This window comes from Primulina huaijiensis, chromosome 12 (genome assembly GCF_012295235.1).
Source record: "Primulina huaijiensis isolate GDHJ02 chromosome 12, ASM1229523v2, whole genome shotgun sequence".
Taxonomy (NCBI): Eukaryota; Viridiplantae; Streptophyta; class Magnoliopsida; order Lamiales; family Gesneriaceae; genus Primulina; species Primulina huaijiensis.
In genome coordinates, this window is record NC_133317.1 from 14796165 (window position 1) to 14862422 (window position 66258).

Here is a 66258-nt window from a genome sequence, read left to right on the forward strand (position 1 = left end):
AAAATGGGTACAGGATATTTAATTCAGTTATTTAATTATATTACGTGCAAAAATACAAATTTTGAGATTTATGCGATATTGCTTGTGGTCACTTTACTATCATGCTTAAGTCCGGTCCCCAGTATCGGCCCGGTCACCAGTTACCGGTCAGTTCAGTTGTTTCACCCAGTACTGTGGCAGTAGTCTGATCAGACGTAAATCCGATCCCCAGTATCGGTCCGGTCACCAGTATCGGTCAGCTCAGTTCAGTTCAGTTCAGGGACCACTTGCGTAGACCATAATCTCACAGAAAATTATTATATGCTATTTCAGTACAGGGCTCCAAGGAGCAAACAGTTTCACTATGATTTTCAGTTCAGCTATGCACGTATTATAATTAATCATGACACGACATTTTACGATATGCCTCATGACATGAAATTTTACTCCCATGCAATTTTACTATATTTACTCGTTATTTACGATATATGCATGTTGAGTCTTTAGACTCACTAGACTTGATTGTTGTAGGTACTGATGATGTCGGGATCGAGGGCGGGGACCAGTGAGCTAGCTCGAGTCGGCAGTAGTGGCACCCGAGGACCTCAGTTTCAGCACTTGCCATTTTGATGCTCAAATATTTTATTAGTTATTGAATACTTTAACTTGTTATTTTGGCAAGTAATAATTTCTTCCGCTGCTGTTTTGAACGTTAAATATTTTATCAGTTTTTGGTATGAATGAGGCACTCCATTTATTTTAAAAGAAAAATTTTAAATTTTCCGCAAATTTTCAAGCAAGGATTTTTAGGCCTCTACAATATCCATAACCAATAACCATTAAAATATCTTTAACCATACCTTATCACAAGAAATCATGAATTACACCATCAAAAATATCATGATAAAAGGTCGGGATATTACAAGCCGAGCCTACATATTCCCAAACTCCATTGAAGACCCTAGAAAACCCAAGGTTCGAGTCCTCCTTAGCCATGCTCAGTTCTAGCCTTTTCCCCCTCCCACTCCCCCTCCCCTTAACCGACTGTTTTCCCGTCCTTTAAACATCATGTATTGGCAATGTGTCCTTAGAAATCATAAAGCTTCTTAAACAAGCGTAAAACGTCAGGAATTTTAAGAAAACAAACCTTTAAATGTTAATTAAATTAATCTATATATTTTTCATGCCTAAAACGTAAATCATGCATAATATGATTTGAATGGTGAAAAAAAAAGTATAGAAACGTACTTTTGCATTTAGAACGCTCGAATATTCAATCTTCAATGCGGGGTAGCGAGGATGAGCGATCGGGGAACGTCTAGTCTTTGAGTTTTTGCTCTGAATTTTTCAAAAATCAGTGTGTGTAAGATTTCGGCTGCTACTAGGTTTCAAGAACCCTAGGTTAGGCTTTATAAATTTCGAAATCTAGGGTTTTAGAAGTTAGGGTTTTTAGGTTTTAAGTTTAGGAATAATTAGGCCCATTAATCATAATTAAATTAGGTCATTAAAGGTCATTTAATCACAAAATAAAAATTTACAAAAATCATTTTCAAAAATAATAAATTTCGGGACTATAAAAGCCCTTTGTTTGACTAAAATAGGTTTCTCGAATAAAATGAGACTTCGCTAGTAAAATAATTTGGACTCCAGCATTTTTAGAAAATTTTATCCTATTTAATCATATTATCGAGCCTTAAAAACATTTATCGAAGAATATCTTCATCATGATCGTCCCCAATCTCCTTTCCTCGACCTAATATCGAATATCCAAGCAAAAACCCTTAATTTCCTGAAATCATGCCAATTTAAGCAATAAAACATTTAATTCTAGTAAAATATATCAATTAAGCATTTAAAATCAATTAATTAAAATAAATAAGCAGTTTGAATAATTTTCATGCATGCGATTTACGTGGACTGATTTTTAGACGTTACACCACCCCTTCTCCATGCGTACCTTCAATATTTTGGGGTTTTTCACAAGTTTTTGGCAAGAAAAACGTCAAGCAATCGTCCTCCGTTCAACCTCTACTTTTTCTCATGTCGTATTCGTTTATTCGATCATTTAAACGCAAATGTATGTTCTAAACCTTTCTTTTGTGCATTAATATTGTTATATACTGTTATTTGATGATACATACGCATGAAAAATATTTCCTTACATGAAAGATATGAATCGCATGAAAAATATTTCCTTACATGAAAGATATGAATCAAAATCGTTTATGCACATGCTGAACTTTTTTGCACAAGTTCCTTCAAATTTCATGAGTTTTTGATGCTTAGGTTTCGTGTGGATCGTATGGGTTGTTGCTGCTGTATATGGGAATGTATAGGATGTGTTTAGATGTTATTTATTAGTCCTTGAAGGGTCAAAAGTGGTCTGGTCGTGCGAAAGAAAAGGCGGAGCACAAGCTGCCTCCGTGTTCACGGGGGAGCTGTTTTCGGTGTTTGGCTTGTTGGGGCAGGTTTGGGCTGGGATAGGGATTGTTGCTAGGGTGTAGACCGTGTGTTAGGGTGTTAAGGTGGAACCGTTCTTGGTCGTTTATGGGCTGATTGGGTAAGAAAGTCACTTGAGACAAAAAGGGCGGCACGTGCGTGAAGAGCGTGCAAGGACATGTCATGGGTGGTTTCTCCACGACGTCCAAGTGCAACCTCAGTTGGTAAGGACCATATCCGTAGCTTTGTTACAGTCTAAGGTTATGGTCTAGGGTTTGGTTAAGGTGTAACGCCCCAGATTCGACGACTGTCCTCACTGTACCAAGACGAGTCTTTCCAGCGTGCTTATATCCTCACTCACACGCACCCTAGGAAACTTCCCAGGAGGTCACCCATCCCAGAATTTCCCCAAGTCAAGCACGCTTAACTTTGGAGTTCTTTTGTGATGAGCTACCGAAAAGAAGATGCACCTTCGTGATATGAGTAGTACAAATCAAATCTTTTAAGCCCTCTTCAACTGTACAGTCCATTACATTGAACAGTCTCGGAATCCCTCTCATTCCCGTGTGGGATCGGTTCATTCATGTTCCCTCCACCTAGAAGCCTGCCAGGAGCCGCTCATTGTCCGTGCAACTGATGGCACCGGCGATCACCCCCCGCCCTCTTCGGCCCCGGGCCTCACATGCCCACCAGCTTCTGCTTGGTTCATCCCCGAACCACACCGTACTAAGAGAGGTCAGCTCTGATACCAACTTTAACGCCTCAGATTCGACGACTGTCCTCACTGTACCAAGACGAGTATTTCCAGCGTGCTTATGTCCTCACTCACACGCACCCTAGGAAACTTCCCAGGAGGTCACCCATCCCAAAATTGCCCCAAGTCAAGCACGCTTAACTTTGGAGTTCTTTTGTGATGAGCTACCGAAAAGAAGAGGCACCTTCGTGATATGAGTAGTACAAATCAAATCTTTTAAGCCCTCTTCAACTGTACAGTCCATTACATTGAACAGTCTCGGAATCCCTCTCATTCCCGTGTGGGATCGGTTCATCCATGTTCCCTCCACCTAGAAGCCTGCCAGGAGCCGCTCATTGTCCGTGCAACTGATGGCACCGGCGATCACCCCCCGCCCTCTTCGGCCCCGGGCCTCACATAAGGGCTGGTTCGAGCCGTGGTAAGTTTAGAGCCGTATAGAACCTGAAGGTGTCAAAAAAGGGGCCGAATAGAGCCTAGAGTTGTTTTTCTTGTTTCGGGATGTTTGAGGATGTTCTAGAGGTGATTCTAAGGCTATGGACATGTTGGTAGGTTGCTTCATTTAATTTGGGAGTCGTACGGGTAAGATGCAAGTTTATGAGATGTTTTGAATTGTAAGTTATAAGTGGTGGCAGAGGGTCCAGGGATCGATCCATCGAGGTCCACAACATTCTTAAATAAATATAACATGCAATAATATTTATTTTGAGATATATAAGTTGTCTTATGGTTAAATTATGCATGTTTGGGTCCAGAAATCAGAGAACGTGTTTAGGGATCTTTACAACTTATCTTATGATTGGTAGTGGATATCTAGGTCAAGGGCTGTGATGATCCTTGCCGGCCAAGCGCTGTGATGTTAGTTTGATCAAAACGAATTATGTTATGGTGCCACATTTCAATGAGCAGAACTCTACGCAAAATGTTTAAGTTTATATTATGTCAAGCGAAGCATGTTTTATGAAAATATTTATGCAGGAAAGTATCGTCATATTTTTTTTATGTCTAGGTAATTTACGTATCAAGTATTTTAAATTGAAAAAATTTTATTATGTAGTATACGTTATTCACGGTTTATACATGATGAGTCTTTAAACTCACTCGACTTGATTGATGCAGATTACGTCGAAGAGACTAGAGGTGATGAACAGTGAACAGGCTCGGACCGTAGCCAGTGCACGCCCGATGGCCTTGTAGTTTATGAGTTTTATGCATGTTAAAATTGATTTAATACTCTAATTTATTTTATTTCATTTTGGTTGGGAAACAAATTATTTCTTTGAATGTTTTTAAATATTATATGGACGTCGACATGGATCATTTTTTTGCCTCAAAATATTAAGAATTTTAATTATTTATATTTTTTGAAAGTTTCGAATTTTAGGTTTATTTGTTTGGAATTTTCAAAAAAAAATATGTAGGTTTTTATTGAGTTTAAAAGTTATGAGTTATGAATTTAATTAGATAGAAAAATTTTATTTTCCGCATATTTTGAATAGTAATGAAGGTCGTTACACTTTATCTATGCATATTATATGGATATACAGATAAAGCAAATTTTATAATTTATTAAAGCGTAAAATATTATTAAAATAAATATTGTTAATTACATAATAGTCAATAAAGCTCAAGTCACGAGTTGTCTTATTAAACATCTACTCTAACGTGTAACCCATGAGATGTGATTTACACTATTATATCAAGACTTGAAAGATTAGACTGAAGATATACCTGAATTTGAAGTTCTCTAATCATGGTCTTGTTCTTTGAATGCTTGAAGAAATGTGAGCCAATGATTCAACAGCTTCATTTTGGTAACCATTTCAAAACTCAGCTAGTATTTTTAGTTATAATTCCAAATAGCCAAACTTATTTTCTTAGGGTGTGTTTAGTTGAGTGGATTAAACAAGGATAGATTAATAGTCAAACACTTATCCAACGTTTGGTTAAAATTTTAAGATATTTTAATAATCATTTTGACCCGGTTTAAGATCCAATTTTATGGATAACCATTTGATTATTAATCTAACAAATCAAGTGTGATGCACTGTTAAAACTCAATAAATTATATTTTTCTCCTCTTATTTCCTAGAGTGTTAAGTTATTTATTGAATAAAAAGTTTATTTTAGAGTGTTGTACATTAGATGTCGATCCTGATATTTAATATATATCATTATTATTTAATTTGATTTAAACTTTAAAAAATATAAAGATATATTTTTATTTTGAAAAAATATTTTATTTGTAAATTTTTTTATAAAATAATAAAAACTAAATTTTAATGTTGCTTATGCTTATCAATAATATTATTATTTTTATTATATTTAATTTTATGATATTTACACTTATTAATTCAAAGATTATTAATATCTTTATTATTAACATTAGTATTATTATTATCTAATATTATGTATTGCTTGCTTCCAAATGTGTACAACAAATAAGTAAACTTAACAAAGGTATAATAGTAAATTTATTAATATTTAAAAACTAATCACATATTCAAAATGTTGAACCAAACAATATTAATAGTATCACATAATGTTTGATTAATAATATATCAATCTTGTTATCTATAGCATAATCAATCATTTATTTATCTCATCACTTGTACCAAACACACCCTTACTGTTTATCAAATGAACTTAGTGTCCTAAAAAAAATTTGTGGTGTCCTCATCCGACACATTATCTATTTCCAAAAATATCATCTTCTTTATTTAAATCTAATTTCTCTTGTCTGCACCTTTTCAGTTTTCTTCAAATTGAGAATCCAGAATATCATTTTTTTAACAAAAATAAATAAATATCCCCAAATGTATTGAAATACACTACAAAATTCTTTTTCAAATTGATAAATGTGATATCCAAATGTGAAACATTTGCCTTTCTTAATGTTTAAAAAGTACTAGATTTTTTTTAAAGCATCCAATTTTCGGCCATATACATGATCTCATGAAAATATTTTCATAAAATATTTTACCCCTTTAAAATAAAACATCAACCCACTAGCATTTTTAAAATCAAGTAAAACATACAAATGTTTTAGCAAGCTTAAAAAGCAATAAACGAGAAATATATCATCTTCTTAAAAACCACACTAAAGCATAAATAAATGGTCTTAAAAATCTTTAATGTAAAATCGTAATCAAAATCATGAGTGCGGAAATAGTAGAAGCGCTGGCCCTCGGGTTGTGTGTACCGTCCGTCCAGTCAGATCAAGTCTCAAGACCTCCCTCAACCTCACTTGCATCCAACACACCTAGTGAGTCTAAAGACTCAACACACCATAATCTTGATAGCAAATATACCTTTACATAAAAATAACATTTTCGTGATATGCATAGCGTAAACCTTTTTCCTCAATCATAACATAACATAAAACCTTTTTCATGACCATAAACATTATCCTTTCCTTTATTGAATTCAGATCGTTAATTGTGACTTTCCTCAATCTTCAAAAGTCGTTGGCACCATCTACTTGAAACCACAGTACTGGGCGACGGGGACATCAGCGACACAAGATCATCAACTGAGCCTTGGCCTATCCTCAATCATATCATCATATCTTCATATCCTCATAGTCACAATTACTTCACAATAATCAATTTTTTCATGTTTTCATCACTTTATAAAATCATGCATAAATATCATTTTCTTTTGAAACCAAGCATGCATCATGAATTTTAAATGTCAACCTTTAATCATAAACTTCCATGGACATTTAAAATCATAATTCAACATGTAAAATATCATAACCTTTAAAAATAATCATAATAGCATAAAAACTGCATTTAGAGCACTGCCATGACCTTTACTAATTTTAGGTGTAAAAAGACTGTTTTACCTCTAGACGTAAAATTCCTTGACTTTGACTTTTTCTTTAATTCATTGACTCTAACATGTCTCAAATAAATATTTAAGCTTAAATTAAAATTCTCAGAATTTTATTTAGCTTAAAAACTAGGCTTTTCAATTAATCTTTAATTAATCGTTTTGACGGTGTTTTAATCTCGAAAAAAATCCCAAACTTTAATATAAAATTCCTAAATTCAAAATTTAGTCTTTTTATATTATTTTAGCCCTTATGAACTATGACTCGACCCCCGTGAACCATTTTTCAATTTTTCATAGTTAAAGACCCTAATATGACACCTAAACTTCGACCCCGAGCCAACTTTCGATTTATTAGCCGGATTGCCAAAAAGTTCGTATTTTTGTTGAAAAACCAACACCGATAAAAATTACGTCCTTTCGTATAAAATCACCTTAAAACTCCTTATTTTCAAAAATATGAAAACCCATCAACCATGTTTTAAACAATTAAAATAATTATTTAATAAAAACATTTTACATTTTTCAGCCCTCGGTCTCCGTTCCTCGATCGCAACTTGAATATTCCTTAAAAATACATTTTTACGCATGATGATAATAAAATCCTATTTAACATATAAACATGTATGTCACATAATTGATTTGCAATTAAAATCAATTAATTACTCATTTTTTATATTTCCTATATTTACATGCAGTTGGATTATGTCGTCTTAATTTTGGACATTACAATCCCTTCCCCCCCTAATTAAAATTTCGTCCTCGAAATTAGAACTTACCGAATAGATCAGGATAGAGACCTTTCAAGTCCCTCTCGATTTCCCGAGTAGCTTCCTCTTCCGAGTGATTCAGCCATTTGACCTTGACCACTGGAATGTCTTTGTTTCGCAATCTCCTTTCTTGCCTCGCTAAGATCTGGACAGGTCTTTCTTCATAAGTCATATTTGGAGTCAATTGAAATGGTTCATAATTAAACACATGTGATGGATTCGACATGTACTTCCGCAGCATTGAGACATGGAACACATTGTGAACTCCAGAAAGTGTTGGTGGCAATGCCACTCTATAAGCTAGTGTCCCAATCCTCTCCAAAATCTCAAACGGACCTATAAATCAAGGACTAAGCTTGCCTTTCCTACCAAAACGTATGACACCCTTCATGGGTGCTATTTTAACAAATACGTGGTCGTCCACTGCAAACTCTAAGTCCCTTCGCTTTTTGTCCGCATAACTCTTTTGTCGGCTTTGTGCAGTCTTCATTCTCTCACAAATTTTGACTACAAGTGGAGCAGTCTCTTCAATCACATCCGGACCAATATCTCTTCTTTCCCTAACCTCCTCCCAATGAATAGGAGATCTACACTTCCTTCCATAAAGTGCCTCAAAAGGAGCCATTCAGATTGATGACTGGAAACTGTTATTGTAAGTGAACTCCACTAGGGGTAACTTTGGTTCCCAACTGCCTTGGAAATCAATAACACATGCTCGCAGCAGATCTTCCAAAATCTGTATAATCCTTTCTGACTGACCATCGGTCTGAGGATGAAATGATGTACTGAACAATAGCTTGGTCTCCATCGCTGCACGCAGACTTTTCCAAAAAGATGACGTGAACCTTGGATCTCTGTCAGAAACAATAGACACTGGAATCCCATGCAGACGAACTATTTCTCGAACATACAACTCTGCATACTGAATCATGGTGAATGTCGTCTTAATAGGTAGAAAATGCGCTGATTTTGTAAGACAATCAACTATCACCCAAATGGCATTCAATCCCTTAACAGTCTTTGGCAATCCCACAACAAAGTCCATAGTGATATTTTCCCATTTCCACTCGGGAATAGGGAGTGGCTTCAATTTCCTTGCTGGTCTTTGATGCTCTGCTTTGACTCGCTGACAAGTCAAATACTCGGATATAAATCTCATAATATCTCTCTTCATGCCTTGCCACCAATATAACAACTGCAAATCTTTGTACATCTTTGTACTTCCCGGATGGATGGAGTAAGGTATGTCATGGGCTTCCTTCATAATAAGATCTCTCAAGGAATCGTCACTAGGAACCCATAAACGGTCTCGATAACGAATTAAACCATCCACCACTGAATATAAATTCCGGCACTTGGCTTCATCTCTAGCTCTCCACTTTTGCAACTGCTCATCAGTGGACTGTCCATCTTGAATTCTATCTCTCAAAGTCGACTGGACTGATAATGTGGCAAGATTTGGGGCCTCGCCCCTATCATACACTGTAAGCTCAAACCGCTGTATATCGGACTGCAACGATTTTTGGAGTGATAATTGAGTGATAACTGCTGTCTTTCTACTCAACGCGTATGCCACTACATTAGCTTTTCCCGGATGGTAGCTAATATCACAATCATAGTCCTTCACTAACTCAAGCCATCTGCGTTGTCTCATATTCAACTCCTTTTGAGTGAAGAAGTATTTCAAACTTTTATGATCCGTGAATATCTTGCACTTTCTCCCCATGAAGGTAGTGTCTCAAAATTTTTAGTGCAAAGACTACTGCTGTAAGCTTCAGATCATGGGTAGGGTAGTTCTTCTCATGCATTTTCAGCTGTCTTGATGCATAGGCGATAACTCGGTCGTATTGCATCAGAACTGCGCCCAAACCAAGTTTAGAATCGTTGGTATAAAGAACATACTCCCCTTTCCCTGATGGCATAGATAATACTGGCGCTAAAATCAAGACTTGCTTCAACTTGTAAAAACTGTCTTGACACTCGGATCCCCAAATAAACTTTGCATTCTTATTAGTCAAAGACGTCAAAGGTATTGCAATAGATGAGAATCCCTGAATAAACTTGCGATAATAGCCAGCTAATCCCAAGAAGCTGCGAATCTCGGTAACGCTCTTTGGTACTGACCATTCCTTGACTGCCCCAACTTTACTTGGATCAACTTCAACACCATCACTAGAAATGCTGTGGCTTAAGAATGCCACTCTATTAAGCCAAAACTCGCACTTGCTGAATTTTGCATAAAGCTTTCTATCTTGCAATACTTGCAGTGCTGTCCTCAAATGACGGCTATGCTCATCTCTGCTCTTGGAATAGATCAATATGTCATCAATGAAGACAATAATAAACTGATCTAGATACGGCTGAAAAACGCGATTCATGAGATCCATGAATATCGCTGGCGCATTGGTCAACCCGAATGGCATGACCATAAACTCATAGTGCCCGTATCTCGTGTGAAATGCTGTCTTATGAACATCTGACTCTTTCACCTTCAATTGATGGTATCCAGATCGCATATCAATCTTAGAAAATATTGATGCTCCTTGCAACTGATCAAATAAATCTTCGATTCTTGGCAGTGGATACTTATTTTTTATAGTGACTCTGTTAAGCTCTTGATAATCAATGCAATGACGCATACTGCCATCCTTCTTTTACACAAATAATACCGGAGCACCCCATGGAGAATAACTAAGGCGAATGAAACCCTTGTCTAGCAAGTCCTGTAGTTGATATTTTAATTCTTTCATTTCGGCAGGTGCTAGACGATAAGGTGCTTTTGATATAGGAACTGTGCTCGGCATTAGATCAATAGAGAACTTCACTTCATGATCGGGCGGAATGCCAGAAACGTCCTCGGGAAAGACGCTAGGAAAATCTCTCACAATCTCAACATCTTCAAATTTCTGACTATTAGGAGCATGTGCAGCAGTGACACATGCTAGATAAGCTTGGCATCCACGCTTAATAAGCTTCCTCGAACATAGACAAGAGATAATGTGCGGCATTTGCTTGTTTCTCACCGCCTCAAAGACAAAAGACTTGCCCCTTGGCGGTCGTATAGACACTGACTGCTGACTGAAATCAATCGAAGCTCCATTTGCTGATAACCAATCCATCCCAAGAATAATATCGAATTTGGGCATAGGAAGGACAATAAGATCTGCCCGCACAACATCATTGAATAACCGAAGCTCCAGATTCTTGACTATTTTAGACGTGAGCATTTGATCACTGGAGGGGATAGAAACTTTGAAACCCAAACCCATATCTTGAGGAGTAATATTCAATCTTTTTATGAAGGTTTCAGATATGAAAGAATGTGTAGCTCCTAAATCTAGCAATGCATAGGTAGCTACACCTAGAATGATGATCCTCCCTGCGGTGAAAAATGTCTTATAAATCTTTTCGTGTTGAACTTAAGGAGTTACTATCATTAATTTTCCCAAGTTGTATGAAGACTGAGTGTTGAACTTAAGCATTTCATGAAAATTGTATTTTAGCCCTTACAGTTTCGAACTTTTTGCATTCTAGTTCCCAAATTTTGGATAATTGCAATTTGGCCCTTCTATTTTCGCAAATTTTAATTTCGGTCCCTTGAAATTTTGAAAATTACATTTTGGCCCTTAAGAATTCGGTAATTTCATTAATGCCCCTTAACTTTTGGTTAATTTCGTCTTGGTCCCTTAATTATCAAAATCATATTTTAGACCTCCAATTTTCGAAAATTGCACTTTTGGTCCTCAAAATTTTCGAAAACCCCTAGAAATCCCTTAGTTATGATTTTATTTAATTCTGGCCCTAAAAATTTTTATTTGGAATTATTTCATCCTTCACATAAAATAAGGCACAAAATTCATATCATTTTCTATGGTTTCTAAAATCATAACTTAAATCCCACTAAGTAAAACATGCAACCTAATTTCCACTAGGTTAAATCTCGCTCCCAAATCGATTCTAATAACCCATTTAACATTACATGCAATAATAAGCAATAGAAAAATGTAAAATGACTAGGTTACCCGTGATAAGAGTAGTGTCTGCTTCCTCCTCCGCTTCTTCAGCATTCATCACATAAGCTCGTCCTACAGTAGGTGCTTTCCTCTTCGGGCAATCAGCAGCTTTGTGTCCATTCTTCTTGCAGTAGAAACACTTGTATGTCCCCCATTCACACTTGCCAAGATGCGGACGATTGCACTCCTTGCATACTTGCCTCTTAGCAGGCTGTGGTGCTCCTGGATTCTGTGGCCTTTGCTGTCCTTGTTTTTTGTTTTGACCTTGGCGCTTTTGGGGCCCTTGAGGTATAGGAAGATATGTATACTGCTTCTTGTTTGGCTGATTTTTATTATGATGCTGTTGCCTCTTGCGCTGAATTTCAAACTCAATATCCCCCAGAGCTTGCTCAGACTTGAATGCACATGTAGTAGCAGTAGCATAATCCAGTGGGTGCATCATCATGACTTTGTTGCGTTGAGTAGGACATAGACCATCAATAAAGTGTCTGAGTTTCTCCGCAGGCTCTCTTGCAATAAGGGGTACAAAGTGACAACCCCTATCAAATTTCTTTACATAGTCGGCAACAGACAAGTCTCCCTAACGGAGGCCCATAAACTCCATCTTTAGTCGACCTCTAACATCCGCAGTGAAATATTTCTCATAGAAAGTCTCTTTGAATTGAGGCCAAGTGATAGTAGCAAGGTTAACACCATGCCCGAATCCTTCCTACCACAAGGAAGCATCATCCCTAAGTAGATAAGTGGTATACCTCACACGGTCAGCATCTCCCATATTCAGATAACTGAAGTGTACCTCAAGTGAACGAATCCAGCTTTCAGCAGCAAATGGATCGGTGGTGCCAGAAAATTCCTTTGGCCCTAGCCTCCGGAACTGATCATAGATATCCTGGGGTGTCCTAGGCGCCTGTTGTAACTGCTGCTGTAACTGCTGCAACTGTAACTGTAACTGCTGCTGCAGCTGTAACTGTTGCTCGAATAGACGAGCCATCCCCTCAAGAGCACGAGTAGCAGCATCTGGCGGTGGTGGTGGTGCATTCCCTTGGTTATTCCCTTGACGATTCACGATGTCCTCTTCCTGATTCTCAATAACAAGGGCACGTCTAGGAGGCATTTTATCTGAACGTTTTTCCATATTCTAACGTAACCAACATGCATTTAAATCTACGTTTTCTAATCATGTGACATTTCCTTAATCATTTTAGCAATTTAAGCATGCAAGGCATATATATTTAAAAAGCTAGTAAACATGTAACGTAAACATATTATTCATGTCCTCGAGCAGGTAATATCATAATGAATCATATAAAGAATGTAAAAACTTACAAATTTGAGGCTTGACGACTGAACTTTCTGGCGCAGATTGTGGCACGACCCTTTGCAGGACCTTTGCTCTGATACCAACTGAAACGTCTGCCTTTCTTAATGTTTAAAAAGTACTAGATTTTTTTTTAAGCATCCAATTTTCGACCATGTACATGATCTCATGAAAATATTTTCATAAAATATTTTACCCATTTAAAATAAAACATCAACCCACTAGCATTTTTAAAATCAAGTAAAATATCCAAATATTTTACCAAGCCTAAAAAGCAATAAACGAGAAATATATCATCCTCTCAAAACCCACTCTAAAACATAAATAAATGATCTTAAAAATCTTTAATGTAAAATCGTAATCAAAATCATTAGTACGGACATAGTAGAATCGCTAGCCCTGGGGTTGTGTGCACCGTCCGTCCAGCCAGATCAAGTCTTAAGACCTCCCTCAACCTCACCTGCATCCAACACACCTAGTGAGTCTAAAGACTCAAGACACCATAATCTTGATAGCAAATATACGTATAAAAAAAAATCACATTCAACAGTAAAAATACCGTTACATAAAAATAACATTTTCGTGATATACATAACGTAAACCTTTTTCCTCAATCATAACATGACATAAAACCTTTTTCATGATCATAAACATTATCCTTTATTTTACTGAATTCAAATCGCTAATTGTGACTTTCTTCAAAAGTCGATGGCACCATCTACTTGAAACCATAGTACTGGGCGGCGGGAACATCAGTGACACAAGATCGTCAACTGAGCCTTGGCCTATCCTCAATCATATCCTCATATCCTCATAGTCACAATTACTTCACTTTCATCAATGTTTTTATGTTTTTATCACTTTATAAAATCATGCATAAATATAATTTTTCTTTTGAAACCAAGCATGCATCATGAATTTTAAATGTCAACCTTTAATCATAAACTTCCATGGACATTTAAAATCATAATTCAACATGTAAAATATCATAACCTTTAAAAATAATCATAATAGCATAAACACAGCATTTAGAGTACTGCCATGACCTTTACTAATTTTAGGTGTAAAAAGACTGTTTTACCCATAGACGTAAAATTCCTCGACTTTGACTTTTTCTTTAATTCATTGACTCTAACATGTCTCAAATAAATATTTAAGCTTCGATTAAAATTTCCATAATTTTATTTAGCTTAAAAACTAGCTTTTCAATTAATATTTAATTAATCGTTTTGACGGTGTTTTAATCCCGAAAAAAATCTCAAACTTTAATACAAAATTCCTAAATTCAAAATTTAGTCTTTTTATATTATTTTAGCCCTTATGAACCATGACTCGACCCCGGTGAACCATTTTTCAATTTTTCTTAGTCAAAGACCCTAATATGACACCTAAACTTCGACCCCAAGCCAACTTTCGATTTTCACGAGTCACCTCCGAGCCATGTTGATCCAAAACTTTACCAACATCCTAAAGTATTCTCCTGGACCCTTAGATCACTTAGAACCCTTCCCAAAACCCAAAAACTAAAGCCCCTTACTCACCCTTATGCTGGCCGAGAGTTTCATGAAGTGCGGGCTCTAAGTTTGCTTGTCCAGGCCTCTCCCGGCGAACCCAGGCCATGGACCACCCACTCACACACCTTCATAGGACCCTTAAGACTTCCCTCAGCCTGGCCCTGAACCACAGACCCAGCCCCCAGTCCCCTGGAAGCCTTCCCGACGCTGCGCATGTGCTGCGCGCTTTCTCGGGTAAAGTCCTAGCATGGCTACGACTCTTTCTGTAATGCCCGAGATTTTAGTACTGTAATCAGACATTGATTAATTGACAGAATTGAGATTTCAGGAGTTAAAATAAGACGTGAAAGGAGAAAGCCGGGGGTAAGTGTATTATAAGCCAAGATGTTGGACAGAACATCTGGCGCCCGAGCGGTAGTTTTTGACCTCCCGAGCGCCAATGTTGAACAAGAGAAATACTTGGACAGAAGGTTCGGCGCCCGAGCGGTAGTTTACGACCGCCCGAGCGCCAATGGACAATAGCTAAGCATCCGGGCAGAACATTCCGCGCCCGAGCGGTAATGTTTAACCGCCCGAGCGCCACCTAAGTTTTGTGAAATTGTGCCACGTTTCAATTGCATGCAACCGGATATATATATATGTACAAATCGATTGTTGGAAGAGGGAAGCACCGAGAAGCTTTGAAGAAATCCTTACGCCTTTTCTTTTATTAGATTTGTGATTTGCGAAAAATCCGCCCGTCCGATTTTGAATCCGACTTCAGTACTGTGTTCCTATAAATGCAGGCTACAACTGGACGTAAGTTTTGTTAGATTTAGACATGATTTGAAATTATGATATTGTCAGAATCGAATATGATTCATATATGCTGTTCTTGACATAGTAGACATTGTATAATTGAGACCGGATCGAAGAACAGATACCATATGAAATTTTTATGATTTTCAGAGTTGATTTGACTGAGATTTGGTATCCGACGTGTATTGTTATAAAGTATGAGTTACAGGAATTGATATCTTTTAATGTATATGGCTGGGTATATTTATATGGTACCGTTATGCCGTTGAAACCGAATTTGATTGGGTTCTGATTTTTATCTATTATTGATTTGAGTTGTATATCGATACAGTACATTCGATAATATTTAGAGTTGTTATCAGATGGGTTGTACTGATATTGATGTTGAGCTGTGTTATCAATCTGTGATGTTGAGGTTGACAGGGTATTGCGATTGTATTGTTATGTCGTCAAAACATCAGTAGATTGCTATTGATCAGATTATGTCTAGATTTGAGTATCCCTCAGGTTGGTATTGAATTGAGTAATATATTGATGTTGTACTACTTGATATTGTTATTACCAGATTGAAGATGGACAGAGTTGAATTTGAGACTTCGTCTTCGTCCGACCGAGAAGAGAAAGGTATAAAACGATGTGAACTGGGAGATCGACTTGAGTTAGATTTAACTCGAGTTTCCCTAAACCACATACTAGTATGACATTGTTGTTTTATATACCTTTGTGTTTTTAAATGATTATGTTTATTTTGTTGAATTAGAAAATAGAAAGTAGATAGTTATTAAGTGAGAGTCACTGACAAAGGGGCTAGATTATGACAGAATAGTCACTGGCTATTGCACATTGTCAGAGTAGGATTAACTAATCTTTGGTAGATACGCCAAGACAGTGGTCGTTTGGTATATCGATATGCTTCAGATACAGATAGCATCCTGATTATGGATTATTCGATATAGACTAGACCAAAGGCCAGAAATAAGCACGTACCGCCACCGCGAACGGTAGTAGTAGGTGGGAGACTTGTTACGTTCTTATTCACCGGGATCCCTAGATTAGATGAAAGATAAGTTGAGTCTGAGATGCCGAGTCAAGAACTTGATTTATAGACTTGTATTGATTTATGTTTCGTAGATTAAGATTCATGTTTTATTTATAGTTCGATATCGATTCACATTGTCAGAATTTGATACATGTAATGATAATTGTTGCATGCTTTATTATACCATTGCATGTATACATTGTTTATACTGTGATTTATTCTCACCGGGGTATCCGGCTGTTGTCTTGTTTGTATGTGTGCATGACAACAGGTGGGACAGGATCAGGGTCGAGAAAAAGATGAGAGATTGAGATTAGCGTGGTGATTCCGGACTTGGATGTGAATAGGTTTCAGCTCTTGACATGTAGTAGTTGAACCTTAGTTAGTTTGAATTCACGTTGTTGTATTAGATTTTTACTTGTATATTGATTTGTATATTAGATCAATTACATTACGTTTCCGAATTGCATTTTAAAAAAAAAAATTTAGACCCTGTCTACTATAAATGATTAATTAGTCCCAATGACGATTAAGAACATGATTAGCGTCCGGGTCCCCACACTTTCCCCAGCCCTTGGTTCGAGTCCTAGCATGGCTAGGACTCTTCCCTCGACTCAAACCCATCCCAGGCTAGCCCTGACCCTACCAGCCCCTTCACGTGAAAGCCGAACCCCTTTGCTCCCATGACAGAAACGATTCTCGCATGGTGCTTCTTTCCTTCGACTGTGATGTGGTTTAGGCGTGAGTGTGTGACTCTAAAACATGTGTAAACCACTCTTGATCTTACCTTATGTCATGGCAGCCCCTTAACATGTTAATATATGCAAGTGCAATATTTCGAAAATTCTGGAAAATAAATCATGTTCTTTATGCATCCAATAATTAAAACATTAATATGATATGATGGATGAGAAAAGGAGATGTATGTCGTGCCTTTGCGTTTTATACGCACGAAATAACGTTGGCGACGAAGAACAGATCGAAACCTTGGCTTGTTTCTCCTTTGCACCTTCGAAATTTCTTTCCCTTTGTGATGTGTGTGTTCCGTGGGGTCTTTGAGACGGGTGGGGAAAGTTTTAGAAATTGTGAGGTGTGTGGCCGTGAATTCCCTTCCAAGACTAAGGTTTTAGGTGTTTTATATATATTAAATACACTAATTAAATTACTAACTAGGCTTTAGGCCTATTAAGCCTTTAAATTAAGCCCATTAGTCTTAATTAGGATTTTAATAAAATATTAACAAAGTTTTTGATTAAATAAATTTGTGAATTTATTAGATGGGTTGCCAAAAAGTTCGTATTTTTTGTTGAAAAACCAACACCGATAAAAATTACGTCCCGACGTATAAAATCACCTTAAAACCCCTTATTTTCAAAAATATGAAAACCCATCAACCATGTTTTAAACAATTAAAATAATTATTTAATAAAAATATTTTACATATTTCAGCACTCGGTCTCCGTTCCTCGATCGCAACTTGAATATTCCTTAAAAATAAATTTTTATGCAAGATGATAATAAAATCCTATTCAACATATAAACATGTATGTCACATAATCGATTTGCAATTAAAATCAATTAATTACTCATTTTTCATATTTCCTAGATTTGCATGTAGTTGGATTACGTCGTCTTAATTTTGGACCTTACAAAATGTCGTTTTTTTAATCATACATACGTAATTGTGTATGTCTTAGTGACTATTCTTCGTCGTCAAGCATTTCTAGCATTGGGCCATGGATGACCCAACAACCCTTTCTTACATTTGGCCTGTTTTAAGTACTCCATAATCTTAACTTCAAAAAAAAAAACATTGATTAAAAATAAATAATAAATTAAAATTAAATGGCTGCGATAAGGCGACGTTTGCGCTCGTAAACCACCGATAGTGCTAAGGCGGTGACCGCCAAAGTCAAAGTATTACAAATTAACCAATCATCACCAAACACGTGTTGACCACAATATCCATATAAATTCCAGCTAATACAATCCCTTCCACTCAGCACGACACGTGAGAACTTCTCTCATGACGTTCTCTGCTCTGCCATCGGCCACGTGAACCCAGCTTTATGTGGCTTACGTGGATACACTGACCGCCGTCGATCATTTGTCTCTTCAATTTCAGCCGTAGATTGTTGCAGAAAAGCCTGTGGACGCCAAAATTTGGAAGGGTATTTATATTCCTTCACATAATTCCGAAGAAGGTAATTTTGCCTTCCGTTCAGCTCATTCACTACCGGAATATCCCTCGCCGGCCAGAGGAAACTCTGTGACCACTTGGTGAATTTGGATTGGTCGAGTTCTTCTCTGTTGCTCAGGTATCTGCTGTGAGTGTTGATGTTTGATAATTTATTGTACTTTCTGATTGCTAAAACCGTTTTCCATTATTTGATTTATAAATGGATCAAATTTTCAAATCTGTTGTTGAATTTTGTTTGGTTTTTTTGTTAGAGGTATGTTTTTGTCTCTGCTTCTGCAGTTCCACTGATGGCGGTGGTTTTGTTGGTTTGTGGTATTTTTTGGTTTGTGCAATCTCTGATTAGCTTATGGGAAAATATAGGTCAAAGTTTTTTTCAAGTATGATTAGGCATGAAAAATGATGTTGAAACGGTCTGATTGTATATTATCCAGCGTCTAATGCGCTATAAGCAATTTCGAAGAATTAATTTTACGAATCCGCGTTCAGGCAATAGCAACAATATTGATTCCGTTGTACAGAATTGATTGTGATTTGTGTTTTCAGACGCATCTGCGAATATTTTGAAGTGTGTTTTATACTTCGTGGCATAATTTACAGTGATGTAATTGGCTTTATAGTCTTTTGATTGTTTGGGGTATTGGTTTACTAATGTAGTTCAATGTTTGGAATGTATAGCTAATGTACTATTAGTTAAAGCTACAGGATTTGAGTACCCAGAGCCTAGCTTATTTAGCTGTCAGTTTTTTGGGATCATACAACTTTGCCATGGGAGTTGTGACTATTTCTAGTTCAGCTGCACGAAATCCGTTTGGATTGAACTCAAGAATTTCATCTCGCATAGCAGTAGCGAAAAGGCCAGTAATAATATCTTTCAAAACTGATAAAAGTAAAAATACAGCTTTAGTTGCGCCACCAAAATCACTCTCTTTACCTGTTGAGACTGACCAAGGAAATGAAAAGACCTTAAGAAAGGGGAAAAGGCCTTCAGAAAGAGTGCACGCTGCGTCTCTTGATGAAGCCTCCTCCAGTACTTTAGATCAGTTGGATTACAATGAAGCTGCAGCTAAATTAGAGAATTTATTCAAACAAAGCCATGCGACAACTTTGTCTGACAATGAAGTTAAAGATCATGTGGCTAAAAGAAGGCGGCCAATGAGGAAGAGGATTGGAGAAGATATGGTGGACATGGAGAAGAAGAAAGCTGCTGAAAGTTTTGTTCTAAGTTTTAGGAAGAAAGATAAGAGATTGAGTCTTGAGAAGAGGATTGCATTGAGATGTAGGAAAGAAAGTGAAAGTCTTGGATCGTCTCAGAAAAGGAAACTTGGTAAAAATTATGATAATGAGAAGATCGATAGGCTTGTGAGGGAGTATTCATCTTCCACCCACTTGGTCAGCTTAGATTGGAAGAAAATGCAGATTCCTCCCGTTCTTTCTTCATCTGAGCATAGTTGGCTGTTTAAGCTGATGCAAACAATGAAGGTGAGCAAGTACATTAAGTTTCTCCTTCTAGATTATTGTAATTTGCATCGTTAAGTTGAAGGCACGAAAAAAGGGGAAATTGTAACTCCATTTTTTGTTATTGATTAATAAATTATTTATTTTGTCAGTGTATCTTCATCTAGCTTTGGTTATTGTCATTCAGGAAATTCTACAAGTAAAGGAGACTCTACAGAATGATTTACAAAGAGATGTAACGGATGAAGAATTAGCACAAGCGATAAATATGGGCATCACTCATCTGAGAAAACGTTTGGAAGTTGGTCGTGCAGCCAGAAGCAAGTTGATCAAGGTAATTATGATGCCATGAAAATGCTTTGGTATCTCCTGGTTTAAGTGACAGAGTTTCATCTAACAGAAGAAAAAATCAGTCTTCTAGAAGGCGTCGTCGATTAGTCGGTGGCTGAGTTTTAAGAAAGCGATGCCACTAGAAGTTGTTACAAAAATCCTAATTTAATATATAAATTTTTTTATTTATTAATAAAAATTGTTCTATCGTATTTTTCAATCAATTTGTATCGGATAAAGAATAGGTTCGATTTTGAGTTTAAGTTTGATATAGAGGAATTATTAAAGAAATATGGAGATTAATAGAAGAATTAGATATTTAGGTAAAAGAAAAACCGCCTAGGCGCTAAGCAGTGGGTGGTCTGCCACCTACCCATATCGATTTTTAGAACACTAAGTGTGAATTTGTATAATATTTTTTTTGAATCCAGATGTGATCTCAGTAGCTTTCGGTAATTCCTTGAACTTAGATACATTGATGGCTCTGGTCCTAGACCCTTTACTGCATGATAGCTTAAAATTTTGCAGAGTTACCAAATTCAGGAAAATAATGTCACTGAATGCATATGTTCTTTTATTGCAGCATAACCTCCGTTTGGTTTTATTTGCAATGAACAAATATTTCCATGACTTGGCAAATGGTTCAAGATTCCAAGACCTCTGTCAGGCTGGAGTGAAGGGTCTTATAACCGCTATTGATCGCTTTGAGCCAAAAAGGAACTTCCGTCTCTCAACATATGGGCTCTTTTGGATCAGACATGCCATCGTCCGTTCTATGACACTTTCAAGCTTCACAAAGGTTTCCTTTGGCCTTGAGTCGGTAAGCTTGTTGTATCAAGGTCATATTTTTTCTATTGAAACCAAATCACTTTAACTTAAACTCGTTTCTAATGTAGATTAGAGCAGAAATCCAGAAGGCAAAACAAGAGTTGTTGTTTGAGCTTCAGAGATTGCCAACAGAGAAAGAAATCATAGACAGAGTTGGTATATCTCCTGAAAGATACCATGAAGTGATGAGAGTGTCAAAGCCCATTTATTCTCTGAATGCACGAAACAGGGTAACTCAAGAAGAATTGATCGATGGCATTGAAGATGGTATTGAAGGAGATAAAAGAAGTCAACCTGCGCTTCTCAGGCTTGCCCTGGATGATGTGGTAAATAAATCATTTGTCTTTTTCTTTGATTGCATGTGATATCAAAATTGATTTTGTTCATCCCAAATTTACGAAGATCTTCAACTTTCGTCGTACTCTTTTGCAAATCCAAATGATAATTTCAAATATTGTATTTGAGTTAAATAAATTGTTTTGGACTTTTGAATTGGAAGCTACACAAAATATATGGGGTCGCGTTGATTTAAATTTTGTGTGGCAATTAGTGTCGCATCTTCGACAATATTTACTGGCCGAGTCTTGCATGTCATTTCCTTAACCCATGCCAAACATTCAATAATTTTTTGTAGAAAATATGACAAACATTCAATCAGTATAAGGACATTTTTACAAAGTTGTGTTAGTGAAGAATTCACATCTTACTATCTTATTACCGTAGAAGTCCATTAACAATTTTCCAATTAATTGGTATGTGAGATGAAATTATGATTATATCTTAATTTAATTCTAAACAAAATCATAATTATTAAGAAAATTTGTAATTTTATGTCTTTTTTTTAGTCATTAAATAAATTCTTATTTATCAAAATAATACTCACTTTCTACCATTTGGTGTTTTTTTATTTAAGAAAATATCAATCTGTCTTTGTAAAATAATAAAATTGATGTATCTATTGCGTTTGATGACGGTTTGTTTACGAAAATGTTACATTTTTTGTATTTTTTTATTTTATCATTTTTTTTTCAATTATAAAAACGAACTATACAAATACGTAACGCGTGTATCGGAATGTAATACATGATTATACTTGCTATACCATTATTGCAAATGGGTCAAACAAAATATGCTTTAATGGGTCAAACAAAATATGCTTTCTTTGAGATATACATGGTGCATTTATCACGTCTAAAGTCGAATAGCATAATGGTTTCTATTCCATCTCTGTTGACTAACCTGCCATGATTCTTGTTTTTTGACAGCTTGATTCTTTGAAACCAAAGGAGAGTCTGGTAATTAGACAGCGGTACGGCCTCGATGGCAGAGGAGATAGAACACTCGGGGAAATTGCAGGAAACTTGAATATTTCGAGAGAAATGGTCAGAAAACATGAAGTAAAGGCCCTCATGAAACTCAAGCATCCAGCTCGAGTTGATTATCTTCAACGTTACTTTTTCAAATGATCCTACCTGACCTACGTCAAATACAATTTCTACATGGAAACCAATAATTGTTGTGTATATATAATCTTCAAAATAGTTTAACATTACGTAAAGATATATTTATTGATAAATAAAAAAAGTTTTTGTCTCGATATTTTCGAACATTCCTTTTTCCTTGACTAAAATTGTCATAAGTAGCCAATTTTACTTTATTTTACAATTAACAATTTTTGGTTGGGATGCTGTCCCCGTTACCGTTCGTATATACTTTTTTTACAAGTGAATTGGACAACTAAGGTGGATTAATAACATAAAACTACATTTGAAGCCATGAATTGAGAATGCCATTTTATCGTTTGCAGTTTCTGTTCTTTCCCATTTTAGCATTTCGATATTTTTATACTATACTAGCATTAAATACGTGCAATACCAATTATATAGTAAAATTAAAATTTTGATTTTCTAAAAAAATAATTTGAATCATTTTATTGTTTTATCTAGGTTTAATTTTTTGTTATATTAGACGAATAAATTAATTAAAAACTTTTTAAAATTGTTTCTCAAATTAAAATTTAAGATGATGAATTATGTTATGTAATAAATTATAATGAACATAATATATAGAACGAAATGAAGTGAAACAAATTTTAAATATATATATCCAAAAACATAAGACATAATAACTTAAAAATCAACTAAATTATATATTTTATCAATGCATAAATCATAATTTACATAAATGAAGCACGCTAAAGATAAATAAATATCAATTTAAAATACTCGTGACTAACTCATCAAGACAAATGAAATAATAATATTGATAATAAAATATAATTCATAATATTCAATTTAAATAATGTTTTAACCTCCTATATAATTTTTTTACCTTTTTTTTAAAAAATTCTATATAATAGATATTTAATTTTATAACAGAATCGATCTTTCATAGACTACATCGATAACAATTAATTTCTTGTTTAAATAGAATTTTAAAATAATAAATAAATCAACATATGAAAATAAATACACATTTATATAAAAATTATCAAATAAAATCAAATAAATTCATACAATAATTATTAAATATAACTTTTACTACCAGTATCATTTTCACCATAAAAATTTGAAATAATACTAAAGAAATAAACTTTCATAAAAATTTGTTATTTTTTGTATTTGTTGAATTAGTTAGTTTGATTTCAAAATAATTAAATAAAGATATTAAAATATCAAATTAAAAAAGCACTAATACTTTGACAAATGCTAATTTTAATTTATATGTAAGACCCTTGATTATATTATCCGGTAATTTATCATAATTAGAATAATTATTGAGTTGTAAATTAAAATAGTTATTTATGCCAAATAATTTTTGAAAGTGTGTTAAAAATATATATCTTAGAATAACGGAGAATTAAACGATATAAAATACATATAGAGTTTAAATAACACACAAAAGGAAATAAATAAAAAACCGGGATAAAAAAGACATGAGTTATTATTCTTATAAATTAAATTTCTCTACACTATTTACATATACATACACACCCAACTTAACTTAAGAGAGAGAAGGATGAAGAAATAAGATAGGAAGAAGCCATTCCCACAGCTATAGTAGCAACCATCGAAAAATTGTCATAACTTTTTCTCCCATTGTCAAAATCTCCAAATTCTTGATGGGTCTTGTTCCCTACATCCTAAGCTTCGATTCATGCTATAAACATTAGATTTTGAGCAAGAATTCAGCTAGATCGAAGCTGCTCATTTCTGCACAATTATTGTCCGATTCCGTTGGCTTTGTTTTTTTTTCCCCCCCTGATTTTAGGGTTTATATGTATTGTGCACTAAGAATCTCGACTTTTAGTTCAAATAGAACTTGTAGATATCCTATGTACGTAGGGGGAAATAGGGGAAGGGATCAGATTTTCGCTTAATGGATAACCATTTGCTACCAATGGAGAATTGCTTATCATCTTAAATTCAGGTGATTAGATTTGCACCAACGGAAACCATAAATTTTAATACACAATATAAGCGATGAATTTGTTTACGTTTCCACCACTCTATCACCTAGTCAATTCTGTTCCGACTATTTGTGAGCTTTCTATAGCCATTGAAAAAATGGGATTAAAAACGGATTTGATATAATTTTTCTACCATAATGTGTCAAAACCGAATTCTAAAACTCTGGTGTGTAGAATACCTTATGTAATTCGAGGATATGACATTTTTACATTTGAATTTTTTGACTTATGGTTAAAATGAAAGTTGTAGATCTATGTGTTTCTTCAAAATGAGACTTGAATCGTTAAATTTCAGTGAGAATTGAGACAATTATGCTCGTTTTTCTGAAATTGCTCTGTATGCGAGATTCTGTCCGTGATTTTCTTAGTAGCAGCGTGTTCTTGTTAATTCTAGGATTAATCTTCTAAGATTCTGAAAATGGTTTCTTCTAGATGAACTTAGTTATTTGAGTTATTTTTCATTTCCAATTGGCGAATATTTATGTGAGACAATATTGAGGGAGATATGAATTTTATGCTATGAAGTGTCGAATATGGAACTATAACATAATGTAGCTTCATGGTTTCTGTTTTTGGGCATTTAATCTCGTCGAAATGATCAAACTCCTTGTTGATTTCTTCCGGTGAAATGTGGGATTAATCGGGTTATTGTTATATGTTTTAGGCCGAAAGAGTTTTAAAATTGTGCATTGATTATCGTTAGTTGATATAGGTATGTTACAGTTCGGCAACATACAACAGTAATACTTAAATTATGTTTTAAGCATATTTATGTGTTGTTATTATTGTTTATATGATTATGTGAATTGTTTGAGTTGTTAAAAGCCTTATTGAGTTATATGTTCAATTATATGGCATTTAGTCTGGGCATACTATTATAACATACATCTTGAGCCTTATCGTTCTTGTTGACCAGTTATTGTTATTCATTGTTATTTGGTACTCATTCTTGTATAACTCGGGATCAAGGTGTGGTCGTTAGGCCTATATTGATACACCTGAAACCGTAATTAAGATTTATCTAATCCCCTATTAGTGTAGCTCTCGGGGTGAGGGCTGGGATTGTGATATCCAGTACGGGTTGTTTGTGTCATTCCTGTTACATATTGTTACAGTTGTATGGAGGACGAGTTGGTGTGTTGATTAGCACAGCCTGGCATACCTCGCATACTTGGCAGGGCAGTTTAGCTTCATAACGATGTAGCTCTCTTGTGTGTTTCTTGAGCATTATTCTTGTTGATCTTATCGTTCGTTTGGCTCCATTTACCCATTTATATCGAGTCATGTTCATGTATTTCACATTTCATCTACATATATATGATGCATGATATATGTTATTATTATGTTTGTTGAACTGTTTCATTCCAGAATCTTAACCTCAGTTGTTTACTAGGGGGCTGTTTGTTAGAGTAGCTGTCCGTCGAGCCAAGTGTTGGCCGAGAGTTCACATTGAAACTATATGTATAAACAATCTTTATTTTAATAATATTTGAAATTAGTGTTTTGGCACATCTTTATCTGTATACCCATGCTTGTTGCATAGATAAAGTCCTTAAATATACAAATAGTAGAAAGAATATGAGATGTTCATATGATGAGTATTATGAAACTCATATTTGAAATACTTTATATTCTAAACAGTTCCTAGTCGATTCAGCTGCTGCTAAGAAGGATAAAGGCCGCTCGAGTTTGAGACTGGTATCGCGATGTGAGTACCATGTTTAATTGTTATGGGACTTTGTGATGTCCGAGCATGCAGATAGGTGCTCCTTGTAGAGTGCACTGAACAACCCGCCATAAAAGACTTTCCAAGTGGTTCTCATTTATCGAGTGGAAACGTCATAGTTTATGGTTGGACACCATTAGTCCTTATGATCCGAGACAACATTGAGACTCTATATGCTAGCATTGCACTTTGACTTGTTTACCGACTCATATGGGGTCATCAGGTGGCAAGGTTGGGTGTTTTGTCGAAACATATAGGAGTCGATGCATTGTAGTCAGGGATTCACCACTTACCTTCGGGTATGGATATCCTATGTGTATGTAGTTTGAAATCTTTGATTAGAGTGTTGGTGGTAATTAAGAAAGTGGTTTCTTAGATCACACCATCGATGCAACTACGACGACACATAGTATCGATTCTTTGGCAACTCTCGATATACCAATAGTTGTCGAATCGGTTGGGATATATGAGTTGAAGGGACTGTACTGTACGCTAACCATAATTGAATGGTTCTTGGATGCACTATCATTTGATACCTAGGGAATCATGTAAGCGATGATGCTAGACGTTTAACATGATTGGTTGGGTACTATCAGACTTGAGTTTTGACGTTCTTATTATCCAGGAGTTGATAAGTAAGAATAAAGCAATTGGGGTATGCTCATATAAGGACATGTTTAGTCCCGAATCACATGGAGATGTGAACCCATTGCTAGTTGTATCAATGAACCATTGAGGATCACACAAGTGCTAACTTTCTAGATCCTGTTTAGAAGAAAAATTAGTTCAATGTGTTGAACGGCTTATAAAGGAGTTTATAAGCGCAAAGAAAAATAAATAGAAGTATGGCCTCTATAAGAGGATTATGGGGAATGTAACTTTTAATTTGTGGAAGTGTTCCTAAATTAAAAGTTGGCCAAATAAATAATGTATTTGAAAATTGTGATTCTCATAAACATTATTATGGACTAAATTAAATTAATTCAAGTGTTGAATTAATTAAACACTAGTGGGCCTAGTAGAGTCCAAATAATTAAATTAATTCAATTGTTAAATTAATTAAACAACATTGAGTCTTGTAGAGCCCTATTTGAATAATTATTTAACTAGTGGGCTTGAGTAAATTCAAGTAAGCTTTAATTGGTCTCAAATATGTTTGAAGACATTTAAATAAAAGTTCATAGACTTTGTAATTGTTACAAGCCCAAATAAAATGCATGCAAGGGAGGTGAAGAGTTGGGGACAACTTTTCAATAAACAAGGCATGACATGCACATGTACACTTTAACTTTTCAAGCACCAAAAAAAGTCTTCTCTTCTCTCCTCCCGCCCCTTATGGCCGAAATTTTGCTCTCATTATTCCCTCATTTTTGCTTCTTCAATTGTTGAGGAAAGCTTACCATTCTCAAAGAAAATCCTTTAATTTTTCTAGTGTAAAATTGGAGAGGATCTTCCTAGTTGGTGGTGGATCTAATTTGAAGGAAAGAAACCATTTGAGCAAGGAGTGCTAAAAAAAGCTTGTAGATTGGGTCAATCATTCAAGAGCTTAGTTGTTTGACAACTAAGTTATAGCCATCATCAATCATTTGTGATTGATAGGTAAAAATTTTTAAAACACCCTATGAATGTCATTTTTGTGTTTTATGGTATTTGCTACACACAACTAGTAGAGGTGCTCTGAAACGACCTAGATTATTTTTTCTAATCTTAAATCATAAATTCTAAATTACTAAATAAAATAATTTAACATAATCATGAATCATAATAATTTGACATGTGAAATCTTGAGTGCATAAAATAAAATCATAAATCATCGACTAACCAAAATTCCTAAATCGACCTTTAAAAAGATCGGCTAACAATAAAAATAAAGCATAAAAATATTTCTAATAAAATCATTAACATCATCTTTAAATTATTTATCTATCTAGCTAGTGCGGAAACATAAAGGCCCTCGGGTGTGTACTGCTGCATTCGGTCAACTCAAGCATCAGCGCCTCCCATCAATCATTAAATCCTACATCGTACAAACCTAGTGAATCTAAAGACTCAGAAAGTTCTAAACATAAATAACAAATAATTCATATACAATCACATGTATTAATATCTTACTTTTATTTAAAAATAGCTTTGAACATAAATAAACAATTAAAAATCATTTTTAGCATAATTAAATCATAAATCGTAAAATCATTTTAAAATAACTTTAAGCATAAATAAATACTTCAAAAAATCATTTAAAATAAGTTTTAAGTATAAATAAATCATTTTAAAAATAGCTTTAATCCTCATCATAAAATCATTTTAATCATAAGCTTTCAATCATATATCATTTTGGGCGAAGTTTGATCCTTGAAAGTGACTAGCTTTTATCCTTTGATCGACTGCAGTCTTAGCTTCACATGGGCCATGGGTTGGCACTAGGCTACACCATGGAAATACGATCGTCGGGATCCCTCTGGGACTTTTTCCCATAGACGGGGTCTCTCTGAGGCCTTGGCCCGTAAACAGGGTCCCTCTGGCCCGAATTTGGGTTTCCTCTAGGTCTTGGCCCGAATTTGGGTTTCCTCTGGGTCTTGGCCCTCACGTCATCTCCACAAAATCATATATCATTATCATATCATTTGTCACAATCAATTCATATCCCTCAAAATATTTTTCTTTTTCTTTAAAAATCATAAAATAACAAAGCTTTCCAAAAATAGCATTTTAAACAGTATCAAGTGCACAGCTTTAACATAAATCGTAAAAATACATTTATCATCAAATCATCATTTTAAATCATAAAATATCATTTAACATGCGTTATGATCCTTCGGGACACTGCCAATCGTTTTCGTATTTTACTAAATGTAAAAAGACCGTTTCGCCCTTGGGCGTAAAAATTCTCGAATTTATCATTTTCTTACTTTGAATGACATGGGATTATTCTAAATAATTATTTAAGCTTAAATATAATTTTTCATAATTTTATAAAGCCTAACACTAGGCGTTTCAATTAATTCTTTAATTTACGTTTTGTGCGGCGATTAAATCTCGGATAAATCCAAAACTCATTATTTTGATCCCAAATTTTAAACATAACATTTTTAGTATTTATTTTACCCTTCCAAGTCATAAGCCACAACCGTGGACCCATGGATTCAATTTTTGTTCTTTAATTTTCGAAATGGGCACATATAAGGACACACCGAGCCATCTCCTAAATTACTCGAGCCACGCCCGAGCCAAACCCAAGCCAACCCACGTAGGTACCCTCCTCACCAAGCCCAGGCCAAAGAACCAGCCCCTAGCTCACCCAATCACTCCTGGAATCGAGACCCAATATGCATGCGTTTGTGCGTGAGTATCATAGTTGCTCTAGGACTCCTAGTTAGCCTAGGACTCTTCCAGCTGAGCCACCACCGAGCCCAGCATGCCCAAACCGACACTAGACCACGCCCCTACCCGAGCCACCCCAAGCCCGAACCCCTGGGCCACGCACGAAGCTCCTGAATTCAGAAAACAACCTGCGCACAAGCTTGACTCACGCCTAATGACTCCTGGCTAGCAAAGGCTCTTCCAGCCAAGCCACGAATGAACCCACCTGACCCTCACCATCCCTGGACCCTGCCAAGACCCAGCCCAGACCAGCCCAAGCCCTGGACCCAAGCAACGAACCCCATGAATCAGAAGACACCTGCTGCGCATTTCCAAGCTTCCTCTCACGGTTTCCACTTTGGCTCGAGCCAACCGCCAGCCCAGCCGCTCCAGCCCCTATACTAGCGCTTACCCAACTTCCTTAGACCCTATAGGACCTATCTAACTCGCCCAAGCCCCAGGCCCCTCCCCTTCGCTGCCCCTTACCTGCTCGCGCGAGGAGTCCTTGCTGTATGGGACTCGAACAAAGATGCGCGCCAGGCTAGGACCCTTACTGTCCCTGACCCACGTCTACCACGAGCCCCCCTCAAGACCTGGTCGAACCCTTAAGCCCCATGCATCAAAATCGAACTCAAGAAGACAAAACACAAGCCAACCCACTTACGTTTCCCCCTTTTTTTTTCTGAATTTTTCTCACGGTTTCAGCTTGTCTTCTTCTATAAATTTATCATGTTTTAATCATAATCAATCATATTTTATCGTGTATTGGCAGCGTGTCCGTTGGAAAAAAAAACTTTTGTTATAAAACAAGCGTAAAATCGTAAAAACGTCGAATATACGTATCTTACCATAAAATAATCGAACCCACGTATTTTTCATGCATAATCAATTAAAACACAAATATTATGATTTGTATGATGTTTGAAAGGGTTTTGAAAACGTGCCTTTGCGTTTATAACGCTCGAATATACAATCTTCGGCGAAGGTGCGACGTTGGACGACCGGACGACGAAGAACACAAGCATTTTTCTTCCTCTTATTTTTTCGAAAATTCTGAAGTTTGTGTGTGTGTGTTACACGGCTGCTAGGTTGTGAAATTGTGGTGTTTTCAAAGCTTACGTGACTTATTTATTAATAAATTAACATGTTAATGGACTTTGGTTTTGGGCTTGCAAGTTTAAGGGTAATTGAGCCTTCTTTAAATAATTAAATTGGGCCCAATAACATTTAATTAATTAAATAATAAAAGTTTATAAAATAATTTTTCATAAAATAATTTTTTTGATCTTTTAAAACTCCTCGTTTGCCCAAAACCGACTTCCCAGGAAAAATCGAGCTCGACTCGTAAAAAAATTCGAACTTTAATGTTTTTTAGAAAAATTAAATCATTTTTAAACATATTAGGAAGCCTTACCATTATTTAATGAAAATTACATATTCTTGTCTTGGTCGTCCCCGATCTCCTTTTCCCTACCTATTATCGAATATTCGGATAAAATCTTTAATTTCATGATAACATGTCACATAATCATTTAATCATGAAATCATACATTTAATTATATAATAAACATCATGTAAGAATTTTAAAAATAATTAAATAAAACGATTAAGCAATTAAAATAATTTTGCATGCATGTGGTTTACGTAGGTTGGTTTTTTCGACGTTACAATTCCCCCCTCTTAAATATAATTTTGTCCTCGAAATTTTCCTTGATTTGATGATTGCAAAGCTTAGATTTCCTTATCCACTTCAAACTTAACCACTAACTTAAATCTTACTCCTCAATTCGGTCATCAAAATCTTGAAAATTGCAATTCTAACCCAAAAATTTCCCAAAGTCGACTCTTAAATCCAGCTCAAGTAGTGCATGCACCTTATTTGAGACGTCTACTTATTCGTTTTCTTAAAACGTACAAGAAATTTTTTTTTTTTTAAAATAAAACATCTAACTAGTACTTGAAATCCCAAAGGAAAATAGTCAAAACAATAAATCGTAAAGCGTGTTACCAAACCTAAAAAAACAATAAGGGTTGAAAAGTGTAGCCCATACTAAACCTCTCAAAATCTCTCAAAAAGCATAAATAAGATGTCGTAAAAATTTTTAACTTAAAATCTTAAACTTGAATGCGGAAAAATAGAAGCGCTGGTCCTCGGATTATGTGCACCGTCAGTCCAGCAAACTCACCCATCAAGTCCTCCAACATCATAATTATTAATATCACCTGCATCATACACACCTAGTGAGTCTAAAGACTCAACACATCATATCCTTGATAACAAGTAATACGTGATACAGTTAACATATAACAGTGAAAATTACTTGTATTTAAAATAACATTTTCATAAACATTTTCAAGATGCATAAACTTTAAATAAAACATTTTCTTAAACCTTTTCATCTCAACATATTCATATCAACATTTTAACATATTCGTATTCATATTCGTGTTTGTTGAATTCAGATCATGATTGTGACTCTTATTCTTAATCTTATCGGGGCGATGGATCCATCTATAAAAACCACAGTACTGGGTGGCGGGACACCAGCGACACTCTCACCGGTCAACTGGGCCTTGGCCAACGTATTAACATATTCGTATTCGTATTCGTATCCGTATCCAAAGAAACACGATCGTCGGGCTCCCACTTGGACCATAACCCTCACGATATTTCCAACATGTAGTAGTCACAATCCCTTCACATCCTTCAACATGTTATCATCACTTAATAAAAATTATGTATATACATATCATTTTATTTTTAAAACCAAGCATACAACATATCTTTTAAATGTCCAATTTAAACTTAATAATTCATGAACATCTAAAAATCATATTTCAACATATAAAAATTGATAAACACCCACAATCATTGAAAATAATCATATTAGCACATAAAATAGCATTTAGGACACTGTCATGACGTTTACTAATTTCTAGCTGTAAAATGACCGTTTTACCCCTGTACGTAAAATTTTACGTTTTTGACATTTTCTTAATTTCATTGACTCTAACATGTCCCAAATAATTATTTAAGCTTACACGAATTTTCTCGTATTTTTATTTAGCTTAAATCAAGGACTTTTAAATTAATATTTAAATGTGACATATTAATGCGTTTCAATTCCGAATTAACCCAAACCTCAATATAAAATTCCCAAATTAAAAACTTAGACTTTTAATAATTATTTAATCTTAAATAAATTTTTTTGTAATTTTGTAAAGCTTAAAACTAGACTTTTCAATTAACTCGTTAATTAGCGTTTCGTGCGGCGATTAAATCCCTAATAAATCCAAAACTAAATATTTTGATCCCAAATTTTTAATTAAAAACTTAGACTTTTAATAATTATTTAATCTTAAATAAATTTTTTTGTAATTTTGTAAAGCTTAAAACTAGACTTTTCAATTAACTCGTTAATTAGCGTTTCGTGCGGCGATTAAATCTCTAATAAATCCAAAACTAAATATTTTGATCCCAAATTTTTAACATAGCATTTTTATTATTTATTCTACCCTTCCAAGTCATGAGCCACACCTGTGGACCCATGGATTCAATTCTAGCCCTATAATTTTTGTTTTTGACACCTTAACGAACACACCGAGCCATATCCCAATTTACTCGAGCCACGCCCGAGCCACCTTGAGCCAAAACCTAGCGAACCCATCTAGGAACCCTCATGACCAAGCCCAGCCCGTAAAACAAGCCTTGGCCCGCTCAAAACCTTCCTGAAACTCGACCATGTTCTGCACATGTGTGTGTGTGGGAGTTCCCTTAAACACAAGGACTCCTAACTAGTCTAGGACTTCTCCCAACCCTTAACCACCGAACCCCCTAACCCTGACCATCCTTGGAGCAAATGCAGACTCGACACAGACCAGCCCAAGCCCCTAAACCCAGCAGCAAAGCTCCTACATTCAGAAGCATCATCCTGCGCGTACAAGATGCATTCATGGTGCCTCCTCACATTTTCTGTCTTCTCTCAAGCTAGCAGCCAGCCCACCACTCCAAACCCTAGCCCGACCCATGCCCATCATCCTAGGACTCTGGTGGACCACCTAGACCAGCCCCAAACCGAGCCATAACCCCTAGAACTCTTGGCCACCCCAGATTCCTGCGCGTGAAGAGTCCCTTCACGCAGGGACTCTTCCAGCATGCTTAGAGCGAGCCCTAGCCCCCTAGGTCTCTACCAGGCCCTCTCTCCTGACCCTACTTGAGCCCCAGCCAGCCCTGGCCAAGCCCCCAAGTCCCATGCAAGGCCACCGAGTTCTTGACTTGAACAACAAACACAACTCACGTTCCTTCTCGCTGCCCACGGTTCCAGCTTATTTGTATTTCTTGTGCAGTTATTTTAGGGTGTTCTAGGACCCCTAAATTTGTGTATAAACATGCTTAATTATATCCTAATTCATGACAGCCCCTTAACACTACAAAAACATGATTTTGGAACCAAAATTCAAGAGTTTAGGACATGTAACTTCATGGTTACGAAAATAACAGATTTTTGTGACTTGTCATGCAAATTCATAACCAATTAAATATATGGTGTGATGATGAGTAAAAAGAGAATATGGCGTGCCTTTGCGTTTTATACGCACGAAAAACCGTTGACGATTGCGAAGAACGATGACGAGAAAACGACGGCTTGAAACCCTTGCAACTTTGATGTCTTTTTCCTTCAAAATTTTGTGTGTGTCGTGTATTTGGTGTTGAGTGGAGAGTTGGAGAGAATTGAAAGTGTGCGTGTGATGTGTGGGTTTGGGGTGAGGTTTAAAACATTAAATACTAATTAGAAACACTAACAAAAGTTTAGGCCCACTAAGAAGTTAATTAGGCCCAAATAGTGCTTAATTAAATATTAAAAATAATATTGTTTAATAAAATTTGTGAATTTATTAGCCGGGTTGCCAATACGTTCGTATTTTTATAGAAAAACACACACCGATAAAATTTACGTCCCGGCGTATAAAATCACCTCAAAACCCCTTATTTTCAAAAATATGAAAAAGCATCACCCTTAATTTAAATAATTAAAAACAATTAACTAATAAAATCATTTTCTATTTTTCAGCCCTCTGTCTCCGTTCTTCGATCGCAACATGAATATCATTTAAAAATACAGTTTTATGAAAAATGACAATAAAATCATATTTAAGACAAAATCATGCATGACACAATAATTTAGCAATTAAGTCAATTAATTACTCGTTTTCAAAATTCCTAGATTTGCATGCAGTTGGGTTACGTCGTCTCACTTTTGGACCTTACAATTTTTCCTCCCCTCAAATTAAATTTCGTCCTCGAAATTATAACTTACCGAATAAGTCTGGATAGCGACTCTTCAAGTCTCTCTCGATTTCCCAAGTAGCTTCTTCTTCTGAATGATTCAGCCACTTGAACTTGACCATTAGAATGACTTTATTTCGTAATCTTCTTTCTTGTTTTGCTAAGATCTGAACGGGTCTTTCTTCATATGTCATATTTGGAGTTAATTGAAGAGGCTCATAATTTAGTACATGTGACGGGTTCGACATGTACTTCCGCAGCATCGAAATATGGACCACATTATGAACTCCTGAAAGTGTTGGTGGCAATGCCACTTTATAAGCTAGTGTCCCAATCCTCTCCAAAATCTCAAATGGACCAATAAATCTTGGACTTTAGCTTGCCCTTTTTGCCAAAACGCATAACACCCTTCATGGGTGCTATTTTCACAAATACATGATCTACAGTTGGAAATTTAATTTCGGATGTTTGACAAACCGATTATTTATTGGAACTAACTGATCAAATATTCGATCTATACAGCTTGCCTAACTGAAGAGTATCGCGCATATTATCTAAGGCAACCGAACCCAGCTGAACTGANATGGATATTGTTTCCTTCATTTATTGTGATGCGGCGTCTTAACTGCTTTCGCCGAAATGCGTTGTTCTAAGCTGTATTGATTTANAACCGTTGAAAAGGAAGCATAAAAATAAGTGAACAAAGCAGCTGAGAAGTAGAACAATCAACGCATTATTGAAGCTTGCTATTACGCTGCTAAAATCACAATTCACAGCTCACGTATATCAGATATATCAGTAGCATCTAAAGCTACACTTTGAGCATTTTAGCACTTTGTAATTCAGTCAAGAATATATCAGTTGTGCTAAGATCAGTCACGAACTGATAAAAGCTGTTGTATGCTAAGAGTTTCAATTTTGGCAGTGTTAAGTCCAAACAGAAGTGGGTCAGTACAAGTCTTGTATTCGATCAAAGTCTTTTAGTTGAAATCCTATCTTTGAGATAGAAGGAGTGACGTAGGAGTGATTGAAATCTCCGAACATCCAGAACCAGAAAGCTCATGCAGCTCTAGTGATGATGAGAAAGACAAGTGCCTGATGGCTAATGATGCAGAAGAAGAATCATCTAGTCAACAGGTATTTGATTTCGGCTCAACTGACTTTACACGAGAAGAACTCATTCTAACACTACATGATATGGTAAATGAATATCAAAAGTTTGCATCATTATTCGAAAAAATCAAAGCAAACTGATCCCAAAGACACTAAAACCAAAACTGATGAATCAGTTGACGGGTTGAGTCCAAAAAGAGAAATTGCTGAGTTAAAAGCAGAAAGAAACAAAGATCAATTATTAATCCAAAAGTTGATTCTTGAAAACTCAAAACAGATTGAGCTCATTCAATCTTGGAACAAGTCATCTACTGCACTAAATGAAATGCAGAATTCACAAAAATCAGTTTCTGATAAAACTGATTTAGGGTTCAACACTCAAGGAGAAATGTGTCCAAATGACACTCAACCGAAGCTAAAAAAAGACAAAGGGAAATATATTCACTTTGTTAAATCAGCAGTAGTACAAGAACAAATTGAGCCTAATAAGCTGATTGAGCAACCTACTGTAAATATGAACAAGGCTAGAAGATATGAGATTGGTTATAGTCAAAAATCCTCAACTGATTCACAAAGTCAGTCATCAAAGAGGTTTCACAAAAACTATTCAAATAGCTACTTCAATTACTATAACTGCAAGCCAGTTCAGAAGAGATACAGACTAAACAATCAGTCAAATAAACCTAAAATACATAATGTATCATCTGTACGCTACAGACCATGCACACAAAAGCCGAGAAAAACAATTTGGAATACAACTACTGCAAAGTCTGTTAGACTAATCCAAGTGTGGGTTCCTAAGGGACTAATCAGCTCATGACCCAAATAAGTATGGGTACCAAGTTTTATTATGTGTGTGATTGCAGATAACAGGTACAAACAAGAACTCAATATGGTATTTGGACAGTGGATGTTCGTGACACATGACAGGAGATGCAAGTGTGCTATCTCAACTGACCAAATACAGTGGTCCAAACATCAGTTTCGCGGACAATTCCAAAGGTAGAACTGTGGGTAAGGGTAAGCTTATCCATGGTAACTTTACTTTTAAAGATGTTCTATTAGTAGAAAAGCAGAAGTATAACTTGATTAGTATCAGTCAGTTATGCGACAGTGGATTCTCAGTACCATTTGACAAAAATTCATGTTCAGTCAAAACTTCAACTGATGAAATCATACTAACTGGCAAACGTTGTGGAAACACATATAAAGTCAGCTGGAATGATCAAACTTATGCACCAGTNAATACTGCTTCGCAACTAAGGAAGCTCTTCAAAAGACTTTTAAATGAAAAATCAGTTGGAATTGATCGAATCAGATCTGATCGAAGAACTGAATTCATCAATCAAACTCTTTCAAATTTTCTAGAAAAATGCTGGAATTAAGCATGAGCTCTCAGTAGCCAGAACTCCTCAGCAAAATGGTGTAGCTGAGAGAAGAAATCGGACCCTTAAAGAAGCTGCTAGAACAATGCTTGCTGATTCTGATATTTCTCAAAGGTTTTGGGCAGAGGCAGTAAACACCGCGTGTTATACTCAGAACAGATCAATGATTAATAAGAATCATATGAAAACACCAAATGAGATCTGGCATGGAAGAAAAAATATAATTACTTATTTCAAAATATTGGGCTGCAGATGTTTTATCCTTGATAATGGTAAAAATTATTTAAAAGCGTTTGATGCTAAATCTGCAGAGGGAATATTTCTTGGATACTCATCAGTTAGTATAGCTTATAGAGTCTTCAACAAGAAAACCCTAAATGTTGAAGAATCAGCTCCTGTTGATTTCGATGAAACTGAACTAACTCATAAGCCAACTGATCAAGTTGAGCTAGCTGATCGATTTACACATATCAGTTTGGAAGATGATGACAAAAATGAAAGTTATAGCTATCAAAACATACCTCAAACACCTGAACCAGAAGTACTGGACCAATCAGATGTGCAGGAAGTCGTTGCTGATGATCAGTTGACAGAGTATAATGATAATACTCAAATACCAGTTGACGAAGCACCAACTGAGACTGAAAATTGTGTTCAGTTACCAACTGAAGAAATTGCTGATACAACAAATGCTGAGTACAGATGGAAAAAATCACACCCACCTGAACTGGTAATAGGAAATCCATCAGATCCAGTAAGAACTCGAAATCAAATGCTAAATTTATTTATCCATTCAGCTTTTGTTTCACAACTAGAACCGAAGAAAACTGATGAAGCTCTTGCTGATCCTAACTGGGTAAATGCAATGCAAGAAGAGCTAAGTCAGTTCACTCATAACAATGTCTGGAACTTAGTTCCAAGACCAATTTCAAAAACTATTATAGGTACAAAATGGGTGTACAGGAACAAACTGAATGAAGACGGCTCAGTTGTACGCAACAAAGCAAGACTTGGGCACAAGGATATAGGCAAGAAGAAGGAATTGACTATGATGAAACTTATGCACAAGTTGCAAGACTGGAGGCAATAAGAATCTTTCTTGCTTATGCATCACACAAGAACTTCAAAGTATACCAGATGGATGTGAAGAGTGCTTTCTTAAATGGTCAGCTGCAGGAAGAAGTATATGTTGAACAACCTCCAAGTTTTGTAAATCATAGTTTACCTAATTATATTTATCATTTGAAAAAAGCCCTGTATGGTCTTAAACAAGCTCCCAGAGCTTGGTATGAAACCCTTTCAAAATTTCTAACTAATCATGATTTTTCCGTAGGATCAGTTGATAAGACTTTGTTTAAATTTTCTAAAAATAATCATATCTTACTTGTTCAAATTTATGTTGATGACATTATATTTGGGTCAACTAAACCCAAATTGTGCGAAAATTTTGCTAAGTTAATGCAGGACAAGTTTGAAATGAGCATGATGGGTGAACTGACATTATTTCTTGGACTGCAAGTGAAGCAACTGGATACTGGTATATTCATTAGTCAGACTACATATACAAAGGAATTGCTAAAGAAATTTGGAATGGAATCATGTTCAGCTGCAACCACTCCCATGAGCTCATCAGTTAAAATGGACACTGATCAAGGGGGAATATCAGTTGAGGCGATGTTGTACCGAGGTTTAATAGGTTCATTATTATACCTAACTGCTAGTCGTCCTGATATTGTTTTTGCAGTTTGTATGTGTGCCAGATTTCAAGCAAATCCTAAGCAATAACATTTTTCAGCTGCCAAAAGAATTTTGAAATATCTTAAGGGCACACAAAATGTCGGATTATGGTATCCTAAAGATTCTTCTTTCAATTTAGTTGGATATTCAGATTCAGATTATGCAGGATGTAAGCTAGACCGTAAAAGCACAAGTGGATCATGTCAGTTTCTTGGAGACCGACTGATTTCTTGGTTCAGCAAAAAGCAGACATCTATAGCTACCTCAACAACTGAAGCAGAATATCTAGCTGCTGGTAGTTGTTGTGCACAACTGATCTGGATCCAGCAACAACTGAAAGATTATGGAGTAATTACAAATGAATCGCCCATATTCTGTGATAATACGAGCACGAGCGCTATTACTTATAATCCAGTTCTTCACTCAAGAACAAAGCATATAGATGTCAGACACCACTTCATTAGAGATCATGCTTTGAAGAAGGACATTCGACTGGAGTATATATCAAATGAGCAACAAGCAGCTGACATCTTCACCAAACCATTACCCGAGACTAAGTTTTCTTACTTTCGCAATATTCTTGGTTTAATTGATTTATCATAAGAAAATTGTTAATGCTACTTTACTAATGAAATTTTCTGCAGAAAATAAGGACACAACAATAAACTGAAAATGATATGTTATTAAGAATAAAAACGATTCCATCTTACAATAGACAATTCAGAACAAACTGAATCCTGCCATTCTGTAATAAAATTGTTCAATTCATAAATTCGGATTCTAGAGAATGATTTAGTTATAGAAATCTTCTTAATCACATGCCACTCCTTCCACAGCATTGCTTGTAACAGAACCTTGTCATCGACAAGCTCTGTAACATGTCTGACTTCAAATCGTTCCAAGTATCTTCTGGCTGTTGCTGCTTGAACTCGAGAAGGAGTCGCACCACTACTACTTATTCTCTGCAACTCATGAATTTTGAACCATGTTGACATCACCTTTTTCAAGACATATTCTTCCATCTTCTTCTTCAACTCTTCTAAATAAGCACTTGTTTCTTCAGTAACGTGAACATGCGTACTACTACAAGCATCGGAAATATCTGAATCTGCCATGTTTAAATGATATTATCTCACAACTCACTGCTATTATCTTATTTATAGACAGGTGACATTTAATGTCAAAGAAGTTGAAGAGTCTCAAGCCAACAAAGCTTTTTCTCAATTACCCAGGCTTCTTATCTATCAGTTGCTTATTTGATATCAGTTTGTTAATTACCAGTTGATTCATTTTTTCAACTGATATCAGTCTGGTTTTTAAATCTTAACTGATTTCAGTTTACAGTCAACTAATATTAGTTCTTTAACAGTTCATTTGTTCAGTTAATGATTCATTTACAACAACTAATGAAACTGCCAATTTGCAGGAAAGAAAAAAAGACAAAATTAACTCAGATAAATATTTTATTCAAGCATAAACATTAGCTCACATTACAACATAATATTTTTCCTCTACATCAATTATCCACATCTTCCACCAAGTGGATAAAGATGGAGTGGACGTCTTGGCAAAGCTGTGTGAATAAGCTATGCGCCTCAGGATCTTCAATTCCTTCCGGAGCATTAGCTGATGACTATGACCATCATTAAAGACGTCAATCCACTCAGCTATGTGCAAGTGCTCTCGCACCTTCCTCAGCTCTGCCACCCATTCAGGAGTGGTAGCCTCTCCAGTGTTATACAAGAACTCAAGTTCTTGTAACTTCTCCCAGTACTGAAGATTCCCATAGAAGACTTCATCTTCTATCTCAGCTTTCCTGGCCTCCAGAGAAAACGGCGAAGCACTCGAGCTACTCGCACCAGCCATTTCTTTTATCTTAAATATTTCACTAATATGACTGAAACTAACTGTGTTACTTCTATTTATAGCCGAGAGTTATGAAAGCTGAAGGGCCGTGCACGTTCCAGCAAATAATAAATTCCTTAAACTTTAAATTTATTTTTATCGTCATTTTTAATTATTTTGCGCACCCAGTAAGGGGGAATATTAGTTTTTAAGAGGTTAACTGAGAAGACAATTGTTTGTCAATTCTCAACTGAAACGGATCAGTTTCACAACTGATCGTTCAGTTGGTTATTTTACAAATCTTCTCACATACGTTAACTAATTAAGAATGATTATATCCTAAATCAAAGTGATGTGACTGATATTATAACAAATAGAATTTTACTACGTGGACCCACTTGGGCCATTAAACTTATATACACGACTTTTGCACACGTACACATGTTTTTACTATGGGCTGACACGTGTCCAAAAATTTGAACAGTCTCACACATGTGTATTTCTCCCCGCCTCGATTCAGTTCTCTCTTTTACAAGCACAAAGATTTTCTCAGAGCAAATACCTTCTCAAAGCTTATTTCTTGAAAATTACAGGTTGCTTCATTATCTGAAATGGCAAACCAAATCCCCGCGCACGTTCTAAATGCTATGGCCATTGATTTCGATTCAGTTTTATCAGTAACTGAGGTTGAGGTGAAGAATGTTTTTCTGAAACTACAATCAGCTGCGCTGAAGACGTTTCTAGGGCAATCTTCACAAATCAACTATCCAAAGGAAATCAATTATTTCTATACAAAGGGTTTTGTTACTATTGATGGAAATATCTCTATTACTATCAATAATCAGCTAATGATCATATCTGAAGAAACTTTCGGGGAAATCTTCTCTCTACCAACTGAAGGAATTATCAGCTTCTCTGAGGTACAAACTGCTGATATTGAAGAAATGTAGTCTCTGTTATCTGCTGATGGACGGAAAATCAAAGTCTCCGATCCTAAGAAAGAACTGAAGCCAGAAATTCAATTGCTGGCTGATATTGTTGCCAAGGGCATTCTGGCTAAGGCTGGTTCATTTGCAGCCCTTACTCTTGAAAAATTTCAAGCCATGACCGTGATAATGGCAGAGAAGAAAATGAACTGGAGGCATATTATTTTCAGTATTTTGCGAAATATGCTTCAATCTACCAAGCAGTCCAGAGGTTATGCAGTTCAAATCAGTTATCTACTGAAAACAAAAGGTTTAGTGGCTGACAATGCTGAAAAGCTATCCAAGTTTAAGGTATTCTCTGCCAAGAACATATTGCCACCAAAAACCAAACTGGAACTGTCTCCTGATCAATTCGTGAAGATCAAGAAAGAGATTGGGACGCAGCAGGCTGCTCCCAAATCAGTTAAAAAGGCTAGGTCTCAGGCCCAACTGAAATCTACCAAGAGGAAACTGATTGTCAGTGGATCAGATTCTGAGGAAACACCTTTTCAGCTGATCACCAAGAAGCAAAGGACTCAGAAAACAAAACCAGAGGCTTCGCTGACAGCTGTTCCTGAGAAACCAAAGGAATTAGATACTCAACAGCCTATTCAGGCTATTCCCTTGACAGCAATTCCTGCTGATAAGGAGAAAAAATCAGCAAAAGCTTCAGCTCCCTTGACTCAAATCAAACGACCTTCAATTCTTGTTCCTGCTCGATCTAAGGGAATTGTTATTCAGGAAAGAGTAGACTCTACTTACTCTGGACTAAACATTCCACATATTCTTACTGATGAGAAAGGAAAGGGCAAGATGATCAAAGAACCAAGGCCCTCAAATGCTATTCAAACTCATATTGACCTCATATGGGAACAGGTCAATGCCTCTGCTGTATAAAAAATGAACATTTTTGAAGCTTGGACGAAGTTTAGAACACATAATTTTGCCAAGAAACTGAAGAAGAAGTCCAAGCTGAACACATTTATCAAATTGGAGACAACTGTTCTGAGAGAGGTCAAGGCTGCAACAATAACTCAGGCCTTGGAGCGTAAGAACTACTTCTTTGATCAAGTCCGAGCTAAAAAGTTGGACCAACTGATCGAAAAATTGAAAGCCAACTATATTCCCACAAGTCCAACTGCATACAATGATCGAGCTGTGATCACTCAGCTAGAAACTGATCTATTAAATCTGCAATCCCAAATAAAATTTAGCGAGACGGATCAGGAACTTGTTATTCATGAAGGCACTTCAGAAGATGAAGAAGCTGATTCACCTTCGCGGCACCGTGAACCATCTCCTGAACAAGCTGCTACAACTGACGAGCCAGTTCAGAATGTGCTTCAACCTACTGCTGCTGATCATCAAATATATTCAGAAGCTGACTTGACACTCGCCAATATTGATGAAATTATTCAGTCAGTGATTCAAGAATCTCAAACAGAGGAACTTGTTTCTGTCTCAGTTGATCACTCAATTGATCGAGCAGTTCTAGAGGATCCCGTCTTACCTGAAGTGCTTGTTCAGCCTACTGATGTGCCAGCTCAGTCACCTGGTCAAGAAACTACTGAAAATGTGGAGGCTCAGTTGCTACATTCTGAAAATATTCCAACTGACGAGCCAGTCCTCGTTTCAGCTGAATCTCCAGCAGAAGCACCAGTTCTTGATGCTCCGACTGCAGATACCACAAATTTGCCTATTCAGCCAGAAAATTCAGTTGCTACTCAGGATCTATCTTCTCCTCCCCCAGATCAAATTGGAGTTGCTGAAAAAATTGTTCCAGAATAGACCATTGCAGAAACAGTTATAACTGACAGGACCTTAGTGGTCTTTGATCCAGTCTCCGAAGGACAAACACCTGGAACTTCTGGACATTCGCCACCTCATTCATCTAATGATCTTGAATTAGTTTTTGAAGAAATTCAAGATATTCAGAATAATATGCATAAAATTCTCTCTACCATCTCTAACATTCAGCATACTCAACTCGCCCATTCTCTGAAACTGGAACATGCAGAAGTATTTAACTCAGAGAAACTGAAGGCAGTTCAAGCTACCGTGACCTCTCTTTCCTTTGCAATTGCTGAAATAAAAAAGAATAGAGGTATAGCAGAAAGTCTCTCAGCGACTCAAGACACTATCAGCAAAAGAGTTGATGCGGTGGAGACACTCGTATCAAGAAAGATAGACTTCATGCAAACCACTGTGCTCAATGCAGTCGCAGACGTAGCCACTTCTGTCAAGATTTTTTCAACCGATGTTAAGAGATTATCTGTCAGAATGGAGGCGTTTGACAAAAAGGGGGAATAGATCATCAGATCAGCAGTTCAATGGAGATCAGCTCAATAGATTTGATACAATGAAGCTACAGATTATTTCATTCTTTCATTGTACGAATCTGTACACAACAGTTGATTATTTTATCTACAACGAACTTGAAGATCATATAAGCTTCATTGATCAGTTATTAGTTGCTTAGTTTTGTCAAACACCAAAAAGGGAGAAATTGTTGGAAACTTAATTTTGAATGTTTGACAAACCGATTATTTATTGGAACTAACTAATCAAACATTAGATCTATACAGCTTGCCTAACTGAAGAGTATCGCGCATATTATCTAAGGCAACCGAACCCAGCTGAACTGAACTTTCGAAGAAAACCAACTGATCAGTTGAACTTAATTGAATTCTCGAAAACAGCTGACTGATCAGTTGGAAACCGATCAGTTGATATATTCAGCTGTATGCTTCCTTCAACTAAACATGTCTCGGGAAAGAACGATCAACCGACAAAGAGACATAGAAGACTGCAACGCCGCACTTAAATCAATACAGCTTAGAACAACGCATTTCGGCGAAAGCAGTTAAGACGCCGCATCACAACAAATGAAGGAAACAATTTCCAAGGAATAATCAAGTAAAAAATCAACGGATACAAAGATTCAAATTCATCTCAAGTTACCGTTGAAAAAGAAGCATATAAATAAGTGAACAAAGCAACTGAGAAGTAGAACAATCAACGCATTATTGAAACTTGCTATTATGCTGCTAAAATCACAATTCACAGCTCACGTATATCAGATATATCAGTAGCATCTAAAGCTACACTTTGAGCGTGTTAGCACTTTGTAATTCAGTCAAGAATATATCAGTTGTGCTTAGATCAGTCACGAACTGATAAAAGCTGTTGTATGCTAAGAGTTTCAGTTTTGACAGTGTTAAGTCCAAACTGAAGTGTGTCAGTACAAGTCTTGTATTCGATCAAAGTCTTTTAGTGAAAATCCTATCGTTGAGATAGAAAGGATGACGTAGGAGTGATTGAAATCTTCGAACATCCAGAAACAATCCTTGCGTACTTTATTTCGGTTTTGTATTCTATCTTTCAGTCAGTTATTTTCCGCAACTACTCTTAGTTTAACTGATTGTCATTTACCAAAAAGATTCCGAGAATCAGTTTGTCACCAAACTGAATTCAAAATTCGAAAAGATTCATTTTAATTGTGAGTGTTTATTCAACCCCCCTTCTAAACACTCTTGATACGTTAATCGATCCTATCATCTACCACTGCAAACTATAAGTCCCTACGTCGCTTGTCTGCATAACTCTTTTGTCGGCTTTGCGCCGTCTTCATTCTATCGCAAATTTTGACTATAAGCTCGGTAGTCTCTTCAATCACGTCTGGACCAATTTCCCTTCTTTCACCAACTTTGTCCCAATGAATAGGAGATCTGCATTTTCTTCCATAAAGTGCCTCAAAAGGAGCCATCCCGATTGATGATTGATAGCTATTATTGTAGGTGAACTCCACTAGAGGTAATTTGGTTCCCAACTGCCTGGGAAATCAATAACACATGCTCGAAGTAGATCTTCAAAAATCTGTATAACTCTTTCTGACTGTCCATCGGTTTGAGGATGAAATGCGGTACTGAATAATAACTTGGTCCCCATCGCTGCATGTAGACTTTTCCAGAACGATGACGTGAATCTCGGGTCTCTGTCAGAAACAATGGATACAGGAATCCCATGCAGACGAACTATCTCTCGAATATACAAGTCGGTGTACTGAATCCTGGTGAAAGTCGTCTTGATAGGTAGAAAATGTGTTGATTTAGTAAGTCGATCCACTATCACCCATATAGCATTGAATCCCTTAACTGTCTTTGGCAATCCCACAACAAAGTCCATGGTGACATTTTCCCATTTCCACTCGGGAATAGGAAGTGGCTTAAATTTTCCTGCTGGTCTTTGATGCTCTGCTTTAACTTGTTGGCAAGTCAAACACTCGGATACAAACTTCAGAATGTCCCTCTTCATGCCTGGCCACTAATATAGCAACTGCAAATCTTTGTACATTTTCGTGCTACCCGAGTGAATGGAATATGGTGTGTCATGAGCTTCCTTTATAATAAGGTCTCTCAAAGAATCGTCACTAGGAACCCATAACCGGTCTCGATCACGTACTATACCATCCACCTCTGAATATAATTTCCAACCCTTGGCTTCATCTCTGGCTCTCCGCTTTTGCAATTGCTCATCGGTAGACTGTCCATCACGAATTCTGTCTCTCAAAGTCGACTGTACTGATAATGTGGCAAGATTTGGGGCCTCGCCCCTAGCATAGACTGTAAGCTCAAACCACTGTATCTCGGACTGCAATGGTCCTTGAAGTGATAATTGGGTGATAACTTCTGTTTTCCTACTCAGTGTGTCTGCCACAACATTAGCTTTCCCCGGATGATAGCTAATATCACAGTCGTAGTCCTTTACTAACACAAGTCATCTGCGTTGTCTCATGTTCAGTTCCTTTTGGGTGAAGAAGTATTTCAGACTTTTATGATCGGTGAATATTTTGCACTTCTCCCCATAAAGGTAGTGTCTCCAAATTTTCAATGCAAAAACTACTGCTGCAAGCTCAAGATCATGAGTAGGGTGGTTTTTCTCGTGAATTTTCAACTGTCTCGAGGCATATGCTATAACTCGGTCATTTTGCATCAAAACTGCGCCCAAACCAAGTTTAGAAGCGTCGGTATATAGAACATAATTCCCTTGCCCTGATGGCATAGATAACACGGGTGTTGATATCAAGGCTTGCTTCAACTTGTCAAAACTGTCTTGACACTCGGATCCCCAGATAAACTCTGCATTCTTCTTAGTCAAGGATGTCAATGGTACTGCAATGGATGAGAATCCTTTGATGAATTTGCGATAATAGCCAGCTAGTCCCAAGAAACTGCGAATCTCGGTAACACTCTTCGGTACTGGCCACTCTTTCACTGCCTCGACTTTGCTTGGATCAACTTCAACGCCATCACCAGAAATGATGTGGCCTAAGAAAACCACTCTATCAAGCCAAAACTCGCACTTGCTGAATTTTGCATAAAGTTTTCTGTCTTGTAGTACTTGCATTGCTGTCCTCAAATGACGACTATGCTCTTCTTTATCCCTCGAATAGATCAATATATCATCAATGAAGACTATAATAAACTGATCCAAATACGACTGAAATACACGATTCATGAGAACCATGAAGATCGCTGGCGCAATAGTCAGGCCGAATGGCATGACCATAAACTCGTAGTGCCCATATCTAGTACGAAATGTCGTCTTGTGAACATCCGATTTTTTCACTTTCAACTGGTGGTACCCGGATCGAAGATCAATCTTAGAAAACATTGATGCTCCTTGCAACTGATCAAATAAATCTGCAATTCTTGGCAGTGGATACTTATTTTTGATAGTGACCCTATTGATCTCTCGATAGTCGATGCATAGACGCATACTCCCATCTTTCTTCTTCACAAATAATACTGGTGCGCCCCATGGAGAATAACTAGGGCGAATGAAACCCTTGTCTAGCAATTCCTAGATTTGATCTTTTAATTCTTTCATTTCGGCGGGTGCTAGACGATAAGGTGCTTTAGATCTAGGAACAGTGCCCGGCATCAGATCAATAGAGAATTCAACTTCACGATCGGGTGGAATGCCAGAAACGTCTTCGGAAAGACGCTGAGAAAATCTCTGACAATTTCAACATCTTCCAATTTCTGACTGGTAGGAGCATGTGCGGTAGTGACACATGCTAGAAAAGCTTGGCATCCGTGTTTAATAAGCTTCCTCGCATGTAGACAAGAGATAACATGCGGCATTTGCTTGTTTCTTGTCGCCTCAAAGACAAAAGATTTACCATTAGGCGGTCGAATAGACACTGAGCTCTGATGAAAATCAATCGAATCTCCATTCGCTGATAACCAATCCATTCCAAGTATGATATCAAATTCGGGCATAGGAAGCACAATAAGGTCTGCTTGAACCACATCTTTGCACACACGAATCTCCAGATCTTTGACAATTCTAGATGTGAACATTTGGTCACCGGAAGGGGTAGAAACTTTGAAACCCAAACCCATATCTTGAGGAGTAATATTCAGTTTTTGATGAAGGTTTCAGATATGAATGAATGTGTAGCTCCGGAATCTAGCAAAGCGTAGGTAGCTACTTCTTGAATGATAATTCTCCCTGCGGTGAAAACGTCTTTTAAATCTTTTCGTGATGAAGCTTAAGGATTTACTATCATTAGTTTCACAAAGGCTAGGTGAAGATTTCATGTTGAACTTAAGCATTTCTTGAAAAATTTGCATTTTAAACCTTTAATTTTTCGAAATTTTCATTTTAGTTCCAAAATATTCGAATTATTATAATTGAAACTTAGGTTTGTGGTCCTTAAGAATTATGAATTGCACTTAGGTTCCTCATCTTTCAGTTAATTTCATTTTGGTCCCTTAATTTTCGAAAATTTCATTTTAGACCCTTAAAATTTCGAAAGTTGCATAATGACCTCTTTATAAAATTCGAAACTCCTAATACCCTTGATTGTGGTTTTCTCTTACTTTTTGGCCATAAAGCTTTTTTATTTGGAATTATTTCCTCCTTTGCATAAATTAAGGCACCAAATTAAATATCGTTCTAGGGTTTTCTAAATTCGTAACTTAAATCCAACTAGGGTAGAACATGCAACCGAAATTCCACTAGGTTAGATCTTGTTCCTATTTCAATTCTGATAACCAATTTAACGTTCTATGCAAATAAAAGCAATTAATAAAATGTTAAATGACTAGGTTACCCGTGATGAGCGTAGTGTCTGCCTCCTCTTCAGCTTCCTCGAAATTCATAAAGTATGCTCGACCCATAGTAGGTGCATTCTTCTTTGGGCAATCCGCTGCTTTGTGCCCTTCTTCCTTGCATATGAAACACCTAGAAGTACCCCACACACATGCTCCATAGTGTAGTCAATTGCACTTCTTGCATGGTTGTCCTTCTGCCGTCTTTGGTGCTACAGGTGGTGGTTTTGTCGGTGTTTGCTTCTTGACTTGACCTTGGGGCTTTTGAGGCCCTTGAGGTCTAGGAGGACCCGTATATGGCTTCTTATTTGGTTGATTGTTGATCTGATGTTGATGCCTCTTGCGCTGTAACTCTTAACTCGACGTCTTTCAAGGATTGCTCAGACTGGAATGCATGAGTGACTGCAGTGGCATAATCCGAAGGACGCATCATCATAACATTATTCCGTATGGTAGGTCGTAGACCATCCATGAAGTGTCTAAGCTTTTCTTCGGCATCCCTTGCAATAAGGGGTACAAAGTGACAACCCCTATCGAATCTCTTCACAAATTCTGCAACAGTAGCGTCTCCCTGACGGAGAGTCATAAATTCCCTCTTTAATCGGCTTCTAACATCAGCAGTAAAATATTTCTCGTAGAATATAATTTTGAATTGCCCAAGTAAGTGTGGCAAGGTTAACACCCTACTCGGCTCCTTCCCACCATAGAGAAGCGTCATCCCTAAACAGGTAAGTAGTACACCTCACACGGTCAGCATCCCCCATATCCAGATAGCGAAAGTGCACCTTGAGTGAACGAATCTAGCCCTCCGCAGAAAAAAGATCGGTAGTGCCAGAAAACTCCTTCGGCGCTAGCCTCTGGAACTGGTCATATATATCATGTTGTGGTCTCCGTGTCTGCTGCATCTGCTGCTGTAACTGCTGTTGCTGTAACTGTTGCTCAAAGAGACGAGCCATCCCTTCTAAAGCACGAGTAGCCGCATCCCCTGGAGGAGGTGGTGGTGGTGCATTCCGTTGATGATTCACGCTGTTCTCGGCTTGGTTCTCATTAACAGGGGCACGTCTAGGAGGCATTTTATCTGAATGTTTTCCAAATTCTAACGTGACCAACATGCATTTAAATCTAAGTTTTCTTATCATGTGACATATCCTACTTTATTTTTATTTTAGAAAATTACGCATGCAAAACATAAATACTCAAAAGCTAGTAAACATGTAACGTAAACATATTATTCATGTCAATATGCAATTAACATCATATCAAATCATATAAAGCATGTAAAACTTACAAATGGAAGCTTGACGACTGATCTTTCCGGCGTTGATGGTGGCACAACCCTTTGCAGGACCTTTTGCTCTGATACCAACTGAGACGTCTGCTTATTCGTTTTCTTAAAAAGTACAAGAATTTTTTTTTAAAAAAATAAAACATCCAACTAGTACTTGAAATTCCAAAGGAAAATAGTCAAAACAATAAATCGTAAAGCGTGTTACCAAACCTAAAAAAACAATAAGGGTTGAAAAGTGTAGCTCATACTAAACCTCTCAAAATCTCTCAAAAAGCATAAATAAGATGTCGTAAAAATTTTTAACTTAAAATCTTAAACTTGAATGCGGAAAAATAGAAGCGCTGGTCCTCGAGTTATGTGCACCGTCAGTCCAGCAAACTCACCCATCAAGTCCTCCAACATCATAATTATTAATATCACATGCATCATACACACCTAGTGAGTCTAAAGACTCAACACATCATATCCTTGATAACAAGTGATACGTAATACAGTTAACATATAACAGTGAAAAATATTTGTATTTAAAATATCATTTTGATAAGCATTTTCAAGATACATAAAATTTTAATAAAACATTTTCTTAAACCTTTTCATCTCAACATATTCATATCAACATTTTAACATATTCGTATTCATATTCATATTCATATTCGTGTTTGTTGAATTCAGATCGTGATTGTGACTCGTATTCTTAATCGTATCGGGGCGATGGATCCATCTATAAAAACCACAGTACTGGGTGGCGGGGACACCAGCGACACTCTCACCGATCAACTGGGCCTTGGCCAACATATTAACATATTCGTATTCGTATTCGTATCCGTATCCAAGAAAACACGATCGTCGGGCTCCCATTGGGACCATAACCCTCACGATATTTCCAACATGCATGTAGTAGTCACAATCCCTTCACATCCTTCAACATGTTATCATCACTTAATAAAAATTATGTATATACATATCATTTTATTTTTGAAACCAAGCATACAACATATCTTTTAAATGTCCAATTTAAACTTAATAATTCATGAACATCTAAAAATCATATTTCAACATATACAAATTGATAAACACCCACAATCATTGAAAATAATCATATTAGCACATAAAATAGCATTTAGGACACTGTCATGACGTTTACTAATTTCTAGGTGTAAAATGACCGTATTACCCCTTTACGTAAAATTTTACGTTTTTGACATTTTCTTAATTTCATTGACTTTAACATGTCCCAAATAATTATTTAATCTTACATGAATTTTCTCGTATTTTTATTTAGCATAAATCAAGGACTTTTAAATTAATCTTTAAATGTGACGTATTAATGCGTTTTAATCCCGTATTGACCCAAACCTAAATATAAAATTCCCAAATTAAAAACTTAGACTTTTAATAATTATTTAAGCTTAAATAAAATTTTTTCATAATTTTGTAAAGCTTAAAACTAGACTTTTCAATTAACTCGTTAATTAGCGTTTCGTGCGGCGATTAAATCCCTAATAAATCCAAAACTCAATATTTCTAACCCAAATTTTTAATATAGCATTTTTATTATTTATTCTACCCTTCCAAGTCATGAGCCACACCCGTGGACCCATGGATTCAATTCTAGCCCTTTAATTTTTGTTTTTGACACCTTAACGAACACACCGAGCCATATCCCAATTTACTCGAGCCACGCCCAAGCCACCTTGAGCCAAAACCTAGCCAACCCATCTAGGAACCCTCTTGACCAAGCCTAGCCCGTAAAACAAGCCCTGGCTTGCTCAAAACTTCCCTGAAACTCGACCATGTTCTGCACATGTGTGTGTGGGAGTTCCCTTGAACACAAGGACTCCTAACTAGTCTAGGACTTCTCCCAACCTTTAACCACCAAACCCCCTAACCCTGACCATCCCTGGACCACGCCCAGACTCGACCCAGACCAGCCCAAGCCCCTAAACCCAGCAGCAAAGCTCCTGAATTCAGAAGCATCATCCTGCGCGTACAAGCTGCCTTCATGGTGCCTCCTCACGTTTTCTATCTTCTCTCGAGCCAGCAGCCAGCCCACCACTCCAGCCCCTAGCCCAACCCATGCCCATCATCCTAGGACCCTGATGGACTACCTAGCCTAGCCCCAAACCGAGCTATAACCCCTAGAACTCTTGGCCACCCCAGATTCCTGCGCGTGAAGAGTCCCTCACCCCCTAGGTCTCTACCAGGCCCTCTCCCCTGACCATACTTGAGCCCCAGCCAGCCCTGGCCAAGCCCCCAAGTCCCATGCAAGGCCACCGAGTTCTTGACTTGAACAACAAACACAACTCACGTTCCTTCTCGCTGCCCACGGTTCCAGCTTATTTGTATTTCTTGTGCAGTTATTTTAGGGTGTTCTAGGACCCCTAAACTTGTGTATAAACATGCTTAATTATATCCGAATTCATGGCAGCCCCTTAACACTACAAAAACATGATTTTGGAACAAAAATTCAAGAGTTTAGGACATGTAACTTCATGGTTACGAAAATAACAGATTTTTGTGACTTGTTTCATGCAAATTCATAACCAATTAAATAATATGGTGTGATGATGAGTAAAAGGAGAATATGGCGTGCCTTCGTGTTTTATACGCACGAAAAACCGTTGACGATTGCGAAGAACGATGACGAGAAAACAATGGCTTGAAACCCTTGCAACTTTGATGTCTTTTTCCTTTAAAATTTTGTGTGTGTCGGTCGTGTATTTGGTGTTGAGGGGAGAGTTGGAGAGAATTGAAAGTGTGGGGCGTGTGATGTGTGGGTTTGGGGTGAGGTTTAAAACATTAAATACTAATTAGAAACACTAACAAAAGTTTAGGCCCACTGAGAAGTTAATTAGGCCCAAATAGTGTTTAATTAAATATTAAAAATAATTTTGTTTAATAAAATTTGTGAATTTATTAGCCGTGTTGCCAATACGTTCGTATTTTTATTGAAAAACCCACACCGATAAAATTTACGTTCTGGCGTATAAAATCACCTCAAAACCCCTTATATTCAAAAATATGAAAAAGCATCACCCTTAATATAAATAATTAAAAACAATTAACCAATAAAATCATTTTCTATTTTTCAGCCCTCGGTCTCCGTTCCTCGATCGCAACTTGAATATCATTTAAAAATACAGTTTTAAGAAAAATGACAATTAAATCATATTTAACACAAAATCATGCATGACACAATAATTTAGCAATTAAGTCAATTAATTACTCGTTTTCAAAATTCTTAGATTTGCATGCAGTTGGGTTACGTCGTCTCACTTTTGGACCTTACACTATTCTTCTAAGTTCTTCATCAATTCTACTACCAAACATGCATTTAACATTTTTAATGCATGAAGCAACTAACATTTATTTCATGTATCCTATAAACATTTAAAAGAATTCTAAGCATATAAAATATAAAGCAGTAAAAACTCACATATTGGAGGCGTGACTTCTTGAGCTTCTCGAAGTGACAATACACAACCTTTTGGGGATCCTTGGCTCTGATACCAACTGAAACGACCTCGATTTTTTTTTTCCTAATCTTAAATCATAAATTCTAAATTACTAAATAAAATAGTTTAACATAATCATGAATTATAATAATTTAACATATGAAATCTCGAGTGCATAAAATAAAATCATAAATCATCGACTAACCAAAATTCCTAAATCGACCTTTAAAAAGATCGGCTAACAATAAAAATAAAGCATAAAAATATTTCTAATAAAATAATTAACATCATCTTTAAATCATTTATATTTCTAGCTAGTGCGGAAACATAAAGGTCCTCGGGTGTGTACTGCTGCACTCGGTCCACTCAAGCGTCAGCGGCTCCCATCAATCATTAAATCCTGCATTTTATTAACCTAGTGAGTCTAAAGACTCAGCACGTTCTAAACATAAATAATTAATAATATATATACAATCACATGCATTAAAATCGTACTTTTATTTAAAAATAGCTATGAACATAAATATAGAATATTATTTTTAGCATAATTAAATCATAAATCGTAAAATCATTTTAAAATAACTTTAATCATAAATAAATCCTTTAAAAAATCATTTAAAATAAGCTTTAAACATAAATAAATCATTTTAAAAATAGCTTTAATCCTCATCATAAATCATATATCATAAAATCATTTTAATCATAAGCTTTCAATCATATATCGTTTTGGTCAAAATTTGATCCTTAAAAGTGACTAATTTTTATCCTTTGATCGACTGCAGTCTTAGCTCCACATGACCCATGGGGGTGGGCAGTAGGCTCCACCATGGAAATACGATCGTCGGGATCCTCTGAGCCTTGGCCCGAATATGGGTTCCCTCTAGGGCCTTGGCCCTCACATCATCTCCACAAAATCATATATCATTATCATATCGTTTGTCACAGTCAATTCACATCCCTCAAAATATTTTTCTTTTATTTAAAAATCATAAAATAACACAGCTTTCCAAAAATAGCATTTTAAACAGTATCAATTGCACATCTTTACCATAAATCGTTAAAAGTCATTTTATCATCGAAATTATCATTTTAAATCATAAAATATCATTTAACATGCGTTATGAGCCTTCGGGACGCTGCCAAGCGTTTCCGTATTTTCCTAAGTGTAAAAAGACCGTTTTGCCCCTGAACGTAAAAATTCTCGAATTTATATTTTTCTTACTTTTAATGACATGAGATTATTCTAAATATTTAAGCATAAATATAATTTTTCGTAATTTTATAAATCTTAAAACTAGACTTTTCAATTAATTCTTTAATTAACGTTTTGTGTGGCGATTAAATCCCGGATAAATCGAAAACTCATTATTTTGACCCAAATTTTAAACATAATATTTTTAGTATTAATTCTACCCGTCCAAGTAATGATCCACACCGGTGGACCCATGGATTCAATTTTTGTTCTTTAATTTTTGAAATTGGCACATATAAGGACAAACCGAGCCATATCTTAAATTACTAGAGCCACGCCAGAGCCACCTCAAGCCAAACCCAACCCAACCCACCTAGGCACCCTCCTGATCAAGCCCAGCCCAAAGAACTAGCCCCTATCTCACCCAATCACTCCCGGAACAGAGACCCAATATGCATGCGTGTGTGCGTGAGTATCATAGTTTCTCTAGGACTCCTATGCAGCCTAGGACTCTTCCACCTAAGTCACCACCGAGCCCAGCTTGCCCTAATCAACCCTAGACCACGCCTCTACACAAGCCACCCCAAGCCCAAACCCCTGGGCCACGCACGAAGCTCCTGAATTCAGAAAACAACATGCGCACAAGCTTGACTCACACCTAATGACTCCTGGCTAGCAAGGGCTCTTCCAACCGAGCCATGACTGAACCCACCTGACCCTCACCATCCTTAGACCACGCACAGACCAGAACCAAGCCCTGGGTGCAAGCAACAAACCACATGAATCAGAAGACACCTACTGCGCGTTTCCAAGCTTCTTCTCACGGTTTCCACTTTGGCTCGAGCCAACCGCCAGCCCAGACGCTTCAGCCCCTATCCCAGCGCTTACCCAACTTCCTTAGACCCTATAGGACCTACCTAACTCGACCAAGCCCCAGCAGCGAGCCCCTCCCCTTCGCTGCCCCTTACCTGCTCGCGCGAGGAGTCCTTGCTGTATGGGACTCGTCCAAAGATGCGCGCCAGGGGTCCTAGCCATGCTAGGACCCTTCCTGTCCCTGACACAAATCTAGCACGAGCCCCCCATCGAGACCTGGTCGAACCCCTAAGTGAAAAAAGAGATCGATTAAGGTGCCCGGTTGCGCAACGGAAGTTTTTAAAATTGTTTTGCAAGGCAAAAAATCGAGCACCTCATATACTAGTGTGTAGCAAATACGAAAACACGAAAATGACATTCATAGTGTGTTTAGAAATATTACCTATCAACCACAATGGATTGATGATGGCTCCAACTTAGTTGATATACAACTAAGCTCTTGAATGGTAGACACAATCTACAAGCTTCCTTTGAGCACTCCTTGCTCAAAAATTAAGCCCACCACCAATAAGCTAAAATCCCTCTTATTTTACACTAGAAAAATAAGAGAATTTTTCTTTGAGAAGTGTAGTGAATATTCAACAATTGAAGAAGCCAAATTGGAGAGAAATGAGGCTAGAAATTTCAGCCATGCTTGTGGGAGGAGAGAAGGAGGTGTTTTCTTGGTGTGTGAAAAAGTAATAAAGTGCAGGAGCATGCCATGCAACCTTTAATGAAAAAGTGCCTCCAACCCTTCACCTCCCATTCATGCTTTTAGCTTGGGCTTGTAACAATTACAAGGCCCATGGACTTTTATTTTAAATTGTTTACTTGATTTTACTCAAGCCCACTAGTTTAATAATTATTTCTAATTGGGCTCCACAAGGCTCAATGTGATTTAATTAATTCAACACTTGAAATAATTTAATTATTTGGACTCCACTAGGCCCACTAGTGTTTAATTAATTCAAAACTTGAATTAATTTAATTTAGTCCATAATAATGTTTATGAAAATCACAATTTTCAAATACATTATTTATTTGGTCAACTTTTAATTTAGAAACACTTCCACAAATTAGAAGTTACATTTCCCTCATAGAAGTCATACTTCTATTTTCCTTACGCTTATAAACTCCTTTATAAGCCGTTCAACTCATTGAACTATTTTACTTCTCAACGGGATCTAGAAAGCTAGTACTTGTGTGGCCCTCAATGTTTCATTGATACAACTAGCCGTGAGTTCACATCTCCATGTGATTCGGACTAAACATGTCCTTATACGAGCATACCTCAATTGCTCCATTCTTAATTATCAACTCCTTGATAACAAGAACGTCAGAACTCAAGTCTGATAGTACCCAACCAATCATGTTAAACACCTAGCAGCATCGCTTACATGATTACCTAGGTATTAAATGATAGTGCCTGCAAGAACCATTCAATTATGGTTAGCGTACAGTACGGTCTCTTCATCTCATATATCCCGACCGATTCGACAACCATTGGAATATCGAGAGTTGTCAATGAATCGATACTATGTGTCATGTCGTAGTTGCAACGATGGTGTAATCTATGAAACCCCTTTCATAATTATCACCATACTTTGATCAGAGATTTCATACTACATACATATAGGATATCCATACCCGAAGTTAAGTAGTGAATCCTCGACTACAATGCATCGACTCCTATATGTTTCGACAAAACACCCAACCTTGCCACCTGATGACCCCATGAGAGTCGGTAAACAAGTCAAAGTGCAATGCTAGCACATAGAGTCTCAATGTTGTTCCGGGTCATGAGGACTAATGGTGTACAACCATAAACTAGGACGTTTCCACTCGATAAGTGAGAACCACTTTGAAAGTCCTTTATGGAGGGTTGTTTAGTGCACTCTACCAGGAGCACCTATCTGCATGCTTGGACATCACAATGTCCCCTAACAATGAAACATGGTACTCACATCGCATATACTAGTCTCGAACTCAAGCGGCCTATATCCTACTTAGCGGCGGCTGAATAGACTAGGAACTGTTTAGAATATACAGTATTCCAAATATGAGTTTCTGATGCTCTTCATATGAGCATCTCATATTCTTTCTACTATTTGTATATTCAAGGACTTTTTATATGCAACTAGTATGGGTATACAGATAAAGAAGTGCCAAAACCATAATTTCAAATATTATTAAAATAAAGACTGTTTATACATAGAGTTTCCTTGTAAACACACGGCCAACACTTGGCTCGACGTGCACCTACTCTAACAATCTCCCACTTGCACTAGAGCCAACTACCCATATGCTTCAAACCCATCGATTCGTGATGCTTCTCGAATAATGGTCCAAGTAAAGGCTTAGTTAGTGGATCATCAACATTATCTGCGGAGCCGACTTTGTCAATCGACACTTCTCCTCTTTCCACAATCTCTCGGAGGATGTGGTACTTTCTCAATACATGTTTGGACTTCTGATGAGACCTTGGCTCATTTGCTTGAGCTATAGCTCCCGTGTTGTCACAAAACATCGGGACAGGAGCAACTCCATTAGGAATGACGCCCAACTCTTGGACGAAATTCCTAATTCAAACAGCCTCCTTTGTTGCAGCTGATGCAGCAATGTATATGACCTCAGTGGTGGAATCCACAGTACTGTCTTGCTTGGAACTCTTCCAAGAGACAGCAGCACCATTGAGCATGAATACGAACCTGGAGGTTGACTTCGAGTCATCGATATCGCTTTGGAAGCTAGAGTCGGTATAGCCTTACAATTTCAGTTCTCCACCCCCATTGACCAAGAACAACTTATTGGTTCTTCTCAAATACTTGAGGATGTCTTTCACAGCTTTCCAGTGTGGAAGACCAGGGTTCGATTGATATCTACTCACTACACTTAGTGCGAAAGCCACGTCAGGACGTGTAGATATCATCCCATACATGATGCTATCAATCGCAGATGCATAAAGAATGCTTGTTATCACCGCTATCTCTGAATCAGTCTTGGGAGACCTAGACTTGGATAGGGACACGCCATGACACATTGGTAGATGTCCTATCTTGGACTCATCCATCGAGAACCGCTTCACGATAGTATCAATGTATGTGGACTGGGTGAGACCAAGCAATCTTCTCGATCTATCTCTATAGATCTGTATTCCCAATACAAAAGATGCTTCACCCAAGTCCTGCATCGAGAACTTACCGTCTAACCATATTTTAGTTGATTGCAACATACTACATCATTCCCAATGAGTAGAATGTCATCAACATAAAGCACTAGGAATGTCATAGTACTCCCACTGACCTTCTTATACACACAGGGTTCCTCAGGATTCTTAGTAAAACAAAACTCTTTGATTGTACTGTCGAATCTGAGGTTCCAACTCCTAGATGCCTGCTTTAGACCATAAATAGATCTCTGAAGTTTGCATACCATATGCTAACTTCCGATAAAAGTAAACCCTTCAGGTTGAGACATGTAAATCTCTTCCTTAATATCCCCATTAAGAAAGGCTGTCTTGACATCCATCTGCCATATCTCAGAGTCATACCATGCAGCTATGGCTAGCAGTATCCTTATTGACTTGAACATTGCAACTGGAAAAAAGGTTTCCTCAAAGTCAACTCCTTGTCTTTGAGTATATCCTTTTGCCACCAACCGCGCCTTGAAAGTCAATACCTTCCCATCCGCCCCAAGTTTTCTCTTGTAAATCCATTTACACCCTATGGGAACAGTTCCCTCAGTGGACCCACAAGGTTCTACACTTGGTTCGAATGCATGGAATTCATCTCAGATTCCATTGCTTCAAGCCACTTGGATGAATCAGCATCAGATAACGCTTCCTTGAAGGTCCTTGGATCACATCCATGGATAGGCTCATCATGGCCCTCTTCAAGAAGCAGACCATACCTCATAGGTGGTCTAGAGACTCTCTCGGATCTTCTAGGAGCTTGTATCTCCTCTCTTGGCTCTTCGGGTGTGGGTTCTATAATTGTGGGTGTCTCTTGAACCTCTTCGAGTTCTATCATCTCCCCTTTTCTATCCAATAGAAATTCTTTTTCCAAAAAGGTTGCATTTCTAGAAACAAACACCTTTGTTTCTCGGGGATAATAGAAATAATATCAAACTGAATTCCTTGGATATCCCACAAAGTAACATAAAATGGATCGACTATCCAATTTATCTCCCACTACCTGCTTCACATAAGCAAGGCACCCCCATATTCTAAGATAAGAATATTTGGGAGGCTTACCCATCCATATCTCATATGGTGTCTTATCAACTGCCTTTGAATGGACATTGTTCAACAACAGTGCCGCTGTCTCAAGCGCATATCCCCAAAAGGATGGCGGCAACTCCGTGAACCCCATCATAGACCGAACCATGTCCATCAAAGTCCGGTTAAGAAGCTCTGAAACACCATTCAACTGTGGTGTAGCGGGCGGAGTCCACTGCGAGAGAATCTCATTCTCCCTAAGATACTCTTGGAACTCGGAACTCAAGTACTCACCACCTCGATCCGATCGAAGTGTCTTGATTCTTCGTCCCAACTGTTTCTCTACTTCACTTCTGAATTCTTTGAACCTTTCAAAGGCATCAAACTTGTATTTCATCAAATACACATACCCATACCTCGAAAAGTCATCGGTAAAGGTGATGAAGTAGGCATGTCCATGCTTAGTGGTGATGCTAAGCGGACCGCACACATCGGTATGGATCAAATCCAATAACCCTTTGGCTCGCTCCACATGGCCCTTAAAGGGAATTTTGGTCATCTTTCTTTTTTCACAGGATTCACAAGTCGTGAGAGCATTAATATCAGACATATCAAACATGCACACTCCCACTAACTTGTTCATCCTTCTTAGGGAAATATGTCCTAATCGAGCATGCCATAATTGTGCCGAATTTATGAAAGAGGATAGGTTACGGTGCCCGAATGCGCAATGGAAGTTTAAAAAATCAAAATTTTTGAAGGAAAATTTTCGGCCACCACATTTTTCAAGTGTAGCAAATACAAAAACACAATATGACATTCATAGGGTGTTTTAGAAAATATACCTATCAATCACAATGGATTGATGATGGCTCCAACTTAGTTGTCAAACAACTAAGCTCTTCAAAGGATGACAATCCACAAGCTTCACCTTTCTTTTGGACTCCTTTCTTCAAATTAGGTCCACCCCTAACAAGGTAGATCCACTCTAATTTTGCACTAGAAAAATTAGAGCATTTTTCTTTGAGAAGTGTGTGCTTTCATCAACAATTTAAAAAAGAAAAAAATGGAGAATTTTTGGCTTCAAATTTTCGTCCAAAGGGGGTGGGGAGGAGAGAAGGGAAGACTTTTCTTGGTTGTGGAAAAAGTTAAAGCCAAAAAGTTGCATGCCAAGCCTTGAACATTGAAAAAGTTGTCTCCCAACTCTTCACCTCCCCATGCACATTCTATTTGAGCTTGTAACAATTACAAGGCCCATGGACTTTAATTTAATTGTTTCAAAAAAATTTGAGATCAATTAAACCTTACATGATTTTACTTAAGCCCACTAGTTAAATAATTATTTCTAATGGGGCTCTACAAGGCCCAATGTTGTTTAATTAATCCAACACTTGAATTAATTTAATTATTTGGACTCTACTAGGTCCACTAGTGTTTAATTAATTCAACACTTGAATTAATTTAATTTAGTCCATAATAATGTATATGAAAATCACAATTTTCAAATACATTACTCGTTTGGCTAACTTTTAATTTAGGAACACTTTCTCAAATTAAAAGTTGCATTCTCCTTATAGAAGTCATACTTCTATTTTATTTACACTTATAAACTCTTTTATAAGCCGTTCAACACATTGAACTATTTTACTTCTCAACGGGATCTAGAAAGTTAGCACTTGTGTGACCCTCAATGGTTCATTGATACAACTAGCCGTGGGTTCACATCTCCATGTGATTCGGACTAAACATGTCCTTATACGAGCATACCCCAATTGCTCCATTCTTACTTACACGAGTATGATTGATAGTTTGATATTAATTATGTTTCAGATTTTATTATATATATCTGATATCTGCTTCATGCTTTATATTAATTATATGATTGCATGTTTCGTTGTTTTATACTGGGATTTATTCTCACCGGCGTTATCCAGCTGTTGTCGTGTTTGTATGTGTGCATGACAACAGGTAGGACAGGTTCAGGGTCGAGGAGATGAAGACAGAGATCGTGATTAGAGTGGAGACTACGGACTTGATCTGAGATAGGGTTGAACACTTGATATTTAGTAGTTGAACCTTAGTTTGTAAATGATTGTATATAGTACAAGACTTGTACTTTATCTTTATACTGATATGTATAGTAGAATGATTCCATTACGTTCCGCATTTGATATTATATTTAAAACAAAAAAAAATTTAGACCCTGTTTATTATAATTGATTAATTAGTCCCAATGACGATTAAGAACATGATTGGCGTCCGGGTCTCCACACCACCATACTCTGATTAGAAATTTCAAACTACATACACATAGGATATCCATACCCGAAGGTAAGCGGTGAATCCCCGAATACAATGCATCGACTCCTATATGTTTCGACAAAACACCCAACCTTGCCACCTGATGACCCCTTTCAGAGTCGGTAAACAAGTCAAAGTGCAATGCTAGCACATAGAGTCTCAATGTTGTCCCGGGTCATAAGGGCTAATGGTGTATAACCATAAACTAGGACGTTTCCACTTGATAAGTGAGAACCACTTGGAAAGTACTTTATGGAGGGTTGTTCAGTGCACTCTACCAGGAGCACCTATCTGCATGTACGGACATCACAATGTCCCCTACCATGAAACATGGTACTCACATCGCAGATACTAGTCTCGAACTCGAACGGCCTATATCCTTCTTAGCGACGGCTGAATCGACTAGGAACTGTTTAGAATATACAGTATTGCAAATATGAGTTTCATGATACTCATCATATGAGCATCTCATATTCTTTCTACTATATGTATATTCAAGGACTTTTTATATGCAACTAGCATGGGTATACAGATAAAGAAGTGCCAAAACAATAATTTCAAATATTATTAAAATAAAGACTGTTTATACATAGAGTTTCATTGTGAACACTCGGCCAACACTTGGCTCGACGTGCACCTACTCTAACAATCTACCACTTGCACTAGAGCCAACTACCCATATACTTCAAACCCATTGATTCGCGATGCNTCATTGTTTAAAATCAAGTAAACATCTCCAATATCCTTGGCAGCAACTCTTGCTCCATTGCCCAGCCTCAAGAAGGTCTCACCTTCCCTTAGTCTCCTACTTCTTCCCATCACCTGCAACTCATTACAGAGATGTGAGCCACAGCCGGTATTTAATACCCAAGAAATAGAGTTAATTGAAATATTTACTTCGATATAGAACATACCGTTTCCAGAACCCTTCTGTGCAAGATATTCTCTGCAGTTACGCCTCCAATGTCCAGGCTTCTTGCAGTGATGACAAATATCAGCAGTCTTGTCAGCCTTCACTGGTATGGCTGCCACAGTGGGACTCGGAGCTTGTCTCTTCAAGGGCACGTTCTTCTTGGGACGTTGGAAAGAACGCTTCTTTCCCTTCCCACGTGGATCAATCTTCGTGCCAGATGAAGAACCCACATAAAAAACTGGCTTCTCTTTCTTGATGGTGGACTCAAAGGTCACAAGCATGTTCACCAACTCCTCAAGGGTCGGCTCCATCTTGTTCATGTTGAAATTCACCACAAAAGGATCAAATGAGCTAGGCAGCGATAAGAGCAACACGTCGGTGGTCAGCTCCGAAGGCAACGTAAGTTCCATGCCAACGAGCTTGTCCACGAGCCCAATCATCTTTAGGCCATGCTCATGGACCGTGGCCCCATCTCGCATGCGCAAAGTGATCATCTCCTTGACGGTAGCATGCCTAAGAGGACATGTTTGCTCTCCAAAGAGCTCCTTGAGATGCAAATGAATGTCAGCAGCATTCTTTGCATCCTCAAAACGCCTCTGCAGCTCATCATTCATAGAAGCCTGCATATAACACTTGGCTTTCAAGTCATGGTCACACCAATCCTTGTACGTCTGCATTTCCTCATGAGGGGGCGACTCAGTAAGCGTATATGCTATCCTTTCCGAATTAAAGAAGATTTTCAGGTTTCTTAGCCAAGTGAGGTAATTAGGTCCTGTTAATATGTGTTTTTCGAGTATTGCAGATAGCGGATTGCGAATCGAAGACATTGACAAAATTTGTACTGAAAAGTAAAACAGATAAATGTTAATGACTATTTTAAAATATTTGGTAAGATATAAAGTATGGACTTTTACTTTATAAATATTTACTCCCACTGTTTTGACATCTTTCACTACCCTCAAATGAAAACGGGAAACTCCTTTCCTCAGTAGGTACGCAAGGTTCAATTAGAGAATTATGATCCCGAATAATATCAGCCAATCAAAATTCCTAAAAGGTAGTTTCCAATTGCATCTCCATGCAACCCTCTACGTAAACTTTTGTCTCACGTTTGATTAGGACCCCATAATATGACGTCGTTCATCTTTACGTGTCAAGCTTACCCATCGATGTTGAACCTTAATGGACGGTCGCCATGAGTTCCCTCAATAATATGAGCCGAAATTATGGGAGTTCCACGTAGTTCACATCATCATGTCAATGGATGTGCTACTACTTAAATTATAATTCACCCAAGTGTAGGTTGTCTGCAAGTAATATATTTCGTAAGTACGAGATCGATCCACAGAAATGTTATTTTAAGTTTAAATTTATTAATTTATAGATTACCAAATGCAAGAACGAAGTTTACAAATTATAAATTTTGTCAAGGCTCGAGGATTTATTCTTGGTTTATGCAATATTGTTTAACTAAAAGTAAAACAAATGAAACCATCATGAATAATGGTTCCAAGAAAATTAAATATTTAAACACACACCTAATATAATATAGTTCCCACTATAGAAAATACTAATTCACCGATATTTTATATATGGTACATATGATTATATATATAACTTTATAAATATATAACTGCATAAAATAAATGTTAAATTAAATCATTATATTTCATTTAGAACAACCGGCAGAGCCACGCTATTGCCTAAATGAAATATATGATTTAATAAGTTAGATGCGGNATCAAGATAACCACTTCAATGGTATCAAGCATTTGATGTAAATTGATAACAACAAATAATTCATTTTTATACCTACAATAAAAAAATTAGCAAAATGAAAGAAATAAAGAAAGAATATACAAAATATAAACAATCTTATTTCACCAAGAATTCATCATCTTCACCTTGACATAATAGATTTAGCTTTCCATAACCTTACTTTTGATCAACACTGAAAACATCACTCATAATTTGGAAAATGAAAAATATATTGGAACTTAGAACTTTTATACACACTCACACTATATTTTACAATGAGATAGAATGATTTTCAAGCTAACACAAGGCCTCTATTTATAGGCCAAATGAGAGAAAGGGTCAAAAATTTTATTAATGCCATGTAGTTGTAATAGTCGTCTTTGTCTCCTCCAACTTCAGTTCCATGTCTCTTCTTTCAATGCTTTGTTCCACGACTTTAATTACCGAATTTGACTTAGCTCAAAACAGCAAACATGTGGGGAATTGTCTGTAGATGAATTTGGCCACTTGGTTCACCTCATTTGGTTAAATATTGAAATAGTTATGATTTTTTTACTATATGCTGGTCATGGTGAAAGTAAATTTGTCCTCTTTTTGATATTTTCACAATTTGATCATCTGAACCAACTTTTTAGGCAATTATGTCTTCTGCAAAGTTGTAGATAATTTCTCAATGATTTCAAAAATGTTTGAATCACCTCCATTTGAATTTTCTAGCTTGAGTTATCATTATTTTACCAACACGTAGAAAACCTGAAAATAAAACATATTTAGTAATACATTTAAATATGAACACACAATACTAAAATAACATAATTTTATAATTTTCATGAAACTTAAATTTTAAAACATAGGTTTTAACATATAATAAATTATTAATTTTAAGTTTCATCATACCCCCAAACTATCTTATTACTAGTCCCTTAGTAATTAAATTTATCGGAAAATCACAACCTAGATTCTTTATTCTTTTTATATATTCAAATATAAAAACATATTCATTTTAAAAA

The 66258-nt window shown here is 36.8% G+C and overlaps 1 protein-coding gene across 2 annotated transcripts; it reads left to right on the plus strand.

The window, feature by feature from the left end:
* The first annotated feature begins 18674 nt into the window (after positions 1 to 18674).
* LOC140989234 (RNA polymerase sigma factor sigE, chloroplastic/mitochondrial-like) lies at positions 18675 to 22866 on the plus strand. Of its 2 annotated transcripts, none has more exons than XM_073458388.1 (6): positions 18675 to 18773; positions 19358 to 20134; positions 20298 to 20444; positions 21024 to 21260; positions 21337 to 21594; positions 22534 to 22865. In XM_073458388.1, the coding sequence occupies exons 2-6, from the start codon at positions 19421 to 19423 to the stop codon at positions 22732 to 22734; spliced, it is 1557 nt and encodes a 518-aa protein (XP_073314489.1). In that variant the 5' UTR covers positions 18675 to 18773; positions 19358 to 19420; the 3' UTR covers positions 22735 to 22865. The 2 variants fall into 2 exon arrangements, with proteins under 2 accessions (XP_073314489.1, XP_073314490.1); XM_073458389.1 differs by having other exon boundaries at positions 18676 to 18782; positions 22534 to 22866.
* Positions 22867 to 66258: the final 43392 nt, after the last annotated feature.

What these genes read in the sequence shown, in the direction of transcription:
- LOC140989234 (XM_073458388.1), top strand. Translation starts at nt 19,421, where the DNA reads ATGGGAGTTGTGACTATTTCTAGTTCAGCTGCACGAAATCCGTTTGGA. An exon ending in CCAGAAGCAAGTTGATCAAG is followed by an intron (nt 20,445 to 21,023) that starts GTAATTATGATG and finishes CTTTTATTGCAG; the next exon opens with CATAACCTCCGTTTGGTTTT. An exon ending in GGCTTGCCCTGGATGATGTG is followed by an intron (nt 21,595 to 22,533) that starts GTAAATAAATCA and finishes GTTTTTTGACAG; the next exon opens with CTTGATTCTTTGAAACCAAA.